General features: G+C 36.3%; 2 protein-coding genes across 2 annotated transcripts; one reads left to right on the top strand and one right to left on the bottom strand.

The window, feature by feature from the left end:
* The first annotated feature begins 30265 nt into the window (after window positions 1-30265).
* LOC105054587 (flap endonuclease GEN-like 1) lies at window positions 30266-54024 on the top strand. Its single transcript, XM_010936126.4, has 8 exons — window positions 30266-30662; window positions 30749-30934; window positions 40825-40995; window positions 42684-42865; window positions 42964-43213; window positions 43497-43632; window positions 48586-49055; window positions 53535-54024. The coding sequence occupies exons 1-8, from the start codon at window positions 30279-30281 to the stop codon at window positions 53808-53810; spliced, it is 2055 nt and encodes a 684-aa protein (XP_010934428.2). The 5' UTR covers window positions 30266-30278; the 3' UTR covers window positions 53811-54024.
* A 738-nt stretch (window positions 54025-54762) lies between these two features.
* LOC105054588 (dehydration-responsive element-binding protein 1E) lies at window positions 54763-55879 on the bottom strand. The gene has a single exon (XM_010936127.3). The coding sequence runs from the start codon at window positions 55753-55755 to the stop codon at window positions 55048-55050; it is 708 nt and encodes a 235-aa protein (XP_010934429.1). The 5' UTR covers window positions 55756-55879; the 3' UTR covers window positions 54763-55047.
* Window positions 55880-72089: the final 16210 nt, after the last annotated feature.

The following is a 72089-nucleotide window of genomic DNA, read 5'->3' as shown; positions in this document are numbered from 1 at the left end:
TGTTGATTTACTGTTCGTGAGCCGACCCTCACGCTCGTCTTCCTCCTTCCGAAATCCATTCTCCATTCTCCCATTTGCTCCATTTCCTAGGCTTGAGCTAGTGGAACTCCTCCCGCCTCCTCTCCACCGCAAATAGCCACTCCGGGAAAGGTTCTTTTGTGACCTCTTCCCTTGTTCTTCACGGTTGGAGCGTGCCCTAGCACTCCACCGTCCCTCTCAAATCCACTCATTCTCTCCTCCAAAACCTCAAATCACTCTCTTATAATCCTTCCTCCACTCCTTCACTTGCTCCTCAAGTCTCCTCGCCAGCTATTGAAGAGGGTATGGCACCAAAAATGAAACTTCCCCAAAGGAGAAAGTCTATCCGGGAACTTGAAGAAAGTGTCAGAAGGAAAAGACAAGCGGCACAGTCCACCTCTGCTCCCGTTCCAGCTTCAGTTCAAGGTCCTTCACAGTCTTCTCAAACTCCCAGTAAGAACCCTCTCTCAGATAGAAAAGTAGAAACCGAGAAAAACATTGACTTCCGGTTCTTTGAAAGTGAGGGATTTTCTTTAGCAAGTAAGATCAAAACTCAGAGATGGAGCTTTTACTGTTTACTCAAAGAAGTCACCTTTGTTGACCTTGTTAGGGAGTTTTATCAGAATCTTATTTATGGAAATGGGTCTGTAACTTCAACTGTGAAAGGGATTGATATCTGTCTGGATCCTGTCATTTTAGGGGAGATTTTACACTTACCTAGTGAAGGTTATGCATACATGGAACTCCCCGTGAAAGAAGAAGGTATAAGTGTTATATTTGGAGGAACCTACCAAGGGAATTTGAATAAACTAGAGGCCAAGATTTTACCTATAGAAATGAGAATCTTACATCAAATGGTCACAAAACTTTTCTTCCCTAGGAGTGGTAGGCACGATCTTCTGTCAGGCAGGGACATATGCATTATGTTTCACATTATCACAGAAACCCCCCTAAACCTCCCAGCACTTATGATAGAGGCCATGAGAGAGACTCTGAACAGATCTAAGGCACATTTGCCTTATGGTATGGCCCTGACTAGAGTTTTCAGGAGGTTTGGAGTTAGTTGTGAGGGAAAGGCTCCCACCAAACTGTCTCATGTTGATACCTTCAACCTACACACCTTGCATCGAATGGGGTTCACAAAAAGTGGTGGTGGTTGGATCAGGGGAGCTGAGGAAAGAACAGAAGAAAGAGCAGAAGAAAGAGCAGAAGAAAGAGCTGAGGATACAGCAGGAGTCAGAGCTGAAGAAGAAGAAGGTCCATCATCTCCTGTTCATGACTTCAGGGCGGCTTCACCAGATATACAGTTCTTTCCGGATCCAGAGGCTGGCCCTTCTGAGTTTACCAGGATACCCACACCTGTGCATCAGCCAGAGAGCAGAGCACCTCCGCCAGAGTTCACACTGTCCGATTATCAGATTGAGCGGATTGCACAGCGTATGGTCTCTTTGATGTCGAGTCAGATGAGCAGTACTTCATTTGTACCAGGGGCTACTTCTACTGATCAGACTTTGACTCCCCACATCTCCACAGTATATCAGATGATGGCAGATCAGTCCATGAGGATTCAGCAGCTTGAGGACACTGTTCTGAGATTGACTGGCAGAGTTCTCGAGTTACAGGGGCAGGTCTTCGATTTGGCACACCCTCAGCCTCAGGAGTCTTCGATTGAGGTCACTGATCTCACTGCAGAGGCCGGCAGACTCAGAGGAGCTCTTGAGGGCGGTTATGAGTTACTGAGGAAGGAGATCAGAGGATCAAGTGAGCAAGCTACTACTCAGTTCACTGCACTTCTCCAGGCTGTCTCCAGGGCACTGACTGTACTTGACTCCATCAGACTTACCCTTTCAGTTCAGTCCCTAGCTTCTCAGCGTTCTCAGCCACCCAGTTCCTCCCGTTCGCCTGCTCGTGCCAGTTCTTCCTCTCGTGCCAGAGGCAGACGGGGTCGAGGACGCATCTCAGATCCAGATCCATCTGATCCTTATCACATTTCTGATGATTCTGATCATTGATCATTTCTAGATCCTAGGTCTTAGTATTTAGTCCTCTCTAGGATCTGTATTTTTGGGGCCATGTATTGACATGAGCTAGTTGACTTTGTATGTTACTTTTTATGTTACAATCTATGTACTGAAACAATTATGGCTTTACCTTTGGAATGATGATTATCTTACTTTGGTCATATATTCTCTTTTGTGAAATATTGTCTTCTCTTTATGGTATTATCATTTTATGATTGCTGTTAATAGTTGCTTCATTAAGGGGGAGCAAACCCTACAAGAGGAAAAATTAAAGAATGTTTCAGAAAAAGGACTTAACCTTGTTTGATGATGTCAAAAAGGGGGAGAAATTAAACACAAAGATGTTGCCCAGCTATGCAACCCAAGAGGGGGGGTGAATTGGGTTTTAAAGAATTTAGGCTTAACTAATTACTTATAAAAGTTATATATCAAAAGCTTGATGAATGAAGAGAGATACTTTGGTTTGAGATTAATTACTTAAAACAAGAATGCAAGGATATAATGGAGAGTTAGAGAGAAACAATAAAGCATGCCACAAACACAATGATTTATAGTGGTTCGGTGCCAACCTTGCACCTACGTCCACTCCCCAAGCTCCTACTTGGGAATTTCAATCCACTAAACTTTGTATTCAACCTGAATACAACCGTCGAAAACTCCGACACTAGCTATCCCAAGCTAGTCCACTTGTTTCCCGGGTACAAGCCGACCCACACACTCCGATTTCAGGTTCGGATCAACCTTTCCTTGTTTTGGAAACCCTCCAAAACAAAAACAATTGCTCTCAAGATAAACTCAGTTTAGAGCACAAATTAAGTACAAGAATAGCTCCTTAAGTGAGCGAATATAACAATAAATACGCTTTACTCAAATGAAGAAGCCCTTCTTGGATTTCCTCAAAGTGGATGAGAGATGAAGCAAATGCTTGAGGAGTTGGTGAGCTTGATTTTTGGCTTCTTGAAGGCTGTAAATGAGCTCTTAAATGAGGTTGAGAAGTTGGCTTGAGAAACTCTCTCTTGAATGAACTTGAATGCCCTCTTGAATACTCTTGATTTTCTCTTTTCAAATCACTTGAATGCCTCTTGGATATTTGGATATCTCTTCTTTTTGTTTTCCACCTTTTGAAACCTTTATAGCCTTAAGAGACAAGGGAAAACAAACTAGGCAGAAAAAGAGCCGTTAGAGCACAAAAAGTGAGCATTAAAAGCAACCAAATCTGGCCAAAAACTAGCCGTTACAGGCAAATCCCGTCATATGAGTCGACTCATGAGTCGACTCATGCCTCAGGGGTCGACTCATGAGTCGACCTCTGTTGCAAAGTCCAGAGATTGGGTTTCTGGATTTTCTTGGCCCAAAACAGCAGAGGTCGACTCATGAGTCGACTCATGCCTTGTGGGTCGACTCATGAGTCGACTCACAGGTCGTGCCAAGCCAGAAAACCAGCGTGCCATGGCTAATCTTTGCGTGCCAATCAGCTCATAGTTTCATGAGTTGACTCATGAGTCGACTCATGAACTTCAAACCTTCATAACTCCAAAAATATAAGTCCAAAAACCATGAAACTTTCACCAATAGATTACATATCATTTGTTCTACACGATGATGCTATCAAATCAGAGTTTTGATGAAATTACGATTTTGCCCCTGTAGAGCATAAGGTCTTTTTCACATAAAAATTATTTGTATCCCTTCCAACTGTTTTGTAGTCATCAAAATCAATCTAGGAGCAACAAAAGAAATCCATCAAAAGCAAACACTACAACTTATGAGAAATTAATACATTGATAATTTTAAGTACAAATGCTAAATATACTGCAAATAAGTACCTTTTAAAATTACTTATACTCTAATTTGCTGTAAACCATTGAATATGCTTTGATAGGCTTTGAAATTTCAAGCCTACTCTGATATATTGAATACATTGCTCTAATACTTTGATAATTTTTTTTACTACTCCGATACATTAATCAATTTTACTCTGATACATTGAAAAACTGTTCTTTTATTACTCTGATACTTTGCAAAATTTTTCTCTGATACTTTGTAAAATTGTTTTCCCTACACTGATACATTGCAGGATTTTCATTTCTCTTGCTCTGATACATCTTAAACTTAAATGATCTAATACTCTTTCCAAATCAACTATTCAATATGCTTTGGCACACATGACTAGTTTTGAGAATTGAGAAAATTTTTTCAAAATACAGTTTGCTCTGATAATAAAATCAAATTTTCTGCTCTAACACCAAAATAATTATCCAATGAGCATATCTTCCAATCTTTAAGCAAATGGACAAACTATTTATGCATATAACCATTTGTTTCACATGCCAAAAGAATCATACTCTTTTCAAGCATATGCACCTAAAATGCAATCTGTTGAAATTCATGATTCAGAAAAATGCTTTTGTTCAAATGTTTTGTCATCATCAAAAAGGGGGAGATTGTTGCTCCTAGATTGATTTTGATGACTACAAAATAGTTGGAAGGGATACAAATAATTTTTATGTGAAAAAGACCTTATGCTCTACAGGGGCAAAATCATAATTTCATCAAAACTCTGATTTGATAGCATCATCGTGTAGAACAAATGATATGTAATCTATTGGTGAAAGTTTCATGGTTTTTGGACTTATATTTTTGGAGTTATGAAGGTTTGAAGTTCATGAGTCGACTCATGAGTCAACTCATGAAACTATGAGCTGATTGGCACGCAAAGATTAGCCATGGCACGCTGGTTTTCTGGCTTGGCACGACCTGTGAGTCGACTCATGAGTCGACCCACAAGGCATGAGTCGACTCATGAGTCGACCTCTGCTGTTTTGGGCCAAGAAAATCCAGAAACCCAATCTCTGGACTTTGCAACAGAGGTCGACTCATGAGTCGACTCATGAGTCGACTCATATGTCGGGATTTGCCTGTAACGGCTAGTTTTTGGTCAGATTTGGTTGCTTTTTAATGCTGCTTTTTGTGCTCTAACGGCTCTTTTTCTGCCTAATTTGTTTTCCCTTGTCTCTTAAGGCTATAAAGGTTTCAAAAGGTGGAAAACAAAAAGAAGAGAGATCCAAATATCCAAGAGGCATTCAAGTGATTTGAAAAGAGAAAATCAAGAGCATTCAAGAGGGCATTCAAGTGCATTCAAGAGAGAGTTTCTCAAGCCAACTTCTCAACCTCATTCAAGAGCTCATTTAAAGCCTTCAATCAAGCTCACCAACTCCTCAAGCATTTACTTCATCTCTCATCCACTTTGAGGAAATCCAAGAGGGGCTTCTTCATTTGAGTAAAGCGTATTTATTGTTATATTCGCTCACTTAAGGAGCTATTCTTGTACTTATTTGTGCTCTAAACTGATTTTATCTTGTGAGTAATTGTTTTTATTTTGGAGGGTTTCCAAAATAAGGAAAGGTTGATCCGAACCTGAAATCGGAGTGTATTGGGTCGGCTTGTACCCGAGAAACAAGTGGACTAGCTTGGGATAGCTAGTGTCGGAGTTTCCGACGGTTGTATTCGGGTTGAATACAAAGTATAGTGGATTGAAATTCCCAAGTAGGAGCTTGGAGAGTGGATGTAGGTGCAAGGTTGGCACCGAACCACTATAAATCATTGTGTTTGTGGCATGCTTTATTGTTTCTCTTTAATTCTCCATTATATCCTTGCATTCTTGTTTTAAGTAATTAATCTCAAACTAAAGTCTCTCTCCTCATTCATCAAGCTTTTGATATATAATTTTTACAAGTAATTAGTTAAGCCTAAAATTTTTAAAACCCAATTCACCCCCCCTCTTGGGTTGCATAGCTGGGCAACAAGAAGAGTATAGGTGGGAGACAGACCTTGACAATCAAGATGATGGGCAACCAAATCAAGGTCCTACAAGAATGAAGGGTTGAAATCTATGATGATTTTGAGATGATGAATGAACCTTCTTTCACTAGAAAAATCATAGAAGAGCCCTTTGAAGGAGTTCAAAATAACCAATTTGAGTTCATTGATGCTATTATTGATCCAATAGATCATCTTGAGAGCTTCAAAGCTCTTACATTGTTGCTGGACCTTCTTAGCCACACTTAGAAAGGTGGTACGGCTTTAGTATTCAAGCCTCGATCAAGCTTGATTTGCTCCTTCGACCAACTTGATCACCAATTTGCTAACTACTTTGTTGGCAATAAGAGGTGGATGAAAGCTTCGATCTACTTGTTCACCACCAAGCAAGGAGAAGATGAGCCTCTCCAAAACTACATCGGTCGGTTCAATGCTAAGGTGCTAGGGGTGTCCAAGTTAAACCACTTCATTATAATATATGTTGCGATGAATGGACTGAGGAACTCACGCTTCAGCTCTTTTTTAGAGAAATGACCTTTGAAAGATCCGTCCAAGCTCCTGATTCGAGTAGATAAGTATATCGATATCGAGGAGATCATTGCTATTCAAAAAGAGGCAACGAAAAAGGAAGCAATAAGTATAAAGACCATGAGAGAGATAATCCAAGAAAAAAATATAGTGAAGAAGAATAGACCATTGCACAATCTTAGAGTCCATTACATATGTCTGAGAGATATACCCCTATCAACGTGTCGAGAGCCTAGATCCTAATGGAGATTCAAGAATGAGATTAGTTATGCAAGCCTTGGAAGCTGTGAACCTTTGTGAAGAAGAGGGACATGGGCAAGTACTGTTAATTTTATAAAGAACGTGGGCATGATATAGAGCAATATCTTTAATTAGAAGATGAAATTAAAGCCCTCATCTGAAGCGGGTACCTCATTCGATACATGAATGATCATCGAAGTCCTAATTGAGGTGGTCGGGCCCCTAAAAGAAAGGATCGTAATTAGCCATTTGTTGGGGTGATAGCCACTATCCTCTGAAGATCTATAGAAAAGAGCTTGAGCCCTTTGGTATTAACAAAATAGCGGCTAAGCCTAGGTCAGCTAGGTGCATTCATGTTGAGCAATCAAACTTAAGAAGTTTGACTCTAGTGGTAGGATATAAAATCAGTAAGAACTATATTTTTAAACTTTTATATTTCTTATTGCTTGTCAACAATGGGATTGTGTTCCAAATTTCCCCCAAAGGCTAAGCGAAAGAAAAATTATTTCTCGCGGATAACCAGGGTTGCATCTAAAAATTTTTTATAAATCTATCTGAATAAGGATCAAATTCTTATCCAGATTGCAGCAAAATTGAGGATCAAATCTTCAAAATCTGAATTCAACCTTTGCATAGGCCTGAAACTGCAGATCCTCTACTTCGCATGCACGTCAGGTAACGCAAGAAAGTGGGATGAACCTCTGATCAAAGCACCTTCATAAGGCAACCAAAAGAGGGAGGAGAGATGCTGGTGTGATGCCTCACACTAGCAAGGGGGGACGCCCAAGGAGGGTCCATGGCTTGGAAGAAGAGGGCGGCAGCAAGGGGACGCCCAAGGGTGGATCACGCCTCTCTCTCTCTTTCTCTCTTTTCTCTCAATTTGATTTCTATACTATACATCCATAGGTAAGACCCTCTCTATCTATAGATAATTTTCATAACCCAATAAGTATAGGACTCCTAATTCAAATAAACTTTGAATCAGTCTACTACTTATGAAAAGACTCCTACATGAGAAAAGATTGGCACCACTTATGGTGCTCTCTTTGCACCCACTCCCACACCCATGTGGGATGCCCACAACCAGCACCATATCTGATGCTGGTCGGCCAAGGAGTGAGAGAATCCTAGTGTAAGTAGGACTCTAAGGATCTCATTCAAAAAGGGTCTAATTCAAATCCAATTCAAAACTGGATCGAAATAATTTCGAAAGACCGTCAATCTTAAACTCTTTAGGACTTTTAGATCAAATCTAACTTAAAATTTTGAACTCAATTAAGCTTAATTAATTTAGATCCAATCTAAAATTAATTAGTACTTAAATTCAGTCTCTCGTAGGCTTCTTGGATCATAGATCAAGAACTGTTCATCTCCAAAATTGAACCTGAACCTCATGTGTAGTGCTAGCTAGATATAATCAACTCTTCAATCCTATTTGACCCATAATTTAATTCTCAATCAAGTTAGTTTATATATTCAATCAAGTCAAGTACGTTCAAATTGGATACATAAATATAGGCCAATACTTTTCTACATTGTCTGACTTGTGTGCGTGACTCTATAGGTTCAAATACTAAACCGAAAGCACAGAAATTGATTCCTATACTAATCAAAGCTACCATCTAGTAATAATTTCCAATGTCCAGATAGATCGAATTATCATAAAAGAATATTTCAGAACTTATACATATTGTTACCGTATAATTCATCTCTTTGCCCCTGAATGCTCTAAAATGATCTCAAGTTAACTATCAATCTAGAGTGTCTCATCCACATTGTATTTTAACCTTTCAAATTTATCTCATGAATTATCCTAGCCAAAATTTTACTAAATTAAAATACAGCGATACATTAGCTCCTATAATCCGAAGGGGTCAATCCTATCTTAATCCACACACAAACTTCACAAATACTTGACTGTATCCAGTAGCCTTCCATCACTGCATTAGAAATTCAGATAGTTCGGCACCAAAGTACAGTAAGTTGCTTGAAAGTCACTATGATGATCTCAGATCTGAGAGATACTTATGTCCATACACTTTGTGAGCAGCTCTTGACAGCAGAATGCTCAGCAGGTGAGTCATCTGTTCAGTAATGATGTACTCCTACATCTCACTGTATGCCATACCAGTGTCACCATACTTCTTGGCTAAGAGGATAACCAACCCATATGGCACACAACGATCTCCACTTGATAAACGTCATCATCCTGTAATGATGTATCATTTGATCACGAACATGTTTAAGAACTATACGATAAATCCTCTCTTTATCATTCACTAACATAGTTCTAAGAACTTCATCACAATATAAGAGTTCTATAAGGAAGATGTAACTTTGTGATGAAAAATATAAAAATAATTTTTATTTATCAATAAATAATTTGTATACAAAGAGAAACTCAATCGTCACATGATTAATTTTAGGACATAATTTCCAACAACTTTCACTTGGACTAAAGTCAATCAGGATAGTATCTTATACCCATCTTTCATTGGAAGTCATTGAACTCTTTGATCTTAAGAGTTTTAGTAAAGGGGTCGGCTAGATTTTTTTTTCCATCAATTCTTTGAAGCTCGACGTCATCTCAATTCACAATCTCTCGTGCCAGGTGATAGCGATGCAGAATATGCTTGGTGTGCTAGTGTGATTTTGATTCTTTCGCTTGAGCTATGGCACTGGAGCTGTCACAGTACAGCAGAATAGGGCCATCAATAGAAAGTGTAACTCTCAGCTCGGTGATGAATTTCTACAACCACACCACCTCCTTTGCAATAATCGATACAGTATTATATTTCACTTCGCATACAGAATCGGCCACAGTATGTTGCTTGAAACTCTTTCAGCAAACAGCTCCTCCATTCAAAGTAAATACATAGCCCGATACATTTCTGCTATCATCACAATCTGATTGGAAGCTAGAATCAGTATATCCCATAAGTTTCAGATTAGTGTCTCCATAAATAAGCTATTGATCTTTAATATTTCTTAAATACTTATGGATTGCCTTCGCAATCTTCCAATGATTCTTATCTGGATCAGACTGGTACCTACTCACTACTCCTAATGAATAGGCCACATTTGATCTCGTACACATCATGACATACATAATAGATCTCATTGTCAAAGCATATGGTATTCTACTCATACAATCTTTCTCCTCAGGAGTTGTCGGACAATCCTTCTTGGAGAGAATAATTTCATGGCCTATCAGAAGATGGCCTCTCTTGGAACTATTCATGTTGAACTACTTCAACATAGTATCAATGTTCGTGGATTGAGATAATCCAAACAACCTTCTAGATCTATCCCTATAGATCTTCATCCCTGAGATGTAAGATACTTCTTCCAAGTCCTTCATAAAGAATTATGATGATAACTATAGTTTCACACTCTGCAAAGTTAGAATATCATTTTCTAGTAACAGTATGTCATCCACATATAGTATAAGGAAGATAACTACAGAATCAGTAGCCCACTTGTAGATGCAATGCTCTTCTCCATTTCTAACGAAGCCATATATTTTGATCATCTTATCAAAATGCATGTTCCAACTTCTAGACGCCTGTTTAAGTCCATAAATAGACCTATTCAGCTTGCACACCTTAGACTCGTCTGTGGATGTGAACCCTTCAAGCTGTATCATATACACCTCTTCTTCCAGCTTTCCGTTAAGAAAAATGATTTTGACATCTATTTGTCAGATCTCATAATCTAAGTGTGCAGCAATAGCAAGCATAATTCGGATGGATTTGAGCATTGTCACAGGAGAGAACGTCTCGTCATAGTCAATGCCATAATGCTGACGGTAATCTTTGACAACTAGACAGGCTTTATAGGTCTCTACCTTCCTGTCCGCTCATCTTTTCCTCTTAAAAATCTATTTACACCTTGTGAGTTTTATCCTTTCGGACGGATCAACTAGTGTCCATACATCATTGATCTATATGAACTCCATCTCAGACTTTATGACCTCAAGCTATTTTTGAAAGTTGGACCTTTGCATAGCTTTCATATAGGCGATCAGATCCTCATCATTCTCATCAAGTTCGATGGGATCACCATTCTGGATCAAGAAATCATAGTATCTGTTTGGCTGATACGGTACTCTACAGAATCTCCTTAATGACATCTCTACTGGCTCCAGATTCGATTCTCCAATCAAATTCAATTCTATGTGTGTCGGTCTTTCCACCTCTTGAACTTCACTAAGTTCAATTTTACAGATATTAACTCCTTCTCCAAGGAACTCTTTTTTCAAAAAGATTATCCTACTGCTAACAAACACCTTTTGCTCTACAGCGTGATAGAAATAGCACCCTCTAGTTTTCTTTGAGTACTCTACGAACAAGTATCTATCGGACTTAGGTCCAAGCTTATCTGTCTTTAAATGCTTGACATAAGCTAGACGCCTCCAGACTCTAAGGTGTGAGAACATCGGCTTACGTCCAGTCTATATCTCATATGAAGTTTTATCGACAAACTTGCTTGGCATCTTATTGAGAATGTAGCAGGTAGTTTTTAGATCATATCCCCAGAAGGAGATTGACAGACTCATAAAGCCCATCATAGATCGGATCATGTCTATCAAGATTTGATTTCTCCTTTCAAACACTCCGTTATGTTGTGGTGTTTCAGGAGGGGTTCATTGTGAGAGAATTCTATTCTCTTCTAAATATGTCAGGAAGTCACTGGTGAGGTATTCACCTCTTCGGTCTGACCGAAGGATCTTAATACTCTTTTCAGTCTGTTTCTTTACTTTAGTATAAAATTATTTGAATATTATAAATGATTCTGATTTATGCTTTATAAGATAAACATATCCATACCTCGATAAGTCGTCTGTAAATATAATGAAGTAGTAATATCCTCCTCGAGCACTTATGTTCATAGGTCCGCATACATCAATATATATTAAACTTAGAACATCATTGGCTCTTTCACCTTTTTTCTTAAAAGATGACTTAGTCATCTTACCAAGCAGACAGGATTCGCAAGTTGGTAATGATTCATAATCATCTATTTCAAAGACACGTTCCTTGATCAACCTATCAATCCTACTCTTGTTTACATGACCAAGCCTACAATGCCAAAGGTAGGATTCACTGACATTATCTAATTTAGGATGTTTACTGGATGTGTACATTACACCAACAGGTTATGATATTATATATATGCCATGTCCTAATTGTTCACGCATAATTGCAGTATCATTCATAATGATATCACAAAAATCATCCTTTATTATGAACTTAAAATTAAGTTTGGCCAAAAGGCCTACAGAGATGATATTTATCAAAAGAGAAGGATAATAATGACAATCATCTAACACAATACTACTGGACTCGAAGACAAGCATAGTTTTTAAGGCCAAAATGGGAATAAGGCTTCCATCTCCAACGTTCAGGAACCACTCGTCCTCTCGAAACTTCGTACTTACCTACAGTCCCTACAATGAATTGCATATATTAATTAAACTTTCGATATCCAATACCGAGGTAGTAGTATCACAAACAAAAAAATTATAAGGAGTTATCATATAAGTACCTTGTGAAGCAATCATTTGCTTGTTTCTCTTATTCTTAGACATGTTTGGGTCAAGGGTGGTTATGTAAGCAGGATAATTCTTCTTTCAATGATCCAGCTTCTTATAAAAGAAGCATTCTGTCTGACTTTTATCAATTTTTGATATTTTGTTCTGTTTAGGGTCGACGGCATGTGATTTCTGCACCTTCTTCTTCTTTCTTCTACTAGAGGATCGACGACCTGCAGATGAACTTCTCACAATATGCATCGGCTCTTTCTGAAGCTGGTGATCCTTCTCAAAAGTCTGTAATAATCTTAGTAAATAATGGTAGTTCACTGTAAGCTTCATCATTCTGTAATGATTGAGAAAGGATAGGTAAAATTTTGATAGCGAATTGAGGATAGCATCCTTGTCTAACTGTTCATACAATGGAAAGCCAAGTTTACTCAGACATTCAATCTGCTCAATCATATACAGTATATGATCGATGATTGAAGCTCCCTCTTGCATACGGACATTGAACACTGTGCAGGAGGTTTTATGTCTCTCCATATCCTCAGGGGTGCCAAAGATTCATTCAACATTTGAATGATCTGCTTAGGCTGTGCATCCTCAAACTTATGGCTAAGCTTGTCATTCATAGCTACCCTCATCATGCAACGATAGTGGTTCGATCATTGAGCCACTTCATAAAAGTATCTCTCACAGTACGAAGAGCATTGCCAGCAAATTTTTTAGGTGCCTCATCTGTAAGGATGTACAGAATCTTCTCGTGCTCTAAGACGATCTTCAACTTTTGATACTAGCTATTGAAGTTAGATCCGGTGAGTTTATCGCTGTCCAATAACGTACGGAGGGATAGTGTGTTGGCCATAACTGAAAGAAAAAATATAAGTCTATTAGTATATGAATTACTTTTTAATCCTAAAGACAGGGACTTTAGTTTAAAGGTTCTCCCACTATTTTGTATGAATTAGTAGCCCCTACCTCCAACTCAAGAAATTACATTAATTTCTTAGTGGGTACTAGAACCCACACAGACTGCATTCGAGCCTGAGTGTGGCTCGATTAACCTTAGTATATCCATGGATAGGTTTATAACCAATTATTTCTCCGAACAATTTCTAGCAATTAGATTTTGCCCCAGACAATCCTTCAGCAGGTGTATGGTGTCTCCACTAAAAATTCTGATTAGATCCAACCATTAACATGACAACACCAAGTGCATCCAACAAATGAATGTTTAGGCCTGAGGGTGGCTTAACCAACCTGAGTATTGATCTGAAGGTATAATAAGATGGTCATATGATGAATGATAATTTCAATACGTAATAGACACCAGGCGTATGGCACCTCTAATGTCTATTTAGAATATTGGACTCATTATCACGTACTTTAATAGAAGGCTATAAACAAGTTATTTCATAATTGTATCATTTTATGGACCTAATAATTTATAGAATTTAATTTCATTGATCTGAGAATAAGAGAAGAAGTTGACCTGTAAGTTATAAATCCTCCCACTGACTTTATCAAGTCATGTAAAAGATTAGACACAAGCTGGTCTAAAGATACATAAATCAGTTATACTGATTAACCTTGATGGCATAGATTTGCTCGAATCAACTAGTGATCTAATCAAAATATAGTCCACCATATTGGTCAGGTAAGTGAGATCAATGGGAGGGATGTGCCATTAACTCATCGTAGACACATTTAGGTGAGTAGTTTTCAATTAAAAATCATTTGATTGAATCTATCAAACTTACTTTAGACACCGACTGATTAATTAGTTTCAATTTGGTCCATCAAAAAATTTAGACTCAACCACGAAGCCACGATCATGGTCTATTTATTAAGGTCAAAAATATAGACTTGATCAAACTAATTGAGGTTGATCTAGAAAAATTTTGACCTAATCTAATTCAATACTTGATTAGATTTAATCAATTTTTTTACTTTATCCATATTTATTTTTAACCCTAAGTCTAACCCATTAGAAGGATATGATTCATGCTAACCTTTGTCCATCATTTTATGTGGTGTCTTAATGATCTTTAATTCTTAAATCTAGATCATTCAAACTTAATTCAAAATTAAGTGTGTGAAATATGTGTTTCAGTCTATAGAACTATTCTATCAGAGTTTCAAGTGAAGCATACTATATATTTCAATTTATGAAAATAAATTTTTTATAATATGCTTAATAATTAAACATACATAGGTATGATCTAAATTTCATACATACATCACATGTATTATGACAATTTTTAGATCAATATCGATTATATCTTATGTAACAGACTATTCAGATTCAAAAATAATTTTATATCTAAATTTATCTTATTATAATGAAGAATAAATCACTTTAAATTTAATCTAAATATATTTATGATCAAAATAATTTATAAAAATCTGTTTATTTTTTTTTCATAAAAATGGATCACAATGACATTCCTACACATCATAAGAGAATCCGTTGAATGGATAAAAGAGAGATCAATATCTTCGATCTCTTATGATCAGATGGTCTGATGATCTGATGATCTCATCAATCTGAATACTAGACTACTAAGATCTAAAATATAATTTCATATGTAATCACATTAATATATAATTTTGACAAAATAGTTTATGTCATAAATATGTCCTTGATCTTATCAATCATATTCTTTATCTAATCTAATTAGATTTGATGCATCATATACATCATATCAAATCTGAAACACATCTTATGCTGATTATAAAATATCAATTTTAGATTTGATATCAAATAAAAAATTAATTAGATGTAAATATGAACACATAAAGATAAAATTTTTGGTTAAATCTATTTTAGTGTAGTACTGAATTTCATTTGAATTCAGATCTAAATATTCATTAAAATAGATCTAATTCAGATCTGAAATAAGTCTCACTTCATAATCAAAATAATAATATTAAAATTTTATTAAAATAAATTTTAAATAAATTTTAAATTATATTGTTATTCCAATAAAAATTCAGCAATAATAAAATTCTGTTATAACAAACTTATAATAACCTTAATCAACTATTGATTATGTTCATCTAATCTAATCAAAATCAGATGAAAATTTTTATTTAAATAGATTTAAATCAGATTTAATATTTAACATAAAATTTTAATTACATACAATATGTAAATGATCTAAAAAAATTTAATTATGCATCCATGTATCAAAGCCTTACTCTGATACCAATTGAAGGGAAGAAAATTTATTTTTCGTAACTAATTAGGGTTGCAACTAAAAATTTTTTATAAATCTATTTGAATAAGAATCAAATCCTTACCTGAATTGCAATAAAATTAGAGATCAAATCTCTAAAATCTGGATTCAACCTTCACGTAGGTCTAAAAATGTAGACCCTCTACTTCGCGCGCGCACCAAGCAACGTAAGAAAGTGGGATGAACCTCTGATCAAAGCACCTTCATAAGGCAACCAAAAGAAAGAGGAGAGATACTGGTGTGATGCCTCACACCAGCAAGGGGGGACACCCAAGGAGGGCCCACGGCTTAGAGGAAGAGGGCGGTAGCAAGGGGATGTCAAGGCGACGCCCAAGGGTGGAGCACACCTCTTTCTCTCTCTCTTTCTCTATTTTCTTTCAATCTGATTTCTATGCTATGCATCCATAGGTAGAGATCCTCTCTATTTATAGATAATTCTCATGACCTAATAAGTATAGGACTCCTAATTCAAATAAATTTTGAATCAGTCTACTACATATGAAAGAAGGACTCCTACATGAGAAAGGATTGGCACTACTTATGGCACCCTCTTTGCACCCACTCCCACACCCATATGGGATGCCCATAACTAGCACCATACCTGGTGCTAGTCGGCCAAGGAGTGAGAAAATCCTAGTATAAGTAGGACTCCAAAGATCTCATCCAAAAAGGGTTCTATTCGAATCCAATTCGAAGCTAGTTCGAAATAATTTTGAAAGACTGTTAATCCTAAACTCTTTAAGACTTTTGGATCGTCTAACTTAAAATTTTGAATCTAATTAAGTTTAATTAATTTAAATCTAATCTAAAATTAATTAATACTTAAATTCAATTTTTTATAGGCTTCTTGGATCATAGATCAAGAACTGTTCATCCACGGAATTGAACCTGAACCTCATGTATAGTGCTAGTTAGACATAGTCAATTCTTCAATCCCGCTTGATCCATAACTTAATTCTCAATCAAGTTAATTTATATGTTCAATCAAGTCAAGTAGTTCTAAATTAGACACATAAACATAGGTCAATACTTTTCTACATTGTCTGACTTGTGTGCGTGACTCCATAGGTTCAAACACTAAGTCGGTAGCACAGGAATCGATTCCTGTACTAATTGAAACTACCATCTAGCAATAATTTCTGATGTCCAGATAGGTCGAACTATCGTAAAAAAATATTTTAGAACCTATGCATATGGTTATCGCATAATTTATCTCTTTGATCCTGAATACTCTAGAATGATCTCAGGTTAACTGTCAACCGGAGTATCTCATCTATATTGTATTTCAATCTTTTAAATTAATCTCATGGATTATCCTGATCAAGATTTTATTAAATTGAAATACAGTGATACATCAGCTTCAATAATCCAGAGAGATTAACCCCATTTTGATTCACACACAGACTTTGCAAGTACTTGATTGTACCCAGTAGCCTTCCATCACTGCATTAAAAATCCAGATAGTTCGACACTAAAGCACAGTGAGTTGCATGCAAATCACTATGATGATCTAAGATCTGAGAGATACTTATATCCATACGCTTCACGAGCAGCTCTTAACAGTAAAATGTTCAGTAGGTAAGTTACCTGTTTAGTGATGATATACTCCTACATCTCACCTGTATGTCATACCAATGTCACCATACTTCTTAGTTAAGAGGACAACCAACCCATATAACACACAATGACCTCCACTCGATAAACGTCATCGTCCTATAATGATGTATCATTTGATCGTAAATATGTTTAAGAACTATACAATAAATCCTCTCTGTATCATTCACTAACATAGTTTTAAAGACTTCATCACAACACAAAAGTTCTACAAGAAAGATGTAACTTTGTAATGAAAAATATCAAAATAATTTTTATTTATCAATGAATAATTCATATATAAAGAGAAACTCAATCGTCACATGATTATTTTTAGAACACAATTCAACTTTCACATAGGCCTAGAACTGTAGACCCTCTACTTCGCGCACACACTAGACAATGCAGGAAAGTGGGATGAATCTCTGATCAAAGCACCTTCACAAGGCAACCAAATGAAAGAGGAGAGCCACCAGGTGTTACGCCTCACACCAACAAGGGGATGCCCAAGATGGGCTCACGCCAAGGAGGAAGAAGGGGTGGCAAGGTGGAGAAGACTCCAAGGATGGGACGCCCACAAGCCACGCCTCTTTCTCTCTTCTCTCAATCTGATTTGTTTGCTATCTCTTATTATGCATCCATAGATAGAGATCGTCTCTATTTATAGATAATTTTTATGATCTAATAAGTACAGGACTCCTAATTCAAATATACTTTGAATCAGTCCATTACTTATGAAAGAAGGACTCCTACATGAGATAGAATTGCCATCATATATAGCGTCCATAATGCATCCACTCCCACACCCATATAGGATGCCCACAACCAGCACCACACGAGGTGCTGGTCGGCCAAAGAGTGAGGGAGTCTTAGTAAAAGTAGGACTCCAGGGATCTCATCCAAAAAGGATCCAATTCGAATCTAATTCGAAGTTGGATCAAAATAATTTTGAAATACTGTCAATCCTAAACTCTTTAGGATTTTTAGATGAAGTCTAACTTAAAATTTTAAATCCAATTAAGTCTAATTAATTTAGATCTAATCTAAAATTAATTAGCACTTAAATTTAATCTCTCATAGGCTTCATAGATCATAGATCAGAAACTATTCATCTCCAAGATTGAACCTGAACCTCATATGTAGTGCTAGCTAGACATAGTCAACTGTTTAATCCTATTTGACCCATAACTTAATTCTCAATCAAGTTAGTCTATATGTTCAGTCAAGTCAAGTACTTCTAAATTAGATACATAAACATAACTAATATTTTCTTATGTTGTTTGACTTGTGTGCGTAACTCCATAAGTTCAAACATTAAGCCGACAGTACAGGTACCAATTTCTATACTAATCGAAGCTACCATCTAGCAATGGTTCTCGATGTCCGAATAGGTCGAATTATCACAAAAGGATATTCTAGAACCTATATATATGGTTAGCGCATAATTCATCCCTTTGATCCTGAATGCTCTAGGATGATCTCAGGTTAACTGTCAACTAAGAGTGTTTCATCCGCATTATATTTTAACTTTTCAAATCCATCTCATAGATTATCCTAGTCAAGGCTTTACTAAATTGAAATATAATGATATATCAACTCCTATAATCCAAAAAGGTCAATCCCATCTTGATCCCTACATAGACTTCGCAAGTACTTGACTATATCCAGTAGCCTTCTATCATTGTATTAGAAATCCAGATAGTCCAGCACCAAAGCACAGTGAGTTACTTGCAAGTCACTATGGTGATCTCAGGTCTGAGGGATACTTATGCTTATACGCTTCGCGAGTAGCTCTTGATAGTAGAACGCTCAGTAGGTGAGTTACCTGTTTAGTGATGATGTACTCCTACATCTCACTTGTATGTCATACCAGTATCACCACACTCCTTGATTAAGAAGACAATCAATCCATATAGCACACCATGATTTTCACTTGATAAATGTCATCATCTTGTAATGACGTATTATTTGGTTGCGAACATGTTTAAGAACTATACAATAAATCCTCTCTTTATCGTTCACTAACATAGTTCTAAGAACTTCATCACAACACAAGAGTTCTACAAGAAAGATGTAATTTTATGATGAAAAATATTAAAATAATATTTATTTATTTATTAATAATTTATATATAAAGAAAAACTCAATCGTCACATAATTGATTTTAAGACACAATTCTCACTATTCTCTAAAGATCTATAGAAAAGAGCTTGAGCCCTTTGGTATTAGCAAAATAGCGGCTAAGCCTAGGTGAGCTAGGTGCGTTCATGTTGAGCAATCAAACTTAAGAAGTTTGACTCTAGTGGTAGGATATAAAATCAGTAAGAACTATATTTTTAAATTTTGTATTTCTTACTGCTCGTCATCAACGGGATTGTGTTCCAAATTTTCCTTAGGGGCTAAGTCCATGGAAGCCAACAACATTGAAGGATTTTCTATTTGAAAAATCCTAGCTTGGCCTAGGAGGTAGGCTTAATCTGATCGCTCGAAGTATTTGTCAGCTTAAAGCCCATTGGTCTCCAAGGTTTGAGTAGGTCTTCTGACCCTTATACTCATTCTCACATATTCTCAAGGCCTATTGGTGCCTAGGATTTGAGTAGGCCTACTAGCCCTTATACTCATTCTCTTGTTTTTTCGAGACCTATTGGCTATCGAGGTTCAAACAAGCTCGTTGAATATTATACTCGATCTTTATTAGATACTCTCTTTTCATCAAGGCCTGTGAAGGGTAGTATTAAGCTTCAACGAAGTAATTTTCTAATTATCTATTGAGTGTGTCATAGTTTTTTTGTTTATCTTAGGTGCTTCACGGAATTCATAAATAACTCATTCGAAAGATATCCTAACTGATTTTCAGGCTTATCTTGATATGATCTTGTCTTGTTGTGATCCAGTCTTTATCATGGTAAGCTCCAATATTTGTGGCTTCATATCACAACACTCAATCGATTTCAAATATTTGGACATATTTGGTTATATTTTATCTTGATTTTTTGACTCCATCGAGCCAACATTAGAAATTTATATTTTTGGCCTAATTTAGTCAACTTCAACATTCCATGATGATCTCCAACAAACAATCCAAATAATGAATGACAAAAAAGCTACACATGAAAATTTTTTCATTTCATTAAATAACGTGTGATTACACAACAGATCAAAAACCAAACTAAATTACTATATTATAAGAGAGACATCTAAACTGACCAAGCTTCGATTGACAACTCCAAAAAAGTTATCCGACTTAGGAGGCCAACCTTCACCTCGTCTTGCACCATGGCAGCATCAAGAACTATTAGAGGATGGCCTATAGGAGCCTATTGCTTGGGATTTGATGGCTCTCTATCTTTGCAACCACTATTCAGCTTTTTGCATTTATCATCACTATCCACGATTTGGTCAAAACTATTAAAATCAGCCCAAGGGAAGAGCCTCAATACTTGGTTTCGGTACTCGTTCAAGTCCTCCATAAAGAACTCGACCATAATTAAGACAAGTTGTGTATAGATAACTCCCTGATGCTTTAGACTTCTCTATCCTTCAAGAAGCCTTATTCTTGATCTAAGTGATCTGAAATCAAACAACCTTCAACTCATTCCCTACAGTAGCCACCTAGAGTAGCATTGTGTGGTTCGATCCTTCTCAATTACCAGTCCACTCTTGAAGGACCCGACTTTGGTTTTCATCGTAGTAATCTTCTACTTCGCCTCTTGCAAGGCTAGTCGAAGCATCTCCACATGATTTTGAAGATGTTGCTTCGAAGAAGAATCGGTCCTGCAAAAGAGAAGAAGAGTTGGCAAGAAAGTTGACTCCCTAGAAGGAAAGAAGTGAAAACAAAGGTTAGATCAATCCAACAAGAAGGTTACTACAAAAATTTTCTTTGAGGCAACAGAAAGAGTACTTAGGACCTACTCAGATGGAGTAGATATATAGAGGCATCCACTCTCTTTTCTAAGGCTTTAATAGCCTAGATCAATCTGATAGGTCATCGCCCCATTTAGATCAGCAAATGCATATCACATCCCCACTACTCCGAAGGGTCAATAATGTCTCATAAAATAATGCGTCAAAACTTGTCTGATGAAGGAGCACCACTTGAAAGTTATTTATCCTCTTTAAAGTGGCATAAATTCTAACAAAGCATCTACTTTCTTCAGCCAAATCAAGAGACACTTCAAACTCAAAAATAAGGAGGTCAGTGCTATGGCGATAAATGAACTAGCATAATATGGTATATAAGGATTCATCTAGCTCATGACTCATGTGGAGGATCTAATATATCCAAAAATTTTCTAAGACATTCTAGTCAAGCCTACTTGGGCAAACCCATAGGTTGGGCCAAGCATCGAAAGTGGCCAACCTTCAAGATTGGCACTTCCCAGTGCAAGCCAATGACCTTGGCTACTAATTCGAATCAAGCAGAATCCTCTTTGTGAAAAAGCAACTCGATTCTTTCACCTCAAAGGCGCATGCAATTTCATCATATGCTAAGTTGTTACAACATATCTCCAAGGTTGTTATAGTACATTAGTAGTTTATTATCGCATGACCCATGAATTTGTTAGGATGTCATTCCAGAAGATTCAAGGCTCTAACTATAAATAAGTCTAAAGACCCCTCATAAAAAAAGAAGGGAGGTAATCACATTGACTCCATCTCTTTGTTGTTCTTTCTTCTTCCTTCATTTTCACTAGAAAACTCTCTCTAATAGAAGCATCAGATGGCTTGGCCAAAGCCAATCTGGCAAGCTCTCACCCTTGTTTGTATGCTTGTAGGTCCGCAGAGGCGGCCCATCTTAACATCCCGAGATCAGTGGCAACAATGGATATTATATTTTTTAAAAATTATTAAAAAAATCAAATAATGCTATCTCCTAGAAGGTGTATGCAAATCATTATCTATTTTTTGATTCATCTCTTGCACTTCCTAAAATAATTCATGGCATCATTATTCTTTTAAAAATTTTTAAAACATTGGCTTTGATTACCAACCATATTTTAAAAAAATATAATATGAGATTTTATTTTTAATTTTATTTTTTACAATAATAGAATAGGTTTTTTGACCTCCATCTTGATCAAGGTAAAATTAAGATTTTGTCAGATTTTTGTTAGCCCTTAAGCAACTGATCGCCATTTCAGTGGTACTTCTAGTGGTGTGGTGCTTTCATATTAGAACAAAGATATAGTCCCCCACCTCTCTCTATAATCTGCTTCTTTTTTTTTTTTGAATTATTAAGAGAGGGGATTCTTTGCTCATTTTACTCTAAGATCTACCTGGGATGCTTAAATTTATTTATAAAGAAAGAGACCAACTTGGAGTATGATCTAAATAAATGGTGGGACCAAGGAGACAAGAAATAATTCACATGAACTATTGTAGAGAAGAGAGACCTTGGGTTTCATGTGAGTGAATATTAATTATGGATTTTTATATGGATAGGCAATATGATCTATAATTTATTTTTTAGAGCTTCCAATGAGGTATGGCTCCAAGATGATAAGGCTCAGCATTGGCCAACCAAAAATAATTTCAAATAAGTGCAAGGAATGCCTAATCTAAGTCAGATGATTAAGGAGATGGCTTTACACATATCAAAAGACTTCTATATTATCTTCAACTCTCTGGTGCTTTTTGGCATGATGGGTGGGATATGAAAATAAGAAGGCAAGATTGACATCCATGATATTTGGAGTTTTGAGTAATATTTTTTAAGTAGTAGACAATTGATGTGCATGACATTAGGAGTTAGAATTTTTAAGGAAAAGATTCAAGCAAAACCTAAAATTATATCCTTTCATGAATTAGGAGATTCATTTTTAAAAGTTTATTAGATTAGTCTACTCTTTGATTAAACATAAAAAATAAGTTAATTCGATAAAAGATAGAGAACATGATAAACTTTTAAGTTTAACTTATATGGTCACATACATCGAGAGAGTATTTTGGCACATGTGGAATTAAGTTATTCTTTCGACCCTTGTATTAGCTCCATAATGGTTCTCTTCTATTTTTTGATAAGAAAAAATAAGTGAGAGGGGGTGACTAGCTTCGCTACCCCTTTTGATTGTGACCATGAGGGCCTCCACTCTACTAGAGAATGTTCGATGCGTAGCGACAACAATAAGGCTCGACCACTCCCCATCATATTGGATAAGCACATCATTTCAATCCTAACCAAAGCATCAAAGGGTTCAGATACCATCCCACGAACCATATCCAAGCATCTAGGAATTAATCCTTCATTTAATCGAATCCTGGAGGCTCAAACCTTGAATGTGAGGGTGTGAAACTAATGATCCGTACTAACTGAGCTACCACCTTGGTAGTGGTTCTCTTCTATTAGGTGGTAAAGATTTGTACTAGTAGATTTGAAGATCTAAATCATTATGGATAGAAATTTTGATGTATATATAAGTACTAATAATTTATTTAAAGAGATGACCACAACCCTTGCATTAGTTTAAAACACTATAACTATTCATCTGATCTAATCTTAGAATATCAATGATAACAACTATATCAAAGGTACTGGTAAAGTTTCTATCAAGCCTGCATGGCTACAAAATTTAATCAAGATTATGAGAGCTATCCAAATCAAGAGAAATTATTAGGTAGAATGGTTCTACCAATTAGGAATATAGACTAATCAGTGAGAAAATACCGCATCATCATCTTGAAACAAAATATCCCATGACTTTTAAACCTATATCTAATTAACCATGGTTACAATTGTCACAAATATCTCTTATAAGTTTATATAGCATGTGTAAGCAATAAAAAAATATTTTTGGCTGAAAAAAGAATAGAATCGAAGAACTTTAGACCCAATCAATGCCTCTATGTAGCCCATCGTTGGATCTCAATTCTGTCTTGGTGGCCTCCTTCTTTTTCGCAGCCAAACTCCACACCTTAATGCTGCTACCAACCTCTAGCTTGACCTTCGCATAAGATCAGTCAAATTAATTGAAAAATTTTAGATCAAGTCATCATCTCTCTCCAACCCACCATACTGCCAAATTGTCGTCTCTCCCTAACCCACTACTATTATCCAATTGTTACCTCTCTCCAAACCCCCACTACTACTAGTTGCTATCATAAGTCTACCTCACCACATGTTGACATAAGTGATAGCATAGTCTCATCCACCTCCTCCTCCTTCTTTGGAGGCAATCTCATCATCTTGCCACAGTCGTCAAACTCTAGCTCAGGCCTTGCAGTAATCAAGCCCAAAAGATGATATTTCTATTTATTTTTTCTATTCTTTCTTTTATTTTTGACATTCATTGCCATTATTAATGTTAATAGGTTCTTGTAGTAGTTTAGAGCTAAAGAAGAAGGAAAGAAAGAATATTTGTGAGATCCAACGGTGGACAGCAGAGATTTATAACCTTGGGAAGGGCATCTATGTGAGGTTGGCAAACTTCAGCATCACTAAGGCCCAAGAGGTCGATCAAATTCAAGATACTAAATTATAATCGATTCTTTAGTGATTGATTTATTTTATATTTATTATTCACTTATAAATATTATGCTGGTTTTTTTTATTTAAATTGATGTTCCATAATATTATCTATTCTATTTTTTTTTCTATTTAACTAATGTATCTTTGTTACTAGAAACTGAGCTATAATATTTATGATTAATACTACAGTGCTTGTGAGCTCTAGTTATCCTCCTCAAAGTATTAGACCTACTATTTTTCTTACTAATGATGGAGGTTCCATGTATATCGATAGTAATGGAGAAGGAAAAGCTACATTTCTCAACTCTTATAGAGATTATGTGATAAAAATGAGAGGTCTTCTACTATTATTTTAAAGTGTAAGGTTGCAAGTAAGATTTTGTTAGGGTAGGTTGTGCTTTAGGAAGAGGAGGCCTACAAATTGTATCATAATTATACTTATTGCTTAGATTTTAATGTTAGAAAGGGGAAGCAATATTACTTTATCAAGACAAACAAAATTAGGTAGAAGGACTATTATTACTCAAAGGAAGGACTAAAGAATGATATTTTATCTAATGAGACAGATTACACTCGACCTAATACTAGAACTAATTGCAAAGCAATGGTTCGTTTTATAGTTGATAAGTAAGGGCAATGGAAGATAACTAGATTAGTTTCAAACATAATTATGAGTTGGCTAAACTGGAGAAGAGGCATTTGTTGAGGTTTGCATAGTCTCTAACTTCTAAGAAGATTCATATAATTGATTCAATGGTGAATGTAAAAATCCAAATAATTAATGCTTACTTCTATAGGGGTGAAAGAGCTATAATTCAAAATGTAGGGTCTATAAATCGTACATATTATAATTATATCAATATTCAAAAAAATACTAATTGAGGTTGGAGACTCAAAGTCTAGTAAGCCATTTTAAGCATATGACAAATCAGGAGGCTATGTTTTATTGGGACATGCAAGTTGATTAGGAGGATAGCATAGCCAACTTTTTGGAAGAAATGAGAGATTTGGAATTCATATGACTATTTTGGAGATGTAATAGTTGCCGGTACTACTTATTGTATAAATATAGATAACTAATTTGTACACAATTTATCGAGGTTAACTATCATTTAACAAAATATTATGTGTGGATGTGCTTTTCTATTAAATAAGACAACAGTATTTTTTATGTGACTGTTTAAGTATTCTGGGAGTCAATGGGAAATTGCCCTCCAAAGACTATTTTTACTAATTATGATCAAGCAATAATAAAAGCAATAGAGGAGGTCTTTTCAAATACATGCTATTGCCTTTATTTATGGTGTATCCATAAAAATGCACCGGCTTATTTTAATAGTCATAATTCTTGTTACCTTTTGCAATATTTTTTTAATAAATATTTACAAGGATGTTAATTAGTAGTGAAATTTGAAAAAATATGGGCAAAGATGCTTTCTAAATATAATGCTCAAGATCATAGGGGGTTTAATAATCTATATAAGCTTTGCCAAAGATGGTGCATGACTTTTAACAAAAATACTTCTAATAGTGATATTAAATTATCTCAAAGGAGCAAGAGCACCAATAATATCTAACATAGCTAACAAATCAATATCACTCATAAAATTCGTACTTATCTTTGAAATATAGGTTAAAAGTTAGTGTAGAAATAAATCTAATGAGGATTTTCATTATGCTCAAAGTGTCCTTACATGAGCAATCAAATATAGTGAGATTTTGAAGCATACATCTATAACTTATACACATAAAATATATGAGCTATTTGAGGAGTTTCTTGAGGAATATGGTGTAATATCATGCCATAAAATACTTTATAGTGACAATATTTTAGCTTTGAGTTGATGATATGAAAGAGGGGCTCAAAAATTCAAAATGTGCAACTTAATGTGTCTACTATTTTGAAAATAAATGTATATATAAAAAATTTGAGATGATAGAAAAAATTGCTCATACGCTTTAAAAGTATTTATCTAAAAAATATACATAGAATTTCAAAAAGTTATATCTTGAAATGATGGATGAAAGATGCTAGGATAAGGGTATATAAATTAAAGCAAGATGAGTTATCATAACAGTAACCCATTGAGGTTGAACTCATTGATTATAATTGTGCTATGTGATATTCTTATAATCTTGTAATATGCATTGAGCGCATGAGGATTCAAAGAGAATTTTTTAAGATTCTCTTGAGGTGAGTTAAAAAGAATTTAAAAATTTCTTCGAAAGGTTGAGTCCGAACTTTAGATGCACATTTTTATGTAAGAGATAAAGAAGATAAAGAGGATGACAATGACAGTGGTGAGGATAATAAGCCTCTACTATTTGATCCTCCGCATATGAGGCTCAAAGAAGTTCCAAATAATAGAATTAAAAGTCATTTTGAGAAGTATAAGAAAAATTTATCCCAAAGATTAAAATAATAATTTATTTTGACATCTTGTTAGTTGTTAGCAATTAATCTTTAAATATATTTTTCTTATATTTAAATAGCTTGTTTTCATGGGCCCATTTCGTTTGTAGAAAAAAAAATTTCTCATTGAAATATTGTTTCTAAAAAGTTGATTTATGAAAATATAATATTTGAGAAAGTAGTTTAGATATATTTGCTTAACCATATGAAAGTGGTACATTCTAAAATAGCTTATATTTATTTGAGCATCTATTTTTCTAGAAAAGTTGTATGAAATATTTATTATATCTTAACAAAAAAAAGATTTTATCTCACTTTATTCATGACTTTAAGGACGATTTTGAGAAAAAAAGACACCAATTTCAATCTTGTGGAAAAACAAAAGGCTGTGTCCCACATAAGCTTTTCTTTCTCATGAAACATGGAAATTTCATTCCATAGGAATGTCATTTTTTAATATCTCTTTTTTGAAAACTCAAATCTAAGAGAGGCTTCTTTATTTTTCGTTGGCTATACTTTCCTTCCTTCTCTTCCCGCTAACTATAGAAAAAGGAAAGAAGGCCAATACGTCTTTCTCATATACCTAAGAATCTACCATCCAACCAAGTGTCCCGATAGATGTCCCAATAACACCATTTCTAGCTCCCACTCCAAATACTCCATCAATTGTCCTTTTGTCAAATATTTAACTATGTATTTTTTTGTATCTACTCTTTTTTTGGGTCAAAATGTGCATGTAAACAGCTGGTTAGTTATTTTACATGATGGAATTAAAATATTATTATATATATATGTATGTATAACTATATAATTTTTACCTACCAAATTATTTGCATTGATGTATAATTATTTGGAGTGTAAGGACCGAAGAATAGAAACTCAGCATTGAGTCAAACCTCAGTTTGCCTGTTAGTCGCTAAGCTCTGACATTTAATCAAGAAAAACATCGTGGCATGGGCAATAAATAAAAACTTTAAAAGATGTTAGGATAATTATAATTTCTTAATTATGGTTTATTTTAGATCTTATAAGATGATTTTGACTAAGGGTCTATTTAGACACCTAGGATTTTATAACTTTAAGATAAAATTTATGATGAGATGTGTAATTTGATCATATAGAATTGTACATGAAATTCTATTGGGAGAAAAATATCGTGCAACTAATCTTATCCTATATTTGGATAATAAACTAGAATTTTCTCTCTCTCCTTCCTTGCCTCCCTCCTCTCTCCATCCCTTCTTCGATACTTTTCAATATTTTCAACAATTAAAAACAAGTAGATAACTCAATTTGATATAGTTTTAAGTGTCAAAATCATTGCATGGGTTATATAGGAAAAAGAAATGAGGTATAATGGGAAATAAAATTAAATTTGCTAATTATTGGAAAGCCTTTAAAATTGTTCGAGTTAATAAAAAAATTTTAAAATTTTAAAATATTATTTTAAGTTTGATCTTTTGCTTTTTTTCTTAAAATACCCTCCACTGAGCTAAGATATTATTGTTTCACTTTTTAAACCATGTGATAATAAGTGTAGGAAGGTACTTACAATTAATAAATATGGATAGGCATGTATCATGTGTGACTAATCAAAATACCAGGATATTATTAGTTTGTTCTTTAATATCTCTTATTCTTATTTTTTCCAAATTCACATGTAAGGAAATGTCATGCTTTCATACGATTTTGACCATTGATTTGTATATATTTCAATAGGTTGGAAAATATTGTATACCAATAGGCAAATATTGTTCTAGAATTAGCTTTGAAAAAATGATTTTTATATACCAATAGGCAAATATTATTTTATAGATGTAGGATACGCAGATACATCATCCTTTACTCCATAGAAAGTTCTCTATCATATTAGAGAGAAAGAAATGAGCAATGCTATACTATAAAATAAAAAAAATATTTAATTTTTTAAAAATAGCAACATTTCATCTAATTGATTTTGATCAAATTTAGATTACTACTACAATGATCGTATGATATTAGTATTTATAATAGAGATAAAGAATGGTTAAGCCGATAATCTAACAAATATCTAATTTAAAAATTATCAAAATGATTTAAATTTACTATCCTTCCTCATACAATTTTTTTTTGAGAAAAATTAGATCTAAACTTTTCGCTATACTTATTATTCAAAAAAAAAATCTTCTTCATGTCTACATGAAGGTTGTTTCCTTTTTTTTCCTCCTCCAACCCTTTTCCTTTTCGATATACCTTTATCTTTTTTTGAAGCCATTAGGTTGATTTTACAGTGGAGATAAAGATTTGGAGCTAGGATAGACGAGAGTAGGAGATATTTCTTAGGAGATTTGTTGGATTAATGGAGAAGAAGGGGTTTGGATGGGATAAAAAATCATGGGTTCAACCCATAATTTTTTCTAAGCTAGTAGTGAAATGATGGGTTGAACCCACGATTTCATGTGTGACACCTCAATAACCTTAAATCATAATTTTGATTTTATGATATTTTTAAAAATAATTTTTTAAAAAATAATATATTTTTAAAAAAAAAATCTCAAATCCTAAATATCCAAAGAGCCCTAAGGTAGAAAGGAATAGAAAATTCAAAATTTCGAAAAAAAATTCTTTATTGTATCTGGACTCTTTTGAAAACATGGGTCCAATATTTAGTGCAGGTATGCAAAATTTTTTGTGCACTGCGGGTGGTGTAGAAAATTCGATATGAAAGACACCGTTTTATGTGATTGATCTACGTAGTCATCGCTTTCTAACGCGCATTTAATACCTACAATTTTATTTTTTTTATTTAAAAATTTTGAATGATAAAAATATCTCTGTTCTTTAGAAAAAATTATGACATTTTATATTCATACTATAACATTCTACGTGCAAAAAGTCATAATTTTGATGCAGGATATCATAATATGTCACGGGATATTATAATTTTTTCTAAAGAATAAGAGTATTTTCATTATTTAAAATTTTTAAATGAAAAAATAAAATTACAGATATTAAATTTATGTTGAAAAATGATTGAATAAAAATATCTTTTTCATATTATGACATCCTGCACTATATTATGATATCTTACATGTAGAAAATTATAATTTAACGCAAAATGTCAAAATATGTCATAGGATATCATAATTTTTTAGATCATATTATGACATCTTGTAAAAAATTATAATATGTCATGAAATGTTATAATTTTTTTAAAAAAATAAAAATATTTTTATAATATAAAATTTTTAAATAAAAAATAAAAATAAAAATATTAAATATAAATTGAAAAAAAAATGATGGCTACTTCGGGGATCATGGTGCGCTCCCCGTGAGATTTCCTGCACCGCCTGCGGTGCACAGGTACGGAGCGTTAATTGGGTCTGGATCGTATGTTCTGTCCAAGCCCAGCCCTCCTGACACCCATATGGGCGAACGTGAACCGCCGTCAGCCGCTCTCCCGCGCTCTCGCCGCGTTTCCTGGTCACGTTTCTCTTCTTGCAAAGCACATAGCAAACCCCTTCCCATTCCATCGAGGGCCCAAACCAGGCCTAAAACCCTCCCTCTTTCCTTTCTCTCCTCCTCGTCGCCTCCGCCATCGCCGGCAATGGGAGTCGCCGGGCATTTCTGGGATCTCCTCAAGCCCTACGCCCGGAACGAGGGCGTCGACTTCCTCCGGAACAAGCGCGTCGCCATCGACCTCTCCTTCTGGATCGTCCAGCACGGGGCTGCCATCCGCAACAAAACCTCTCGCCTCCGCAATCCCCACATCCGCACCACCTTTTTCCGTACTGTCGCCTTGTTTTCGAAGGTTCGATTCGATCTCTTTCTTTAACCCAACCCAAGGACGGTTCCAAGTTTGATCGATGGATCCACTGTGCGGTGTTCTTGCTGCAGATGGGGGCGTTCCCGGTGTTCGTCGTTGACGGCGAGCCATCGCCGTTGAAGACGCAGGCAAGGATGGAGCGCTTCTTCTGCAACTCTGGTGTTGATCCTTCGACGCTGTCGAAGGCGGAGGAAGGGGAGGAGTCTCCTGTGAAACAGAGGAATCAGGCATTCACCAGATGCGTTCGGGAGTGCGTGGTGAGTGGAAAATGATACATCTTTCTTCAGGCTGTTTATTATGATGTTGTTATGGGGGATGTATTTGGGATTGGAGGATAGTGCAATGTTGCTAGTGAGGATGCTATAAGGTGGGAGAGTAAGTTTCAATAGTTCTTTTTTTTTTTTTGGGGTAAGAACTTTTTTTTGGTAAGAAGTTTTAATAGTTCTTCGTTTTGTCATCAGGTAGATACATTTTCTTTTTAGATGTTTATTGGATGCCTTTATGAGATGGAGGAAAGGTATATTCATTGAATTTGTCGAGGAGTTAGAAATTAGAGTTGGCTTGATAGAGCAGGTCGGTTGGAAGGGATTTGGGCAGAAGGTTTCGAAATGGTAGGTTGAGAGTTGCTGCATGATGTCTCCAAACCATACGCTTAACTAGAGTATTTGATTAAAAGAAATCTGACAACCACAAGCCCAAAATGGATATAAAATTTATTGATTTGATCCCATTTGAATTTCAATATGCATAAAAGTCATGGATTTCAGAGCTGCCAGGACCAGATTTTACCCCATCAGAAATTGAATTAGAATTAAGGTCCAAATTTGATATACTCACAGTGGCATTATTTGTTGTAGGCTACATTATCATTTGGACTTAATATATTCTCTTGTAAGGGGACACAATGATCTTTTTCTTGACCAAATTTCTAATAATTATATGTATTATAATTTGTGTAAAAAACATGACAATGAAGCAATTCTTGCAAGTTGCAGCCCTAGGGCCATTGATTGGAGCTTGGTGTAGAGAGGGGTATGGTAAAGGGATAATTGGATTGGTCTAACCAAATTCGTAGTATTTTAGCATTCTCTATTGTCTAAACCAATCAATTTAGTGGCAATCTAATGTTTTTTTGCCACTATTTGAAAATTGCTCATAGTATTGACTTGCAAAGTGAAAGAAAATGAGCGTGAAGGTGAAGAATGAAAATTCTTTTCTAACTCTAAAGTAATAAAACTGTTATCTACAAAAAAGGGCAACCTATTCACGAAGCTTCTGCCACTGTGGGGTCTGAGGAGGGTAAAGTGCATATGGTCTCACACTCATGTGCACTTGTGCAGCGAGGTTGTTTTTTTGTTTTAAATCCGTACCACCTAGGTCACAATTGAGCAGCCTTACCATTGCACCAAGACTCACCTTCAATAATAAAATTACCATCTACCATGCATCAAAATCCTAACTGCATCAATTGGCTTCCTCTTGTGCACATCTTGTCTCAAGATCTTCTTGTTGTGCTTCTTCATGTTGTTCTGCTGTCTCAATATCATGACATGATAGAGACTGATTCCGTGATGTCTTGAGACAGGACCATTGGATCAAAGATATGTTTTCTCATGATTGTTAATCTCATCATTCTTGATTGAGTGTTGGATGATGTATGCTTAACATTCTTCAAAGCAAGTTGAAGCATCTAGAGGTATATCATGCACTGATTATTGATTCAAGTATGTAGTTCTCAGAGTATAGACCTCATGTTATATATAGAACTCTGCTCTTGGTTAGAGACCTAGAAGTCCATGGTCATTTATATTACCTTTGATTTTTTTTTTGGGACAATCTTGAATATCTAATAAGTGACATCCTTTGTCTGAGCTTCAAGGAAACCAGCAATTGATAATTGGTAGTTTTAAAGATGTCACTTGCATATGGAGTGAGTTTCTTATGTGGTCCTCCCCATCACATTGTTTAAAGGAAGCATCCAAGTGTTTGTGCAACTCTTGCAGTAGTTTTTGCATTTGCTGTGAATAAGGAGTTTTAATTTTAAATGTTAGCATACTTTTTTTAGAGAAAAGATTGGACATAGTCCAATTGGATTTACTAATAGAATGAACTCGACATGAATACATTCCAAGAGACTTAGATGTTAACATACTAATACCATAATACTTATCATTATTAGGATCCATTTTCTCAGTTTTTGAGCTATTTTTATGATTGGCTGTCAACCTGACATCAAAACCTTTCTCACCCAAGCTTGGGAGTGGCAATGGTGATGTCAGCATATGAATAACATTTTATTCCCATCTTTCTCATGAAAACAACCAAAAAGTACAAAAAATGTTTACCAAAAGAAAAATGGAAAGAATTCTTGATATCTAATATTTACATACATATCCTTTCATGGAGTTATCCTTGTGCTTACACATTAGGTCCTTTCATGTAACTATATTTCTTAACATTGTTGACTCAAGAAACACATCATGAAATTTATACTCATTGGAAATCCAACTTTTGGTATGCCCTAGAGAAATGAATACTTTCAAGTTAAAATGTGGAAGTTTACCATACTCAAAACACTGATATCAATTGATTCAGAAGAAAACAGAAAAGAAAAAGATTGATTGGGCCATCTAAGACTGCATGGGCAAGAGAGAAATTAGACGGTGCATGATAGAAATCAGAAGAATCCAAGTTTAATTTCTTGAAGAGACCCACCATGAACGAAGAGGCCCATAAATATGGAAGGTTAAAGGAGGGTTGCCTGGTGGGACATGATGGAAGGTGGGTGAAGGAATGAGTGGCAATAGATTGAAGGAACAAGAAGAGACAGGTGGTTGAGGGCAGCAGTTAAAGGTAGATGGAAAGGACTGATTATGTTAGAGTGTGAGGAAGAAGTGAAGAAGAGTAGAGGATAGAGGAAGAGGTGCAGGGATTCCAAGAATCAAAAGAAAATACCCTTTCAAAATCTAGTGATATGTTCATTTTTCTCATGAGATACGGTAGTTCCAAATTACCAGAAACGCCCATGGATTGCAATAGATATAAGGGCATAAGTTGTCATTTAAACAGGGAGCATCTAACCTATTAGTTTCCTGGGTACAATACACACACACACACACACACACACACACACACTCACTTATACATACATACATACGTACATACATACATGCATATCCACACACACATATACGCACGGGGTGTAAAGAAAGGACTTGATACCTACAACCAAATTCAATATTTGTTGTTGAAAATAGAAATTTAAACTATCGAATGCAATCTAGAAGGCCTAAAATGTATATATCTAAAGATCATCTATTTTGGAGACCCCTAGCCTAGCCATTAGGTTGTCCTAGAATCAGCACACTATATCATTCCACCATAACTAAATGCTTGGAATGACTTGATGCATAGGCTAGGAGTCTTCAAAACAGATGATCTTTTATAGATAAACATTTTAGGCCTCCTAAATCACATCTAATGGTTTAAATGCTCATTTTCAATAACAAATGTTGAATTTGGTGGTACATGTAGAGTACTTTCTTTACAGCCTGTGTGTAATATAACCACAACTATATATGTATATATGTATATATATATATATATATATATATATATATATATATATATATATATATATATGCATATGTATATGTGTGTGTGTGTGTGCATATGCATATATATATGTATACGCATATGCATATATATGTATATGTATGTATGTACATACATACATGTATGTGTATGTACATACATACATGTATGTATGTATAGAGAGAGAGAGAGAGGCTGTAATGCTTTTGAGAGCATTTGGCTCCAAATGCTTCCTAGCGGAAATTAGTGAAGGGCCTGTCAGAATAAAAATCACTACCATTGGTTGTGATTTGGGATGCGTATTATACTTCAAAACTAAAATCCATTTATTTTTGTGCTCTCTTGTCTATGTATCTAGCTAGCAAAAAATAGACGGTAGCAATATAACTAATGAACAAAAACATAGCATCAACTATATAATTGCAAGTCCAAAATTGTTGATCTTGATTTAAATATTTTAAAACATATCTTAATTAGATTTCAACTAATTTGGATGTTTCTATGCTGAAGATCAAACTACAAAAATGAAATTATACCATTGAAGTTGTTAGTTTTGTTTTCATTGGGTTGCATAATTAAAAAACTCAAAAATCATGATTTTTTTTTTCGCATCTAGTTATTTTATACATCATAGATTTGACCAGTGGTGCTGATTTTTTTTTTTTGTTTGAATGGCTTTTTATTGATTTCCATTGGGAAGCATTTGGAACCAAATGCTCTTAAAAGCATCTCAGCCTATGTATCAATCTATCTGTGTGTGTGTGTGTGTATCCTAAAAATATATGTTTGGGAAAAAAAGAATACTCCAATCCCATATTACTCTTATAATATTTGATATTTTAACTATCCTGTTGTTATTCTCAAAACACCCCTCCTGTAACTAGAGTTATGCATGTAATTACAGATGCTCTCAAAAATCTTCAACACATTCGACTAATCCATCCAGTGAAAAAAAATATGATTTCCTTTTTGCTTAGATTTTTAATATTATAGTTGACAAGGTAGGGAGAAAAAGAACCTCCTGTTATTGTGAGGAAACTTCTAGCTGGCTGGGTGGTTGTGGTAGTCCAGTGAGAAAAAAGAAAAGGAAAGAAAAAGCTGGTTTGCTTTCCTCACTTTGTTTATTCTCAAAATACCCCAATCCCATAATACTCTTGTGATATTTGATATTTTAACTATCATGTTGTTATTCTCGAAATACCCCTCCTATAACTAGAGTTATGCACATGCTTGCAGATGCTCCAAAAGATCTTCAACTCATTCGATTAGTCCATCCAATGAAAAAACTATGGTTTCCTTTTTGCTTATATTCCTAATGTTATAGTTGACAAGGTAGGGAGAAAAAGAAACCTCCTGTTATTGTGAGAGAACTTTTAGCTGGCTAGGTGGTTGTGGTGGTCTAGCAATAAAAAAGAAAAGGAAAGAAAAAACTGGTTTGCTTTCATGGGAGGATGCCTCTCATTATAGTCAAGGTAGTGAACCAGGGAAAGCACTCCATTAGCATGAAGGAAAGTTTTTAGTTGGCTGGGCATTATAGTTGGCTGGGGATAGTGCTTTTTAAAAAATAAATATTACTTAATAGCCAAGGTGGTTAAAGGAGATTAGGATTCCAGTTGAGAAATCAGCAGAAAGATACATTTTTTTTCATTTCAATTGAAATTCATATTACAAGGATTAGAAAAGAGATATTAATTTAAAAGAAAGATTTGAAAGAAATGAAAGGCATCTAAGATTGAGGAAAACAAAACAAAAGTTTTTGCTTTTTCTTATCCATGGCTGTGGGACCCAACTGAAATGTGCCGTGAAACAAAATAAAGAGAGAACATGTGATCTACTTGTGATCGGGCCGTTAGCTTCATGCTTCGAGGAAAGACAGATATATAAAAATTTCTAATTACGAATGAAAGTTAAGAACTTTGAAAAACTTTGGAACTTGAAAAATGAACCATGTATTAAAGGATATCAAAAAAATATTATTTTCCTTAAATCCTTAATTCTTAAATGCTTAAATCCTTCAACCCTACAAAAACGTCTTAATTTTTCAAATTCTCAATTCTAAAAATAACCCTTATCAAATTATTCCATTAATTTAAAAATTTCTATGGCCATTCTAAAATAACCCTAATTTCTATTTCAAAGTAGAAGCCTTAATAAAACATGCAAGACTTTTGTAGAAGAAATTCTAAAATTATTGGACTTTGAGAATCAGAAAAGAGGAGTAGAGAATCAACAGGAGATAGAAAATTCGACTTAGCATGTAAGAAGGAATTCAAAAATTTCTAAAATATTGAGACTCTAAAAGCTTTTAAGGGAGGGGGAATAGTCCTGAAGCAAGAGACGAACGCAAAATTTTTAATTCATTAGAAATCATTGGTTGATTATTTTTAAATACTTTTAGAATTTAGGTGCTACTTAAATAATCTCAAATCTAAAAAACTTAGAAATTGTGTGCATTTTAACTAGTATATATGTGTATGCTTGTGCGCATATATATTTTGTAGTTGTTTTAAGTAACCAGCATGAATTAAAAATGTGTGCACCAAATGATTTCTTCAACTTAATTGGGGGGCTAAGTAACTTGATCTAGGAGCAATTTGGGAGCTGGGAAGCAGGGTTTTTTTGAATAATACAGGAAGTTGAGTGTCTAAGCATCTTTTTATGAAGTAAAATTGAGTGTAGCAAAATGATCAGATTTTAGTGATTTGGAATTTCTTGCTTTTTCTTTGTAAGTGAACTTAGTGATCCTTTTTGAAATAACACATGTTACATTGATTCCAAAATCCAAAAATGATATGACAATATATAGTATGTCTTCATGTTCTCATAAAATTTTGCTTGGAACTTTTCTACATATACACCCATCATACAAGACAATCCTCAACTGTGAACCTGTAAGCCTGCAGAGATAACGATTTTAAACTTGGATGATGTGATGATTAAGAGTACCATGTGAAAATCTGAATGATAATTCTGATACAGCATTTGTAATGAATCACTTGCATGTACCTGTTTTCTTCATGGCATTGGATCTAATCTTACTTTGAGTGCCATCTTTCCTCGCAATGCTTCTTCCATGCATGATGGTGAAATTGATGTTGGAAAGACTGATTGATAAAAGGATACCAAAGAGACGAGGATGTGCAAAAGAAATGAGATTGGAGGGAATGACTTGCCCAAGATGCATTCGTAGCTAACCTCCACCAACTTCCAAAAATTAACTGCAGAACTTAATAAAAACATTAATAAATATTATATCACCGAAGCAAACCATGTAAGAGGATGGAAATATTGTTATCTTGATCTCCAAGGAGATTACTAATTAAAATATCATGCATAAGCCTCTTCTGCTTGGGGGCTGGCATTGTAAGCATGCCACGTCCATGTAATGTTGAGACTAGATATGCATTAATTCACAAGTACCATGCTAAGATTTAATAGTTAGTTTAATTTCCCCTAATGTAAACCAGTTCAGACTGTTATGAATATATGTAGGACAAATAGCATCACTTTAATCAATATAAACAAATCTAGTTCATTAGTGCTATAATGTATCCAAAGTTTCTTTGATGATTGACATTTAAAGTATGGACTATCAACCACAAAAGTTCTCTCCAATTTCATAGATAAATGTATTGACAGATTATTGTAAGTGTTCCATGCAAGGTTTGCCATCTCAGTACCAGACCTCGTAATTGTACCATTATATTACAGTGTCGGTTCGCCTAGTATGGGGGCTGGTTTGGCATACCGAGTGTCGGTACGCCTCTTGTATCGCATATTGGTATGGTATGGTATAGTTGGTACGCATCGGTATGGTACGGTCCGTATGCATTGGCACTGACTGGTATTACAAACCTTGGTTGCATGCTTATATCTAGTAGTGTAAGAAGCTCAAATACTATTGGCATTACTCCGGATAAATCCCATGCATCACATATAGTCCTTAACATTGAGATGGACATCGACCACCATGATATTAAGCAGTACTTTGACACTTAACTGCACTAGGCTGGTATGGATTTGAGCAGCCATAGTAGGATTAGGACTGCAAATATATGCTTTGTGTCTATTGTTTGTAGGGCAAAAGATTGCATGAATCTGATGTTTTCAAGTCTGACTCTAATGGTGCAAGTAAAATGATAAACAAACCATTTGAGAAATAATATTTCAGAAAAAAAACTGAGTGAAAACTATGCTATTATGACACCAGATCCATAAGACTTCTTTAGCTTCTGACTTATCATCATCAGTAGATCTCATCCCATTTATTTGGTTCATGTAGAGGCCTTCTTTAGTAGTTTTCATGCCTCAAGGTATATCGGACTTTGATGATTCATATGGTGTAAGTTCTTCTACTTCATGGTTTAGATTAAAAGCAAGAAAACTTGATTTAATTATTTAAACTAAAATGATAGAGAAGATTGGTTTGTCTTTGGATTTCCCAAACACGAAGTGTTATTGTGTTGTTTGGTTGAGCATGGGTTTAAAGGGGAATGCAAGTTACATTCTTGTGCATTGCATATAAAAATGATATGTACTTGTACAAGCTAGCTTGCAGTAATATATATCGAATTTGAGTCATTATGGATATTGTTTTGTTTTTCAACTTAGTACCACGCCCAAGGGTTGCTGTCTTAGTTCCGAATTTGGTACTACGATGTTGGTACGCTCAATAATGCGGCTGGTTCAGCATACTGACACTTGATATGCCTCCTAAACCACGTACCAATTCAATACTGATATGATCGGAATGCATTGGTATCAGCTAGTACGGCAAACCATGATCATGCTAGTAACATGCATGGTAGATAGTGTTGGTAGATAATATACATAGTAGATAGCAAGGTTTTACGTCCTAGTAGGATGGGGGCATCCTAGCCGTCTCGTCCCATTTCTATGAAAAAATGGGAGCGGGACTTCAAAACGTATCAATGCAAGGAGAGAAGAAGAAAGAGGAAAGAAAGAAAGGAAGATGGAGAAAGGAAAAAGGTGAATGGAAATAAGAAGAAGAAAAATGAAGAAGAAAAAAAAGGAAAGAAAAAGAATAAGAAAAAGAGAAAAAAAGGAAAGGAAGGGATAAGAAAATGAAACAAAAAGAAAAGAAAAGAAGGAAGTTAAGAAAAAAAGAAAAGAAATGAAAGGAGAGAAAAAAATGAGGATATCTTTCGGGATGCATGATTAGGACAGCTGTCGAGACAGGACGGGACAGCAGGGCGTCCCGTTCCATGGAGATATCGAGACACCTCCGTCCCACGAAATTTAAAATCTTGGCAGATAGTATCAATAAAAGGTATGCCCTTTAGGATACATGTGGTAGATATAGAGCTAATTATGGGCCAAGTGGCCCACCTAGCCCAACTTGAAATTTAGTGGGCTTGGTCGGTAAAAATAGGCTCGTGGGATGGGTCTGAGCAAAAAAGTAGGCTTGATCTAAAAATGGCCTAGCCCGGCTCAAGATTACATACATGTGTGTGTGTATTAACTAATTATATATTTTAATGAAATAATAATAGATTATATAGTTAATAAACTAATAAATAGAAGAAATTCTAACCCTCTAACTTTACAAATTCTTAGTTAAAAATATTGGTTATTGGCTGAAATGTACTATTTAGATGTTATTTTGCACTACAAAATTATGTTGCACTTGGCCTATAATAGTGGGCGGGAAGAGGAAATCGGGCCTAGTGGGCGGGCCTAGGCCAAAATGTAAGCCTAATATTGGAGCCAGGCCTGGGCATGGGCATTGGGCATAATTTCTATTGTTGAGTCCTGCTTTATGGTGTTTGATCAACTATAAGTAGATAGCGTTGATTTAATCTTTAAACATACAACTATAAAAAAAGTAACTTTTTTTCTCAATGGGGTTTGTGGGGAGTGATGGGGTGGGTGAGGGGGTGAATCTGGTGGGGCTAAAACTTGGTAAAGCCATTGGCCAAACAAAACACCAGTTACAAAGGGTTAAAATAAAATTAGGGCACCCAAGCGCTCCCAAAGAAAACCAAGGCCAATACTTTTCACAAAGAGCCTATATGTGGCAGATAATGGCATATAGAAAGAAACCATTCATTTAATGAAGAAAAAAATATGACCATTAGCAAGCACAAAACATATATATCCAGTAGCGGCTCCTTTACCATCTTGATTATGCTGTGGGCTTTGATTGACTACATTATCAATGTTTACACTGGTATAAGTAATTTTATGGGTTCTTTAGATTTTTTTTTTTTTTTGTTTATTTATGTGTGCCCTTATTTCTCTAGCATTTCCTGCTCAAGGCGTTATACTTTCTCTCTCTCTCTCTCTCTCTCTCTCTCTCTCTCTCTCTCTCTCTCTCTCGCTTTCTCTAAAAATGCCAGGTCAGACTAATTATATCTTACTTGCTGTATGGATGGAATTTCCTCTGGCCATATGTTCTTTATGTTGGTCAAATTTAGATGATAAAATTTAGCCATTTTCTTTACATCAGTTGGATATGTTGATCTTTTACGATCATACAGTTTTATCCTAATTTTTACATCAATTTGGATATCTGGATCTTTTACATCAACAGGAACTCCTCGAAATCCTAGGGATGCCAGTTCTAAGAGCATGTGGTGAGGCTGAAGCCCTGTGTGCACAGTTAAATAGTGAAGGCCATGTTGATGCTTGCATCACTGCTGACAGTGATGCTTTCCTGTTTGGGGCGAAATGTGTCATAAAGTGCCTTCGCTCCAATTGCAAGGTAGTGGTTTACAATTCAATAAACTACAAGTTTTACATCAATGCTCCTACATGGTATACTGGAAACTTTCTTGTTTTTTTCCCTGTTCTCTCTTCATGTGCCCTTATATTTAAACTAAATTTGATCATACAATTTATTCTGGATCATCATGGTCCAGTATCTGACAGACAATGTTAATTAAAAGTGTAGAAAAATATCAAAATATTAAATATGAAAATGCAGAAACAGCAAAGAAATTTAACAATCTCTTAAAGGTTTGAATGTTTGATTTCAAATGATTACCAGGTACAACAAGAATTAGAAAGAACAGATAGGGAAAAAAGGAAGTAGTGAATGAACATCTAGACAATGATGCTCATCTACTTAATATAAAGGGAAAACCCTTGCATCTAAGATGAATTAAATTCGCCGACTGTTATTTCGTTATTGTTCATGTTTGATGCAGCAGAAACAATTTAAAATAAATAAAAATTGAAACCTGCACTATGGTTCCTGTCATGCTTATTGCATCGAGTCTTCCCTTGAGGTTCATTAGAAAAAACTACTTCAAATGATCTTGACTCTTTGAGTTTGAAACAGGTGAAAAATTGACCCTAAAAGTAGCTCTACTTTTAAGTCACCCATATTTCGTGCATAAAGTCAGCTTTTTTCTCTAAGGCTGTAAAGAGAGATGCACATAAAATTACCAAAAGAAAATTTTCCCTCTGTTTTCATTTTTTTTCTCTGTGTGCAACGGCCATTAACTTGGTCTAATACAAAGCTCTCTTTTAGAACTCTGAGATTTTGTATAATCTGTTGCTGATTGCAGAAGAAACTATCCAATGAAAGTAAATGAAATAAAGTTACCGATAGTAAAGAGCTAGCATTGGGTTTGCCCGATCATCGCCATGGAGTCAAATAGCCTTGGTGACTCCGGGCGATAGACCTGGCCTTTGTAGGCTGTCCCCCAGGTGCCTAAGCAATTGCATAGGTGACTGACTTCAATGGTAACCATTCAAATTTTCATTCAGCTACTCTTTGTTCTATTTTAAGTGGTAATACATTGGGGGAGGAAGAATTTAGTGTTTTTTTTCTTTCTTTCTTTCTTTTTTTTGGTTGTTGTTTACGGGCCTGTAGTTGACTGGAAATTCTTTTCAGATCCAAGTTTTCAGTAAGGTGAACTACATGGGAAGTTTTGTAGTGGACAATATGCAAGGGATGATTTGGTTAGCTTATAGTTTCTGGTTCTAGTGTTGATATATGAACATATTGACAAAGGTGCAGAAACTTATGAATGAGGGTATCAGGGTACATGGTAGACAAACATCGAAAAGGGATAAGTCTGAATGCATTCCATGTTGATCTTCCACCATGATTGAACCTCATAATTGAGAGAAAGAATGAGAAAGAAACATATGATATCCCGGACTTGCTCTGGAGAGCCTAGCCCTCCATCACACGAAGCAGAACTCAAGGGGAAAGAAGGCTTCTTCTATTCATCAATGTTACTTCTTCATCCTGCAAGAGAGGGAACATTGCTAGATATTATATGGATATTCCTTAGCAAGTAGAAACACTTTTTGACACAATTTTTTTGGTACAATTTATGCTCAACTTGTAACAGGTAGAGATAATATTAATTAGCATAATATTTCTTTTACCCGTTTTCATTTTAAGTATGTAATACTTGAGCAACACCTTCTATGCAGGACCCATTTGAGTGCTACAACATATCAGATGTTGAAGCTGGTCTTGGTTTGAAGAGAAAACAAATGGTAGCCATTGCTCTTCTGGTCGGTAATGACCATGATTTGCATGGGGTATCTGGGTTTGGGGTTGATACGGCTGTCCGATTTGTAAAGATGTTTAGTGAGGATGAAATTTTGGCTAGGTAATTTTATTCTTTGTGTATGTAAACATTTTTGGAAAATGACAGTTCCTGTGTGATCTATATGTACCTAAGGGTCTTATGCTTCATGATTCATACAGGTTATGTGAGGTTGGTAAAGGGGTTTTCCCTTTTTCAGAGGGAAGCATCAGTTTGGCCATGGATCCCCACATGCCTATTTCAAATGAGGTTTCACCGAGTGCAAGATCTCCACACTGCTCACATTGTGGTCACCCAGGCAGCAAGAAAGCTCATCAGAAGACTGCTTGTGAATACTGTATTCTTAATGGTTCTGAAAATTGCATGGAAAAGCCAACAGGGTTCAAATGCTTGTGCTCCACCTGCGATAAGGTGCATCTATCGATGGATACTATCAAGACATTTTTTTTGTCTTTGGTAGATCTGGATATCAACGTCTTCAGTTAGACGTTGAAGCTTTTTACTGTCAGAATTTAGACTTGGGGCAGTCCTTTAAATATTTCTTTTCTATATTTAAGATTATTACACATAATTGAAATTTTATGACATGTCCTGTTTTATTTTAGTTTTTCCCCCAAACTTCTCATAGCATCTCTTTTCTCTTGTATCACTTTGTTGCTTTTCCTAACTGTCTTTTCTTTGGTTTTAATTGCAGGACCGCAAAACTAAGGAGCAAAAGAAATATGAGAATTGGCAAATCAAAATGTGCAAAATGATTGCAGCAGCACAAAAGTTTCCAAACAATGCAATCATTGAATTGTATTTAAGTAACAACCATGGAAATTATGGTGGTAAGTTTCTTCTAGGTAACCGAATCTATGAAGAGATGATTTCATATACCTATGAGGAATTAGGAATGAAATGGAAGTTAACAAATTGTTTGAATGATGGTGCACTATTTTAAAGATTTATATATGTTAGTCTTTTGAGATGAAAGAAATTTTAGATAATAATTATTGAATTACCATTAGTATGAATTGTTTTAGTTCTTATTAGAAAGGAATTTGTACAAAAAATCTAAGAAAACTAGCTACCCTATTTATCAGGCCCAGTTTTGGCTTTAGTTTTTATAAATATCAAGATATTAGTCATTTTCTATTATCTTTCCACTTGTAATTGCCTACTTGGTCTAAAAAATTCCAACTGACCGTGGATATTACCATAGAGTTGCAAGTTGGGCTGGCTTGGTTGGGTTGGCTGAAACTCAACGTAAATAACAGTTGTAGGTTAATCAGAAGACAATCTGATATTGGAGCAAATACTAAAGCCTTCACTTGACTGCTGCTTGCTTATTACAAAGACAAGTCAAGTTGAATTTGTTGTTTGGATTATTTCATGTTTGCTGTAAGATAGTGTAAGAGAGAGACACAAGACTTGTGCAGAAGGTAAAGGGAGGACTTTGCTGGGGTTGAGATTTAAGGTTTTGCAAAGTAGGTGGAGGTGGTAGGGAGTAGGCAGTACATTAATGTGACAAGATGACAATTGATAGATCATAAGGAAGTTTGATATGATACTTCCAACTTCATTGGGAAATCTGGTTGTTTTGGGATTTGAAATATAACAAGATGTCAAAAATATGTAATCCCTTGCTTAGTCTTGTCATATGGGTGCTATTTGTAACAATTGATCTCATGTGAAATCATGACATCTAGAACCAATCAAAATAAACACAAAGCATTTTGATTGAAATTAAATTGATTGCTTGACTAAACAATTGCTTGTAGTGCATGGACCTTAAGCAAATGAATCATGTACCAAGAGGTGGCAGTGGTTTGGGTCGAGCTCCATTATCAAGGACCAAACTGCCTGATCCAGGCTTAACCTGACTGCCCAGTTATCAAACCCGCTCCAGACTAGCCAGTTGGACTTGAAACTCGGTGAACCGGGCCTAGGTCTGGTTTGGGTCTTTCATTAGATTCAATTTGCTTCCAACCTGGTGAAACCCGCCAGACCTGTCCCAGTATCACTTGACCTGGCCTGACTTGGTGTGGATTTTATGGACCTAGTTCCCTCCTTTTCTATTAAAAGAATTTGATATGAGAAATAGGGTTAAGTGCTGAATAAACTTTTGACTCTCACATCATAGTGACCCTCATCTGTTTCCAAAACGACCAGCAAATGACAATAACTAAGTGTTCCAACCTTTTTTGAGAGGTAGAAATTACGGAGGAGTTTGGTTGAGGGGAGTGGAGGTCTGGAATCGAAATCGGAATGGGTGACTTCCATTCGAACCGTTTGGTTGAGAGGAGTCCCATTCCGATTTCAATTCCGGGATGGAATGGGAATGACTCAATCTATATAGAACTCAATCCTTACTCTCCTCTATGGATTCAAATTTTCATTCCAATTCTGATTCTGATTCCGGTCACGAACCAAACGCTTCAGGGGATTGGGCCATTCCGATTCTGATTCTGATTCTGATTCCAAGCCATTCCGATTCTCATTCTCATTCTGATTCTGGTTGCGAACCAAAGACCCTCTACATTCCCTTCCATTTGGTCCAAAGGAACGACAGAGAGGAGGGTCTCCCTCTAATGTTGAGAGCAGCATGGAGTCTTCTCCAGATGTTGCGTGATATCGGACATTGGATAAAAATATGGTCAATGCATTGTTAACTATTGTGGCCTACTAGTCGAAAAGTGATAATGTGGAATGACTCAGTTGGTATAGGCTTGAAACCAATGTTTTCTGTACAATAAGTTCGGGCCATATCATACCGTACTTACTCAGAATTGGTATGAAAACATCAAGCAAGTCCATACAAGGCTGGAACTGACCCTTACTGACCTGAACCTTACCATACCATCCCAAATCAAGGCACATACCATGTGAACTGATTTGTACTAACTGTTTTCGAGCAGTATTGTGATAAAAAGGGAGAAAAAGTGTTTCAGTATGTGATGCATACTATACCATATTGACTAGTAATGTACCAGTATGATACCCAATACCGAGATTGTGGATCTTGGTTGAAAGTATGGTTCGCCGTACTGGGCCGAACCACCCGATACGGGACGTACCGAGCCGGACCGATCTCTTACCGGTCCGTTTCGGGCCTGTTTTTCGGAAAAGGACCCCGAACCGCACCGAACCGTCCGGTTCGGTGCGGTTCGGGCCCATACTGCCCGGAACTGGGCAGTATGGTTTGGTTCTAGACCGATTCAGGGTGAACCGAACCGTACCGCCCATGAGAAAGGAGGGGAGGGGGAAGGTGGGGGCCTTTTCATGTGGTTGGGGGGAGGGAGGGGGGAGAGAAATGGGCATGGCCCACTTCACATGGGGGGAGGGTCTGGTGCTTTAATAAGCACCAGGCTTTCGGTGTTCTCTGAGAGTTCTCAAAGAACACCCATGGCCGTGGGCAACTTAATCGTTGAGACCTCCAAAAAATTAGAAAAGAAGGCAAAATTTCGTGAAATTGGAGGAGTGATTTGAGAAGAGGCTGATCTTTGGCCGGAGGTAAGATAATTTTTTATTTTGTTAGTAAATATTTTTTTTTATTTTTGTTGTTAGAAATAGGATAAAAATGAGGTAAAATAAAAATAGGAGAAAATCATGCCAAAATCTTATGATTTTGGTATGATTTAATTATATGTGATAGATTTTTGAAAAATCTACACGATGACACCAAAATTGTTAATTTTTATTAATTATATATTTTTTAAATATTTTTAAATATTTATTTATTTAAAAATTTTAAAAAAATTAAATTTTAGGGAAAAAAATAGAGTTTGGGAATCATGTTTAAAATGATTCAAGCTACTTAAATCTAATTTCAAATTTTTTTTCAAATATTTGAAATTAAAAAATTATTTTTTTAATTATTTAAATTAAAAAATTTAATTATAAAATAAAAAATATATAAAAATAGTGTTATATTTTAGTTAATTTAAAAATATTATTTGAAGCATATAACATATTTATTTTGAATTTATAAGTTTTAAAATAATTATTAAAATTATTTTAAAATTATATATAATTATTTTAATTATCATTAAACTATCGTGTTTTGTTATACTTGCATATATTTTAATTATATATATATATACTGCGGACGATCTTGCACGTGGAGTAGGGTCCATAGATGTATCTGGATCATCCTCGCATTATGGATCCTATTATCCATAGCTACTTTATGATCCATATGCATATGGTGCATCCGAGGCATCATCTTCTAGTGGTTACTATCCTATGCAGTCTGGAGCATCTTACGGATCAGATTTTGCTACTGGCATATTTGGAGGGGCTCCTCCACAATCGTACCATCATCTCGAGGATACTTTTCAGAATCAGAATTTTAGCGAAAGGTTTGAGATGTCTTACAATTCAGAGAGGATGCCTTATGGAATGATGAATATTCGAGAGTACGGTGCAGCTTGGCTAGAGGGTTGGACTGATATTCCTTCTGACTATGTTGATGATCCAGACATCTACGAGCGTCATAGACACTCGACAAGAAATTAAATGCAGAGTACATCTTAAGGTTCGTATATCAGTTATTGCGCTTTGTACTTAAATATTTAGATACATTTTAATGCATATTATATATATATATTTTTAGTTTTAAGATGACATAGTTAAAATATAATGTAAATAAATATATGTTTGAAATTTTGGATCAAGAGTCTTTGTACCGCAACCTAACTCTAAATTAAACCCAAATATGTCAATAATATACAATATAATGTCATATTGAAGTTGTATTTATCAATTATTAACTTCAAAAATTCAAAAAAAATAAAAAATTTGAAAATCGAAAAAAATAGTGTACTGGTACCGGACCGGTACGTCTAGGCATACCATGTGTCGGTACTGTACGGTACCGATATCGTACCATACCAGTCTGGGACCGGCACGCCGTCCGGTACCGGTACAGCGAACCTTGGTTGAAACATACCCTACAATATGCATTGGGTGCATATAACGACAGCGAGTTATTAGCATGGTAGATATCTTATAGGCACCATATAATGCAATTGATATCCGTACTTAAACCTTGGTATTACTCCATATCGCATAATGGTGATTGGTGCGTTTTTAATTGAACGAGTTATATGATGTCATTGGATTCAGCAATTCTTTTTGTTGTTTTCTGGTGAGTCTTTACATGCAAAGCATGATGCACTAGATTATGCATAATCCTTATATGTTTAATTATCAGGAAAATGACAAATAAGTATTCTCACAAATTGTTTGGGATGGACACTACCGCATAAACAAAATAGAAAAATTTTATTTATAGAAAATTGCATCTCTATATGGAAAGCAATCAATGTATCAATGTATAATCTTCTTTTCTTTTCAGATTCACCACAAATAACGTAAGTTGGCATCTATTTCAAATATGCTAAACCTAGTTAGCCTATTGATTAGGGCATGGTTTTCTATAGGTAAAGCATAGAGAAAGTAAAGAGGCATGCAAATTTCAGTTATTAAGGTAATTGTTGCTGGGTTTTCTGCAAAGATTTTGGTGTGCAAATCAGATAGTCACTTGGTCGTGAACCAACATTGCTGCAAGTTACAGTTATTGCAACTTTTTTGTTGCTGTAGAGCTTTTTCCGTAGAATAAATCTACAATAAGATTGCTAGTTCCACATATCTAAAAGTTGACTTTTGCTTGCGACTGGTCTTAAAGATGGATCATTTCCTTATCTTTTTTGATTTGTTGATGGTTTTATCACCTTCCTTGGGTCATGCATGTATATATTTGGAATTTTCTGCTTAATGTTTGATATTCTATCATGCAGAAAACAATGGCCCATCTCTAATATGGGATAAACCCAAAGTTGAAACTCTGGTTGAATTTTTAAATTATCACCAGCATTGGCAGCCATCTTATATACGGCAACGGATGTTTCCAATGTTAACAACTATTTACTTAAGGGAAGTGGCCTCAAATCCAAATGAAGGCTTGCTTCTGCATAATCAGTATGAGTTTCACTCCATTCAACGAATAAAAGTAAGATATGGCCATCCTTATTACTTGGTCAAATGGAAGAAAGCTATCCAGAGTTCAGTTACGTATGATGTTTCTGGTGAGCAATCTGAGCCTGAGCAAATGGAGTCCGTGGGAGCTAATGGTTCTGACTATATGCTAGATGAGCCAGATGTTCCATTGATGCTCATTGACAACGGGTGTTGCTTTCTCTTGACTGATGAAAATATGGAGCTTGTACAAGCTGCGTTTCCCAAAGAAGTTAGATTTTTGGAAGAAAAGGTACCCATTATATTTCTCATTTAGTACTGTGATTGGTGAATCTAAAAGACTGTAGGTTGAAACATTTATTCCTTGTACTGCATTCGTGTGTGGTTCATTTGCATATAATCTATTTGATACAGAAAAGCATATGTTTAAGATGCTGATGGCAACGCCCTTAAGATAATCATCCTTAACATGATGTGACACTAAATTTTAAATATGTGAGTGATGCTAGGATAGTGAAGTTTTACAAATTGTGATGCCAGATTCTCAATAGGAAGAAAGAGCTTAGACGGATCAAGAGATTTAGAGTCCTGTCACTATTTGTCACAAGCATAGGAAAAGTAAGAGGCTTAAAATTTCTAGTCTTGTGCTTATGTCTTTGGTTTGAAATTACTAGTTGACTTTACTTCCCATTATGCAGTTGGGTAACTTGTATCAGCTTCATTTGTTCCACTTGACCATTAGTTCCTCTCTGATCAAAAATCTTTCAAGACAAGATGTCTCTGAGAGGCTTAAAATTTCTGTAGTTATGACATTTAAAATTACTACTTGACTCTGCTGCCTATTATGCATTGTGTATGGTGTGTGTACCTTATTTTGTATCAGCTTCATCTGTTCCACTTGACTATTAGTTTGTCTCCAATGAAAATTCTTTTGAGACCGAACGTCTCTCTAATCTACTTGATTTCATGAGTCTCCTTCTCATTTCTGACTTGTAACCTCTGTCCACGATCAAATTTCAATATGGCCATCTTTGTACTACCTGGCACGTATTTGTAACATAAAAAATGTCTAGAAGTCACTTTATTTTGATGTTTTGTTTTATGATTTTACAAAAAAGTTTACCTTTCATTCTTTTAAGGAGAGGCTATCAATTTTAATTTTGAACCAAGCAGTTTTTTCTTTTCTTGTGTATGTAACCTTTTTACCACATATTGTACCCTACACGGTATGGGGCATCACAAGCAAGGATCTTATTGACCATGATGTAATAGCTAGGTGCATCTTCTATTGTATTTACTCCTTTCCAAGACTAGCCTAGTGTTGTTAATAGATGAGATGATATTTCCTCTCAAATCTTTTTATTTTTCTTGGTTTTTTTTTTTTTATAGCTAAATAGTCATATGTTTTCTGCTGAAAATAATCACATGTTACACTAATGTTCTTACTAGAGATTATGGAAATGGGAATACTTGCAAAAGTCACTTTGCATGAGTTCCTACTTATGAACATGTGGCAAAAATTGGAATTTATTTGACACAAGTATGATGTGCTTGAGCATGGACAGTCATTTAGATACCTGTAAAACTAAAGCTCTGAATAGCCCCCCAAATGTGGAATGAACATGATTATGGAATGTAAAATGTCACATTAAAAAAAGAGGGCCCATTAGTAAAGCCCCACACTTTATAATTTTTTTTTTGGGTAAATTTTGTTCGTAGTCCCTAAACTAAGTCGGGTTTTTTTAAGTGATCTCTGAACTACAAAATCTTAAACTTTAGTCCTCCAACTATTTGAACCGGTTTAATGTTGCCTTCAGGTATGATTCCGATGATTTTCTCTCATCGAAAGTCTGATATGGCAAAAATCTGATATTTACGTAGAGTATCTTACTGATTTGGATTTAAATATAAAAAAAAATGATGACATGGGTAAAAGCACTTCCAACCACCTTCTCCCTCTATCACTCCCAACGGATCTGGTTCTTCGCCGCCCCAAGAACCGCACCAAGCGACCTTTCTTGGTGCGATCCTTGCCAACCTTGACTTCCAAGAGCTCACCATGGCGGTCCCCGCCCTCATCTCCTCTGCCTCTGTCGTGGCCCGCTCTGCCCCTGTCATCGTCTTTGCTCCCTTAGACGACTCCATTCACTGCTGCGCCGCCTGCTCCCCACTGCCCTCTTCCGTGAGCACCTTGTCCTCGGCCTCTTCTCTAAGATCCACCTCTCTCCAACCTCACCTTCGGCACCAAACTTGAGACCGCTAGCCCCGGCTACTCCTTACCATCACCTCTATAGCCTCTTAGCCAGGATCCAACTCCTCCCCCATCGCCTATAAGATCTTCGTCGACAGTGTCAAGGTCATCCGACCTTCAAGATCTTCCTCTCCGGCCCCATCTCTGCAGGGATCGACGCCTTGGACTTCCTCTCCCATCTTGATCTCTCCTCCAACCTCCTCAATGGCTCCCTCCCTCCGGCCTTTGCCGTCCTCCTGTGGCTCTTTGATGTGCTCAATTTGTCCTCCAATTCCTTTTTCGGCCCTATTCCTCTAGAGTACGAACCATTTCTGTAGCTGTGAGTCTCGACCTCCGATGGAACAACCTCTCTGACGAAATACCCCAGCTTGGATCCCTTGTTAATCAAGGCCCCACCACCTTCATCGGAAATCCCGACCTCTGCGGTTTTTCGCTCAAGAACCCGTGCCCTGGCGGCCCAAACAAGCAAGATCCCGAAAGCCCTTAACCAAACCCCAATTTCAACTCTAGCTCCCCTGTTCCCTGCCCAATCGAGGAAGAGAAGCGGCGGCCGGCGGTGACGATTCCCATCCTCGCTGGTGTCATGCTAGCCGCTGTCTTCTCGATCATGGTGCTCCAGTGGCAATTCCGCAAGAGGCGCACAGCGGGAGAGGACAAGGCATTGAAGAAAGGTAAGGGCGGATCTGTGGCGGCGGCAAAGGAGCGGAGCGGGGAGATCTACGAGGCGGTGGACAAGGGGTTTGAGCTCGAGCTGGAGCTCCTCCGGGCATCCGCCCACATTGCGGGGAAGAGCCGGAGTGGGATCGTATTCAAGGTGGTGACGGGCTGGGGTTCCGCGATGGTGGTGCACTGCCTCAGCGGGGTCGAGGATAGCGAGGGTGGGGTGACAAGTGGTGGCGGCGGAGGGCATTCGAGTCGGAGGTGGCTGAAAGTGCTTTTACCCATGTCATCATTTTTTTTAATATTTAAATCCAAATCAGCAAGATACTCCACGTAAACATCGGATTTTTACCATATCAGACTTTGGGTGAGAGAAAACCATCAGAATCGTACATGAGGGCAACATTAAACCAGTTCAAATAGTTGGAGGACTGAAGTTTAGCATTTTGTAGTTCAAGGATCACTTAAAAAAATCCGATTTAGTTTAAGGACTATGAACATAATTTACCTTTTTTTTTTTTTTTGGTAAGAGAGGAAAGATGGGCCAATTTCTAAATCATTTTCAAATAGCAAATGTTAAGGATCCAAATAATTGGCATCTCTATGTGTGTTCAATAATATCTACTGCCTTGTTTATTGTTTCCTGTCTACTTTAGTGCTTCTTTATGATTATATGTTGTTGTAAAGAATATAGCCATAGATGTGGAAATGGTATACTGTGTCTAGCAATCTGCATTGAAGACTTCAGTCACTAAGGAAAACATAAAAAAGAAGAGTCCAAGTCTTCAAACAATTTGAATCAATTGGGTTATGAAATGTTTTTAACCCAGCTTGCGCTATTACCTTATCAAGTTCATTTTGCATATGTGAAGGATAATGAGAAGATTGGTCCATTCAATCTTATCTTTGCATTCTGCTCTCCATCATTAAAGGTGCCCTTTAACTAAAAACCTGCTGATGGATTTTTAGAAATTTATAATCAATTACTGAGCACCAGTGTTGGCAACCAACTACATGGCAATTGATGATACAGACAAAGTTTGGTAAAGCAAGGAACCTTAGACGAGTTTGGAGTGAGTACTGAAATTTCCGCAATATGGTTTAATTTTCCTTAGAGGTTCAGAATAGAAGTCTGGTAATACAGAGGGGTATCCAATAGCAGCAGACTAATAACCTGTACAGGGACCACTGTCTTTTTTTGGTACAAGCGGAGCTGATCTCTTCTTATTCCCTATGAAAAAAAAATTTCACTAGACTGCATTGCAGTGCTGTTACTCTGAAGCTGGAAGATGCAGTACAACAATTTTATGTGTTTAGAACAAAGATGGGTGGTGGCACGGGGTAAGGGCTGTAAATGGCTACTCACAGCATAATTTTCATTCATGCTGGTTAGTCTTTTGGCTTGGGCCTATTAGAACTTCAGCATTTGCTTGGCCCAAGGCCAGGGCATTGCCCATTTCCAGCTTCCCTAGTATATGTTCTTTAACATTTCCTTTATCTTATTCACCAAATTTGGTAGAGTGTTTAGGGGCGCTTATGGTGTAATCAGGAGAAGATGCAATGAGTTTCTAAGTAGTTTTTTGTGCAATTCAGAAAGTAACCAGAGAAGGATTGATTAGGCCGTATTAGCAGGTAGATATAATGATATTTACTAATTTTGCTTCGTCTGTGTATGGTTCCAGTTTATATGAGCATGAAGCCGGTTTATGAGAATTTTGAACAACCCATGTGCATGCAAATTCCCTGCTTTCTGTTTTATTGTTCTGTAGATACCTCGATACTGGATTGAAGAACACTGAATATTTCTGTTTGTTCTTTTTTTGTACTTGTATTAATGGGTGTCCTGTGAATCTTTTGCAGAGATTAAAGGAATCCAAATCAAAAGAAAGAAAATCCAATTCAAGATCTGGCAAAAATAAAGCTGGAGTTGCTGACAATTCAGAATCTCCCAAATCGAGTGGCATTCAGCTTAGCATCACTGAGTTTTACCGTTCAACAAAGGCACTGGGTCAGGCGAAGACAGGTGAGGATTCAGAGAAGAACGCAGATGAGCCACCAAGAGACAACAGAAAGAAGTCAGCTGATTCGGATCAGAACTTGCCTAAGTCTGTGAGGCGGCGTCTCCTATTTGACTAACTTATATTTCCTTTGTTTCTTTGTTTCTGCAGTGGCGACTCGAGCTTTTTGTCGCGTAGGATTTGTTTTCTTCCATGTAATTTACTAAAAAATGATGTAAAGTCCAAGCCTTAGACTAACATGTAAATTATTCTGGCCGTCTTTTGTAAAGAAAAGGAGATTTATTTTGAGAATTAGCAGGCTATAGACTTCTGTGACACCTGCTCAATTTCCATATTTGGTTTTGTAACTGACTATTTCACCATCTTTCATAGTGCTTGTTCATTTGGAGTTGATCACGTGGGCAGTGGAAAGTCTGGTTGCTGTAATGCCATCTTGGCTTTCATTTACACACTGGCTGTTAATTATGATATTCCTGAATCTGGTAAGGGAATTTTATAGCCACTTGAGATATGATCGTATCCTTTGATGAGTGAAAGATTTAGCTTGGTCTATGAAAACATGCAGCAGGAGGCAGATTTTTGATTTCCTGAAACTGTGATGACTACTTTGGTATGATCTATTTATCGGGGAAGGGAGGTGGAATTGAGATAGATTAATGTGGACGGCGCTTTCCCCGCTGGATCCTTGACATTAGATCGGAAATTTGGATGTGCCAGGGCTTTTATATTGATCGGTACATGCACCGATATCCAAACTCTGTTTCCTTTTTCCTTGACAGGATTGAGTGAAAAGAGAACTCTGTCTTATAAGACACCCTTTTCGGAGGAGGAATGATCTAATATTGTGCATCATGAGGTCTTGCATAGCATTAATCACAGCCGCTCAATTTTATAGGTTTTATCAAGCATACATCTCAATGTATTACCAGTATATTACTACAGGAAGAAAAAGATGCGATTGATGGTATGTACGGTCAGTGGTGCACGCAGTGGAAGATATGATTTGTTCCTTTCAAGATTCTCTAATCTAAATTTCTCGGACATACCAAATAGGCACAAATCTCTCAGCCTTCAAGGAAAAAAATAAAAACGTTTTAAGAACCTTTCCAAACAACTATCTATCAATAAAGAATGGTAACCATTATAATGAATCAATCAAATGATCAGGTTCCCACCTTACGACTGAATGGCCTCAATGGTGCCAAAGCAACTTATTTCTCTCAAACAAACAACCAGCGATCTCCTATGCCCCCTTCCCATTTTGTACCATGAGAAAAAATATAGGTACCATTTCAATCCTTCCTACCCCACTCAGGAAACTAAAGCACATGAAGCGCCCTATCGATATCACATAATTAAACGGAGTGGCTCCACAGCGACACGTCGGCACCATTCTCCACCTCATCCCAATTACCATTCCCCCATCCCGCCACCGCCACCGCCGACGCCGAAGGCGGCTCCACCAGCAACGCCTCCGCCATACTCGCGTAGTAATAACCGTGCATCCCCAATTCCATGTCGTCAAAAAACATGGCGTCGACTCCATGGTCGCTGTCGCCGCCCACAGTCCCCTCCGACGGTTGCAGCGGCATCGCCGCCCCCTCCGACGAGCTCTCCATCTGTGCTGCAGCGGTGCCGGAAGTACCGACGTTGTCGGGCTCCGTCGACGGCCGGAACGCCTCTGCAGCTTCGACGGCGGCCCGCTGGATGTCCTTGGTGCTGGAAAACCGGGGAAGCACCGGGAGCAGCCAAGCAGAGTCCGCAAAATTGAGGCAGGCGGAGCGGCCGCGAAGCGCCATCGCGGCCACATCGTGGGCCCGCGCCGCCATCTCGGCGGTGGGGAACGTCCCCAGCCAAATCCGCGACTTCTTGTTCGGCTCCCGGACCTCGCACACCCACCGCCCGGCGGGTCCCCGCCGCCGCACTCCCTTGTACACGGGATGCCGCGTCTCACGGAACTTGGTCCGCCCCGCCGGCCGCTTCGGCGGCGCCGACGACACCGTCGCGTACTCGTACTCCGCCGATGTGGAGGGCGAGCTCGAATCGCTGCCGAAGTACTCCATGAGGAGATGCCTCAGAATTATTGGAAGCGGTTGATTCCTTAGCAGAGAGTGAAAGAAGAGTGTGGAGTTTAGAGAGAGAAGAATGTAGTGAACTCGAGATTGAATTGGGGGAGAAGCGAGAACGAGGTTGGGATTTATTTATAAGTAATGGGAGGCGGCAGAGTTCACTGTGGAACGCGGCACGCGGAGTGGAGACTGGACAGGATGGGGGCCGGGGCCAGCTGGATGTGGGCAATCCACACCCGTCTCTTTTTATTTTAATTTGTTGGGACGTGGCGCGTGGCGAGTCTCTCGGATTTCCCAAATGAGAGAGAGAGAGAGAAAAAAATCTGGGATGCAGCCAGTGGCTTTGTTTTGGCGGTTCTGGTCAATCTCTGACTATGTACTGAGGTTGCTTGGAACAGAGAGGGGGCATCTTTTCGGCCAATCTCTTTAGGGGCCGGGAGACTACTCTTTGATCCTGTCAAGGGGCAAAAACTGGTGATGGTGGTCATGGTATCAAGGTCCGGTCCATTGACAGGAAAGATCAGTACGCGGCAACCCAGATACATGATGGCTGCGTGCAAATGTTTTTCATCACCATGACGTAAGCGGAAATTAATTTTACAAATATTAATGATTTAGAGGAAGATACAAATGTTCTGTTCTTTAATTATGATGCCATAGATTTAGGTGCTGCACTACTCCGGTTATTTTGTATCAGATTTAATGTTCTTTGGAGTCCGTATTAGTCGATGTTGTAAGCCGACTAATGAGAGCTCATTATATAACTACAGGATGATCTTTGAAAGCTTGCCATATGATTGATCGGGAAGGTACGCGAAGAGTTTTTCGCATTTCAAACTTTTCTCCTATTTGGCAATAATTTGATTATGATTGCAAATTGGTTTTTGAATGGATGTGATGTACTGACAATCAGTATGATCAAAAAGCATGAACATGACTTATAGGTGAAATATGTGAGCTATTATCATAATAGCTAGCATTTGCACATGCATTGCTTGGCAATAGACTTCGGCCCTCATCTATTTATATGCATTTTTCAAGCTCTTTGAACAAATTTTTTTTCGGCTCCTTATCCATCTTTTTAAGGTTTTCTATTTCTTAAGAGTCATGTTTGTTTTAGGCATCAAAAGATCTTTCATCAGACATGCTTCAATGAGTGAATTTTTTTATCTTTATCATTTCAAGTTAGATCCAGCATCATCAGAGCACTACTTTAAGCAAGATCTTCACCATTTATTATCAATCCGAAAATATGCAACATGAGAACCACCGCTATCCAAACACAATAAACACTTATCATTACCACAAAAGTCGGCAATAACGGCTAGCCAACTTTCTCAATTTGGACGGTAAACAAGTGGACAACTCCAATGATCTCATCCGTAACAATAAAGGTTACTAAAAATAATATAACAATTATTGTATAAAGCTACTAAAACGGCTATATATTATACAAATCGCACCCCAAAGCTTCACTATTAAGCAACACTTTCTATATGGGAAAAAAAATTTACAACATAGAAACAATTATACGAGGATTTTGATTTTTTAACTTGTCATTCTGCTAATTATCATGGGCACAAAAGTGCGGAAATCTATAGCTTATAATTTTAGTTTCATTTATAATTCCACTATTATGAATATAAAGTAAGTGCTGAAATCTACGGCTGTAAATTTTAAAATTATAGAATTAATTTTTTTGTAAAAGATGTTTTATTGGACTCATTAAAGAAAAAGTTATTCAACTAGATGATCATTGTCGATTGCTTTTATGCCATATAAAGAAACCCAACTGGTTCAATCGTACAAAAGTTCATATAAAAATAATCTTTTTTTTGAAATTTTGGCCAACAAATAAATATTAACGAATCAATTAATTAGGCCTGTGGATTGTCTACTGCAACCATATTGGAGTTTCTACATTGGGAATATTATATACCAATAACCCTATGTGTTCTGTACTGCTCTTATCAACTCTTTTGCACGCTACAGCCCTTCAAAGGCATTCCGCACATCTTCTATTTACTTGCCAGTTTTCGCATAGCATCTTGAGGTGGCTTTATGACCTGTTAGACATTGTATAGCTCGAATTTACATTGGAATTTATTGCATGAATTTGGATAGGGTTGCAAGTCAATTATGCTAGACTCGTGTCAAAATTGACTTAAATTTTATTTGAATTAATTTTAGATGCAAGATCGAAACCCATCCATCTCTTAACATATATACAACAACCCAATTAAGTTTCTAATAACATAGTTAGAATGTGAAATTAACTTTTGGGTATGTTGTCAAACCCATACCTAATCTGATTAATACTCGAATTCTAATTTGGAACCACACGCAACTTGTGGTCACATCTAACCCACGTCAATAACATTTACTTGCCTTGGTTGCAGCCATGACATACTAATATTTACCAAAAAAAAGCTACAATTACTTGCAATTGATCACCATTTGCGATCAGTTGACATCATCGATCACATCATTTCTGCCATCAATATTTGACTGCCACGTTTGTATGAATCTGGGAATCACCAATCCATCCGTGGGAGCAACCGGGAAGCTGCGTGCGGTGAGCACGCGTCACAAAGAGACAAAAATGGACTTTTCCCGACAGCGACCCGTCCCCGTATCTTATCTACCTGGCTTGTTACTTGTTACTAAATTCCGGACCGATTCGGCCTCGTTGTTTGACAGTTGGAGTCGGTTGGCCTCCACCCCCACCTCCACGTTTACGCGTTTTTGTGGGCGGTGACGGTTTGAGAATTCTTCGCTCCGAATCCGGGGGAAGGATCCCCCAGTTTCTCCCATGCCCTGTCCTTGTCTTATGATTTTTATCCCTTTTTTCCTGATTCCCAACGGCCAACCTCGTGATCTTCCCTTCTGTCGCAACCCCATTGTTCTTCCATGTGCCAGCTTATGATTGGTTGATATTGTGGGCCCTGAAATTTGTTGACCAATGAGATGGTGGCATGTTAGGATGGAACGCTGACTGGTGTTTGGGAGGGTGCACCTGAGGCTAGGGTTGTCGAGCATCCTTGTTTCAAGGACAAGGGATGAGCGGTGGCAAACCTTTCAAGTGCAAATCGTTCGGTGGTATTTTGACCGGAAATGATGGAATTCCGGAGATCTAGCGATATATGTGGCAGGGTCTAGGGGAGGTGGTGGGACCGGATGTTTACTTGGTCAATTTTTCCTATAGTTCGGCTCTCTCTTAGCATGGAGGCACTCCAGGAAATTCCAAAAAAAGCATGGAGGTTGGAATCAAAATGGGTCCTTGGATGCAATTATTTTTATTTTATTATTTTTTATTTTCTTCTACCTACTTGAATGCATGCCATTTGACTCTTGCTTGATATATTATTTTTTTATTTTATTTGTTTGTAGATACAGGCTATAACGAATCTAGTGCATTCAAATATCTCTCATTATAAGCACAACTGTATAGAGGTCTAACTCAAAAGACTATCTGGATCATCCAAAGGAGAATCAGAAGAAAAATAATAGAAATTGAAAATAGAAAGAAAAAAATTCTCTCTTGTAGGCTTCTCTAGTTAACAACAACAGACTAATAGGCACATGACTGAGTAGGTGGAAAATAGAATTTTAATTTCTGGAGCCACACTCATCTTGTTATTAATTGTTGGAGATAAATAAGAAGCCGAGTCCAACCAAAAGAATTCCTTGATATACAAGTTGGAACCTAATTCTACTCAAAACCTTAAACTATTAAGTTTGGGACCCAATCAATCAATCACCCATATCAATCCATCTACCTTGCACTAACTATTTAATATGGGACTAAACTCACATGTGATCCTTAACATTATTTTTCTCCATGTACGAGCTAATTTCAACTCCCTTTCAAGTCCAATAACTGTACTATGTATTACTGGTCCAACCTAAAATCTCTGTATCCAAGAATCACACATCTTCCCTCTTGGGTCTATTCCAGCACTCTTCGATCAAGCTCCACGCCTAATTACTTTCTGAACATGGTCACCCATTCCAATGCTTTTATGGTTCCAAGAGTTGCCCAAAATTGTTGGTCATTGGCTCTAATACCCTTCATTCAAAAGAAATGGAGAGTTCAAGCCCAACTAGAAGAAAATCTAGGTATACAAATTGGAACCCACCAAATTAAAATCTTAAGCCATTAAGTTTTGGACTCTGTCATTTTTATCAATGTATCCATCATCCACTAATTACTTCATGTGGGACTAAATCTCACACAGAATTCGGAGCATAGATGGTCACAAATTGAGTACTTGTGTGGGCTTATATAATATTTAGGGCTAATATAATTCATGCGCCTCACATATATCGAAGAGTTTTTGGGGATGTCCAAATTCATTGTTCATGAATAAATTATATATTTAAACAGAAAATTTAGAGAGAGAGAGAGAGAGAGAGAGGAGATGCTGGAAGGGAGGAAATCAAAGGGAAGTGGGAGCTTTGAGTTCTAATAAGAAAATTAGAGGAATTGTGTGTTTATATATTCCAGTTTAGTAGGACTTTAAGATCAAAGATTTCAGTCAATCAATAAAAATTGCTTCTTTCATGGATACTTTGTTCTATCCATTGTACATGGATTATTTCAAGGATTACTTCTATGGGCATCTAAATAGCTCCTCTCATGATCAAAGTATCTATTACCTAAATAATATTGCCATATGGCCTCTTACTGTAGCTGGCATATGCACTTGTTTACTAATTGGATAACCCGAATAAGACCAAAGCCTTTTTGGTCGACTTAGGTCAAAGGTTTTAGACCCGACAGGATGGATCTAGGTGGGACCAAAAATTAGTCCATTTTATAAATGGGCCATCTCGAGCTTTTGGAATTAAAGCATGGCCTGATTTTTTTTTATTTTATTTACTTATGTTAGACATATTTGTAGAATTAATTGATAATGATTGTTGAAATGTGAGTGCAATATAAGATACATTGTAAATTATAAAAAATATTTAATTATTGATATTTAATATTTTTTAAAATTATTTTTTTCAATTTATATATTTTTATTTATTTTTAAATTAAAAAAATGATCATGAAGTTTGAGATCCAATGTGAAGCATGAGTTAAAATTAAATTCAAGTTTGAAAGATTGGTCTAGAGGATGGGCGGGCGTGGCTTATAGTTTTAAAAAAAATTGTTGATAATTTGGTAAGTTACTGATAATGATTCAGCCTAATTTATTTATAAATAGAAAAAAATTATTATATGAATTAGGTTCAATGGATCAATTCAAATTCTGGGGCATATAATGGTAGATGAGCGGTATCTTTCATTTGACCTTGACTTTATTTAAAAATAAAGGGATAATATGGCAAGCGGCTACTCGATTGGTCTATTGGATTCCATTAATCTAATAATTAGACATAAATAGGCCTACTGGCATGCCATGGTGCAACAGGCTTGAAGTGACGCATGATGTGCCACCACAAGTCGAGTGGTCCGAAGCTCCAATCCCGTCCCGTCACGTGAGTCGTGCAGATAAAACAATTCGATCACGAAGTTGGCCTCTCAGCGTGCACTACCCCACATCGTTTTCACTGACAACCGGGCGCCAGTCCATGCACGGCTGGCATGCAAACGACAAAAGTGGAACCATAAGGTAGGACTGGGTCGCACTGCCCAAATCACCCACAGCTAATACGTGATTAGGTAGTTGGACTAAAGGAGTCAAGACCATAAAACTCCATATTTTTAGCATTTCTTCCGCGTGCTTTGAGCTAATAATCCTCTAGTCTTCTTCTTTTGGAGATCCCAATTATTGAAGTCTAGAAGCCCAACGAATAGTCACCATCTATCTTCTTCATTTACACCCCAGCAATGTCACGATCATGTACAATTAGCTTAATTAATATAATTTTACATATCTCCTCTCCTAAACAAGAGATATTATATCCTACGTAAGCTGCATGGGTTATATTTTTTTTTATACTGGTGGTGTATGACGATAACTACAGCTATAAAAAATCTTTTTATAGAGATTCATTTAGATCAGCACGTGATGAACGAGACCTATAAAATTGAGATATTATGATTGGCGGTATCTACAAATAAAATGCTTGTTTGAAAATAAAAATATTATAGAGCTCTAATTATAGCACAAAAATTATTTAAGTAATATTAGAAATAATTATATTTTTTATTTGTTTGTAATTTTTCTGAACTTTTCTATATGTATATATTCTTACAAATATCGCATTAACTATATTTCCTTATCCATCTATAACAGGTATTTCTAGTTTTTTTCAATTTCCTTTTAATAATTTTTTTGTTATGATATTTTTTAGTTATTTGCAACATGATTTTAATTAATTAATTTGTTTATTCTCACAAAATTCTAATGAGATGATAACAAGAACAAAAGATTTTTTTTCCATATAATCTCATAAAATATTTTTTTATTTTTTCTTTAGATTAAATGACAGCATTTTAAATTTTTATTATTTATTTTCTATCATAATTTTTTGGTACAACCATTTCTTTAGATATTTCTCCCCGGTCTTTTTTTTTTTTTTTAAATTTTGTTGGATGCCAATATTCTTGTTTTCTTAGTTATTTAGTGTTATACTTGTAATTAAGTGAAATTTATTTATTGTCTAAAACTAAGGTTTTATTTTTATGATTTTTGTTTGCATATAGCTTGAATTGTGTGTAATATAGAGAAACGAACGAAATGAATCTAGAAAGGATATTCTTAATTTTTGAAACTCATATTTTTATATAGTAAAGATAACAAAACTACCATTGGCTTGTTACATTATATTTTATATGATAATAGTTTATATATAATTATTAATATCAAAGAATAATATTCACATTATATGTTATAATAATAGAGTACTATGGCATATTTGATGTGATCCTATTATTATCTTAAATATATCATCAATAAAAAAATTATATTATATCTGTAATGGTATTTTTGCATCATGATAGTAACATTTTCAGCACCATTTTATTAAGGATTATAGTAAGCAGTTGAGCAAATACTTTTTAGTGTTTAAAATGTTACATAAAGTGCTTAATCCTTATAAATATCATAAAAAGTGCTTCATTGAAAAGTTATATAACTTAACATTTCCAGACAGATGCTATTTAAAGAAATTGATTTCACGAAGAGAAATAAAGTTTGGACATCAAAACGTAAACCATCAAATTACAAACCCATACATATTGAAAAATATAAAATGGGGCTAGTTCTAAAGATGTTTCTTCAAAACCTCATACACCCAATCTCATCAACGACCAGTAGAATACTAGCTATATATCACCTCCATGCTCACTTGTGACAATATCTTTGATGATGGCCAAAAGCCCTACCCCTCAAGGAAGATCGATCATGCTTCCTGTTGCCCTTGATGCAAACCCTATTTTGCCTTGGTGGTAACATTGTTCTCAACCCCAAACCCCACAACTAGAGCATTAAGATCAACTATAAAGAGAAATACTATACTTTAATCACACCACCGGCACTATCCATTGTTGATGATCTTCTCATCTGCATGGAGATCTAGAGATCAGCAACAATCTCCTTCTTGAAGAGTCTTGGTGCAGAAAATCATTGAAAATGCCAAAAACTGAAAACTGCAATACTTTGTGGCTTTTGGAAATAAACTCTAAGAAGTAGGCCACAAAAATCATGCTTGGAGATCTGATCTTCATGGCAACTAGCATCAAGAACCTCTCCACACCATCTCCTAGGCGTGGAGAAAGATGACATCAAAGGATTTTGGGTAGCAAGGCTTGATTGCGCCCACTACATGGGGCACCTCCCTCTTCCAAACCCTAGGGCATCTAGGGCTGGAGGGAGGTGCCCCCCTCTAGGATTTTCTTCAAGAGAGGAGGCGGCAAAACACTAGAGAGAGAAGAGAGGAATAGGAAGAAAAGCTGTCTATTGATTTCTCTATCATTAGGTTACAATACATGGATTTATATACCCTAGGATTTTCACATGTTTCCTAATATAACATGAACCCTAATAAATCCTAGTTCAAAAACCTCCCTGGCTAACCCACATGAAATTGCGCTCACCCAAGTCCAGATACATCCATGACTTGATCCAATCTCACCCTCATGGATCCAAACCCGATCCATACATAAATTAGCCCCCTTAAGACCCAAATCCCTAGATCTCAAGACTCGTGGAGGGCCAAACCTCCACCCTAGAATCAAACCAGTCCTAGTTTTAGAATCCAAATTGGTCCTAGACTCATTGAGCCAACTCTATGGTTCAACTCCTGACTTTTCAAGGATTGAAAGCACCACACCTGTGCCTACAATCTCCACCTTGATGCTCCAAAGCTTTGGCAAACCCTACGTGGTCCATCTGCACCAATCTTACTATCACTGCACATCCTAACAGTACCCTATACAAATCCATCACTAATGTCGAATCCTTCACCCTTGGAGCTCCTTTGGAGGCCGCTGAGACATCCGCCTCCCCTTGGGTTGAAGGTCATTCTTTGCTTTTATGCACTAATTTTCTTCCTGTAAGCTCCCTTCTACTGGACAGCAGCACCAATCACTGCTTCAGATTCTCCTAGAGAAACTATAGATCTCCTGTCATGCTCTGAACCCATCTATCATCTCCTGGATTTGTTTCAATCCTTTCATAGGTATCCAGATCTTCTCTCACTGCCATCACTGCATATGACACCGTATCTTCAGAGTCATTTCTTTTCGGCTGTCACACATCCCGCATTGACTTGTGCAGTGTGATACCATCACTGGTGTTAAAATTTTTCTCTTTTTCTTGCACCCCTCGATCTGAACGTGTGCCAAACCTCTCTCCACATGTGGAGGCACCTCTGACCGATCCTTCATCTGAATATGAAGCTTATTTGATGTACCTACAGAAGACAAAACTGAAAATCGAGATTAGCTGCGCAATGCTGCCCTACTGCATGTCCTGCTGTACCTCCACCACTACTGCTGCTGTTTCGGCCCTTTCACACACCATGAAACCTTTCGAAACCACAAAGAGATTATCTTCCATCTCTGAACCAGCAATGGTACCTAAGAAATTAGCCCCTTCTCTTTCTCTTTTGTACCTTTTTTTCCAAAGAACTCCACTGTGATCCGTCATATCCTCCAGCTTTTTGTCCAAGGTCAGATCCAACCCAAGTTGGACCAACAAATCCTTCATCTTAACCTTCACATCGAGAATCTTCCCTTTTAATTAACCTTCTCAAACTCCACCTTCATCTCGCTGCTTATGGTTGGCCAAACCACAATCACAACAAAAGGCAAAACAGATCAGAGAAGCATATACCTTAGAATAGGGTGTGCTGATTTATTTTTTCCTGACGGATCTTCTTATTCTTCCTCCCCAACACCACCTGATGTTATGGGGTTTTTCTTCTTAACTCCTACCCCTTGTAAAGGTCCTCATCAGGTTCTGAAATCCTGGAACTAGCAAGAAAAAATAAATCCAAGAAGAACAAACTGGAGATCTTTGTAACTACCTTGCACTACCTTATGCTGCACCTTGCGCTCCATGGACTCTTCCTTCACATCCACATCCTTTTTTGGCTTCTCCTTGACTTCTACCACATGTAGAGCTCCTCATCAAGCCTTTAAAATCTGAAAATGCTAAGAAAATTCATCCAAAGAAGGAGAGAATAAGGATTCCTACTGAAATCAGAACTCCTTCTTGATTGTTGACAATCTATAGATTTCTGTGCCATAGCCTCTTCTTAACACCTCCTCCTAATCCTCCTAGGATTAGATCGGAATGAAATTAAAATAGTAGAGGTGTAATCAACTTAGGAACCTACTAGTTTAATGCATAAAATCTTTGGAGCTTAGGCATGAGGAATTTTCAGAGCTTAGGCATGAGGAACCAGCTCCAAAAAAATGAGACGTTCAGGATCCTTATGCAGCAGATTTCTAGGATGACTTTCCTTCTTCTGCCTTACAGATAGCTTCTCCTTCCTTTCCATGCACAACCTGGCTCTGATACCAATTATTGAGGATCTTTTCACTTGTGTGGAGATCTGAAGATCAGCAACAATCTCCTTCTTGAAGAGTCTTAGTGTAGAAAATCATTGGAAATGCCAAGAACTGAAAACTGTAGCACTTTATGGCTCTTGGAAACAAACTCCAACAAGTCAACCACAAAACTCATGCTTAAAAATTTGATCCTCATGGCAACCAGCAGCAAGAACCCCTCCACACCACCTCCTAGGCATGGAGAAAGAGGGCATCAAAGGACTTTGGACAGCAAGGCTTGATGGTGCCCACTACGCGGGGTGCCTCCCTCTTCCAAATCTTAGGGCGTCCAGGGCTTGAGGGAGGTACCCCCCTCTAGGATTTTCTTCAAGAGAGGAGGTGGCAAAACACTAGAGAGAGAGAGAGAGGAGAGGAATAGGGAGAAAAGCCGTTTATTGATTCCTCTATCATTATGTTACAATACATGAATTTATATATTTTAGAGTTTCTACATGTTTCCTAACATAACATGAACCCTAATAAATCCTAGCTCAAAAACTCTCCAGACTAACCCACATGAGATTGCGCTCATCCAAGCCCATATACACCCATGATTTGATCTAATCTCACCCCCATGAATCCAAACCTAGCCCATACATGAATTAGCCCCCTTAAGACCCAAATCTCTGGATCTCAAGACCCGTAGAGGGCCAAACCTCCACCCTAGAACCAAATCAGTCCTAGTCCTTGGATCCAAACTGATCTTAGACTCATTGAGCCAACTCCATAGCTCAACTCCTAACCTTCTAAGGCTTAGGAGCACCACACCTATGCCTACACCCATGGTGGTGGAGGGCGCGACTTCAAAGAGTTGTTCAAAGGCAAAGTGAAAGACTTGCAATAGTAATATGGAGTTAGAGGTTGGCAATACATATTGATTGAAGAAAATTGTGGTGGTATGGTCTGTGTAGGTATGTGATGATATAAAATTTTCCCTGACTCTATCCTCCACCAATGCTATAAGCCTCGAGTCTATCATTGCTATTTGTATAAACCTCCAAGGTCATGCAGCCACTTATCAAGGGATTACTAAAGCATACCCTTGATCTCTATTGTTGTATAGTTTTCATTAAGGGATTACCAAAGTATATTTTTGGGATTATCAAAGCAAATTCATGGGATCCATTACTGCTGCTCCCTAGGTGCGATTGAGGTTGATTGATGCGAGCTCGATGGACACAAATCTTATACAAATTGGATCTGCAAAAAAAGTCTCCTGACTGGAGTTATTTCTGACGAGGACCCTGCAATGCTCAAGTTAGGTGGAAGATAGACAATAATGAAAGCGAGAAGAGAAACTTGAGCTTACCTGGAGTTCTTAGTCCTCTCTATTTATGTAGAAAGATAGGAGGCTATTTTTGCGATCTGCGGCAGTTGAATCCACGAAGATCTCACTCTGTGTGGTGAGCAAGGCCAAGGTAAGCTATTTGTTGGTTGTTTAAAATAGAGTGTCATCGTTGTTAGGATTTGGGGTGGACCTTATGCGTAACCACCATTGGACATCATGGATGGGCACAATTTGAATTTTCTCCTCTGTCAAGTCTAGGAAGGATAGGTCAGTCATAACCGAAAAGGCCTAGTCCCTAGCATGTACTGAGATCAGTGTCTTACCCCTGTAATAGGATCCGTTAAATCTACAAGACTATATAGCCACTTATGAAGAAATTATCAAAGCATATCCTTGAGATCTGTTATTGTATAAAAGATTACCAAAGCATATTCTTCGGATTACTAAAGTATATTTTTGGGATTACCAAAGGTTATTTGTGGGATCTATTAAATCTCCAAGATTATATATGCACTTATCGATTATCAAAGTATATTCTTGGAATCTATTATTTTATATTTCTATCTTTTTTATCTATTACTATTGTAAACAACTATATAAATATGCTATAAATTAAAGAATATATAAACCTCCTTGCCACAATGAATTAAGAGAAACTTTTTATAATGCAATTGCCTTTCCCGTGGTATCAATCATCTCTTGCACTTTCTCTAGCCATCTCTTACAAGTTCTATTCTTTTTTTCCCCTTCAATCTTATTAAAACTAGCTTTTTTGATGAGATTGTCTTTAACTTTTGCCATGGTTGTGCCAAGCACTCTTCCCTCAATTGCCATCCAACTTAATAGAGATAAATTTATCACCTAAAAGGCATGCATTTAACCTCTTCTCACCACTAACCAATTGTGGGATCTTTTTGGTGGATTAGTTTTTCCTCCACCACCAATAATTGTTCACATTGCATGATGGCCAGTAGCACTAAAACTAGTTTGGTCGGTTCAATTTTAAGTGATTGTTTCAAACCGAACCGATGTTTCAGTTTAAGAGGTTTCTAAAATTGAATATTTGACTAAATACAATCAGTTTCTTCAGTTCAGTTTGTATCGATTCAGTTTGTTCATATAGTTTTTTCAAGTATTCGGATAGTTTCAATGATTTTTCAGTTCAAGTGGGTTGGGTGGTTTAGTTTATATTTTTTATTTTTTTATTCTAATTTGTAATCAAGTCAAATTTGGCCCAAATTGGATCGACATAGAGTTAAATCAACATTTCAAATTTTTAATTCATATAAAGTACAAAGTCTAACTTTGAACAAATAAGAAAGTCCTAATTAATAACTCAATTGGAAGCCTATTTAATTGTAAAATAACATAATCAAAACTTAAATTAAAATGATACTACTGTAACCAATAATGCTATTGTGACTACTCTTCTTGGGAGAGGAAGGGTCATGAGTGGAAAAATAAAAGTGAGAGACTTAGGATATTCCAAGCGATGGGAATGTAAAATGTGTAACATTAGTGTATATATAAATATATAAAATGATATCAATTTAATTTCAGTTTGTCGGTGCAGTTTGGTTTCAGCGGATCATATAAATTAGTAAATCGATAACCAAATTAAAATTTTATTTTTTCTATTTTATTCAAATAAACTGAACCAATTAAACCATCAAACTACCATATTTGGTTCGATTTGGATTAGGTTAGATGGTTTAGACAGTTTGAACAGAATTTTTTATAACCCTAGTGGCAAGGTTGAGAAAACTATATCAAACCCTACATATAAGTTTGGGCTACTTTGCAATCAAACTGCTTTGGCATGGCTCTTGAATAACATCTTAGATGTGATGACGACTCATATTATCAGATTGTCTTGTGCATATGATGTTTCGGTTGCTCTTAAATAGCTTTATGCCCCTCAAAGAGAGGCATGATATAACATACTTATGACGAATTTTCATGCCCTTAATAAGGACTTTTCTCTATGAAAAATTACCTACAAGAAATAGAATAATCTTGAATGATCTAGATACTATTAATCTACTAGTGGTGTCATACCCCAAATTTGAGATTGTGAGCTAGAGATCATAGTAACCACCGCATATTCTTAAAAAATTCTTCCCACAAACATGCAAAGTATCTCTTCATGATATCATAAAACAATAGTGGAATAAATAATTAATAAATTAAGTTCAAAATTTAACTAACTGTGGTCAACTTTAATCTCTCACGAAATCTAAAAATATTCAAAGGATCTTACAATAATTAAACATCGAATAATAATCATTTAAAATATAGAAATAAATCTAAACTTTGTTGATACCACTGAATCTCACCTGTAAACTCATTTTAAAAGTAGTACCAATGTATCTGAATTTGAAAAAGAAAGAAAAAATAATGAGCTCAATAATCCAATAAATAATGAATATGTTAACTAGATAATTCATATGACAATATAGGATATGATAGTCAAAAAAAATTATCATTAATCAATATAAAAACATAATCAATTTTATTTTCAGAACATGAATCCAATAATTCTAATATCTTCCAAAATTCATATGCATAATCATAACCATGATTCAAAATTAATTATATTTGATAATTTGATTCAAAATAAATTTCATTCAACTGATCGGACTTTAACTATGATCATACTTATATCTTGTGATGGGGTTGGAATTCCATACTTATACTCTATGGCTAGATTGAAATACAATACTTATTGTTAGATTTTCTACAGATATTAGTGCATGTAGATTTTAAATTTTTTTTTAAATTTAAAATACAGTAAAAAATTAGATTAAAATAATTTTAATCTAAGTATGCATTCATCATATGAAAGCACCTATGGATCTATTTCATATGCTAGAATTTAACATAAACTGATTTTAGAATGAATAAAGAAAAATATGTAATCAATTCACATATCTGAAGCACTTTCTCTTTGCTTCAAATCTGTAATAAGAGATGAATCCAATTCAATCTCTAGATCTGGGATTAAGCAGGTTCTGAATCAGCAGTACAAACATTCTACCCTATGGATATCCATAGGATCAATCTGGATAAGCTCCTCTTGATATATTTTACTTGAACTCAAAATCTGAATAGATTTGAACCAAACCTGGATAGGGATCAATCCTTGAACTCTTTTTGATCTTTCTTTTTTGATTCTTAAAGAAGTCAAAAATCTTTCTTAATCCCTCAACTAATCAAGAAGAACTACTATCAAAAAGTGGTTATAACTAACTTCCAACAAACTTGAGAGAAAGAAGAAGAAACCAAGAATCTAGGCACCAATACTTGACACCAAGCAATAAGTTGCCACCCACTTCTCTCTAAGATCCAAAAGGAGGATGCCTAGAGAGAGAGAGTGTGGGCTAGAGAAAGAAAGAGGAGGGGAGGTGTTGGGCATAGTAAAGATGGTGGTAAGGATGAGAGAATAAGTGATAATTAGAGAGGTAGGGCTAGGATCCTTTAAATAGATAACATAAAGGTATCCTAATCAAATTAGGATCCCGCCTCTTAATCATATGAGAAGTCCTAATCTAAAATTTCTTGGACCAAGTAAAAGAGGTGCCACCCATCCTTGACCCATGCCCACACCCAATGCTAGGCGTCCCATCATATGGGATCCAATTAAATGATCTCATATCAGTCCACATGGTTTCATAACTTCACTTCAAGGGTTCTTGATTAAATCAAGATGAATAAAATCAAGAAACTCTTTCTTGATTTAATCCAAGCCATAAATTAAGCATCCAACCATTGAAGATCATTGAATCAAATTTAATTAGGTTCAAATCAAGTGTAAAAATTTGTTAAAGCTTGTCATATAAGCAAACCAACTATAAGAGAAATTAGGTTCACCCAGGTGCTAGCAAGGTTAACATGAATCCAATAAGATTTTTTTAAATCCATATAAATTGATACTTCATAAGTCTAATTTAACCAATCTAAGTCTTTTTTCCTTTAATGTGTGATCCTATAGGTTCAATTCTGTTTGGTAGTAAGATATACTATGATCTCTATTACAGGTATCACTGAAATTTTTTTCAGTGGGTCGAAACAGTTTCACTCTAACTCGACAAGAATTATTGATTCAGAATGATCCTATTGAGCTCTCACAATCCACCAGTGACATCTAGCAATATATAGTGGCAATCCAGCAAAATCGAAATAGAACTTCTAGGTGTAGTTAATGTATAATATAGTCCCTCTATTGTGAGTCCCGACTAGATGGTAGGTCATGGATAAATCATCAAATCTTATCATCAATTATATGATAGATTCGATTAGCTTAAGTCCAAAAGTGATTCTAAATGAAAATTCTTTTTCATCAATCACACTGCTATGGCCATAGACTTATGAACTCAGCTTCTCAAATCTCATAAGACTACTCTTTTTTATCAAGATCGATAGATTCCATCTAGATGTACACTTTGCTCTCACAGCTCAACCAACTGAAGCTAACATCCACTACAAAAATTCATAATTGAGTTAATGCTTATGTATTGTCAACTACAGCTGTCTTACAATGAGCAACTGAGACACCATAGATCAAAGAATCAGTCACACAACTACAGCATCGAAATGATCACTGACGATTGGATAGAAATCTATGTGATCTTTTTTATGATCACGCTCAGTACTAGTTCTTTAACAACTATCCACACTTGTCACTCAGTGTCTCTACACTGTAGATTAGAGACTCATCTATCTTGAAGAAAATAAACTATGCACTAGTCTATTTGGATGGATCACCATTTTTATGACTATCTTATAATCGAGAATAATTTAGAAATTGATCATACGTGCCTCTAATTCTCAACAGTTGAGAATATATATCGTAACATCAATTTCAAAGATGATTCAAGTAAACATAAGACTTGAATGAAAAAAAAAATTTACCTTTTATTGATTAAATCAATTGTTTGAGTATAAATTTATGTTATAAAATGAATAATATGTCAGCCAACTATTGACTTTTAAGACATACATCTAACAATCTCCCACTTGGATTAAAGCCAA

The sequence above is a fragment of the Elaeis guineensis genome, chromosome 12 (genome assembly GCF_000442705.2).
Source record: "Elaeis guineensis isolate ETL-2024a chromosome 12, EG11, whole genome shotgun sequence".
NCBI lineage: Eukaryota > Viridiplantae > Streptophyta > Magnoliopsida > Arecales > Arecaceae > Elaeis > Elaeis guineensis.
The sequence above is the reverse complement of the archived record's forward strand: the minus strand, read 5'-3'. Positions and strand labels throughout refer to the sequence as shown.

What these genes read in the sequence shown, in the direction of transcription:
- LOC105054587 (XM_010936126.4), top strand. Translation starts at nt 30,279, where the DNA reads ATGGGCGAACGTGAACCGCCGTCAGCCGCTCTCCCGCGCTCTCGCCGC. An exon ending in GCCTTCGCTCCAATTGCAAG is followed by an intron (nt 40,996 to 42,683) that starts GTAGTGGTTTAC and finishes CCTTCTATGCAG; the next exon opens with GACCCATTTGAGTGCTACAA. An exon ending in TGTGCTCCACCTGCGATAAG is followed by an intron (nt 43,214 to 43,496) that starts GTGCATCTATCG and finishes TTTTAATTGCAG; the next exon opens with GACCGCAAAACTAAGGAGCA.
- LOC105054588 (XM_010936127.3), bottom strand. Translation starts at nt 55,755, where the DNA reads ATGGAGTACTTCGGCAGCGATTCGAGCTCGCCCTCCACATCGGCGGAG.